The 60,920-nt window shown below is 36.4% G+C and overlaps 5 protein-coding genes across 7 annotated transcripts in view; 1 reads left to right on the forward strand and 4 right to left on the reverse strand.

Moving 5' to 3' along the window:
* Window positions 1-14,270: 14,270 nt before the first annotated feature.
* On the reverse strand, window positions 14,271-20,284 carry LOC311085649 (SLAM family member 5-like). 3 transcript variants are annotated; one of them, XM_084118211.1, is made up of 7 exons: window positions 20,086-20,284; window positions 19,797-19,882; window positions 19,379-19,667; window positions 18,625-18,954; window positions 18,110-18,391; window positions 15,809-15,911; window positions 14,271-14,800 (listed from the first exon to the last, which is right to left on the reverse strand). In XM_084118211.1, exons 1-7 carry the CDS (start codon window positions 20,120-20,122, stop codon window positions 14,797-14,799), a joined length of 1,131 nt encoding a protein of 376 aa, XP_083974337.1. In that variant the 5' UTR covers window positions 20,123-20,284; the 3' UTR covers window positions 14,271-14,796. The 3 variants fall into 3 exon arrangements, with proteins under 3 accessions (XP_083974337.1, XP_083974336.1, XP_083974335.1); XM_084118210.1 differs by having other exon boundaries at window positions 19,797-19,918; XM_084118209.1 differs by lacking the exon at window positions 20,086-20,284 and having other exon boundaries at window positions 14,272-14,800; window positions 19,797-20,063.
* Window positions 20,285-25,888: 5,604 nt separating this feature from the next.
* LOC311085680 (uncharacterized protein) lies at window positions 25,889-28,401 on the reverse strand. Its single transcript, XM_084118261.1, has 4 exons — window positions 28,325-28,401; window positions 27,703-28,020; window positions 27,273-27,575; window positions 25,889-26,948 (listed from the first exon to the last, which is right to left on the reverse strand). Exons 1-4 carry the CDS (start codon window positions 28,359-28,361, stop codon window positions 26,785-26,787), a joined length of 822 nt encoding a protein of 273 aa, XP_083974387.1. The 5' UTR covers window positions 28,362-28,401; the 3' UTR covers window positions 25,889-26,784.
* A 4,831-nt stretch (window positions 28,402-33,232) lies between these two features.
* Window positions 33,233-40,334, forward strand: LOC311085678 (uncharacterized protein). Its single transcript, XM_084118259.1, has 6 exons — window positions 33,233-33,396; window positions 34,802-35,113; window positions 35,904-36,194; window positions 36,337-36,429; window positions 36,538-36,637; window positions 36,815-40,334. Exons 1-6 carry the CDS (start codon window positions 33,330-33,332, stop codon window positions 36,849-36,851), a joined length of 900 nt encoding a protein of 299 aa, XP_083974385.1. The 5' UTR covers window positions 33,233-33,329; the 3' UTR covers window positions 36,852-40,334.
* A 2,579-nt stretch (window positions 40,335-42,913) lies between these two features.
* Window positions 42,914-48,431, reverse strand: LOC311085163 (uncharacterized protein; the record flags this gene model as incomplete). Its single annotated transcript, XM_084117600.1, has 5 exons — window positions 42,914-44,596; window positions 45,099-45,231; window positions 46,247-46,540; window positions 46,818-47,114; window positions 48,209-48,431. The coding sequence occupies 5 exons, from the start codon at window positions 48,429-48,431 to the stop codon at window positions 44,587-44,589; spliced, it is 957 nt and encodes a 318-aa protein (XP_083973726.1). The 3' UTR covers window positions 42,914-44,586.
* A 2,552-nt stretch (window positions 48,432-50,983) lies between these two features.
* Window positions 50,984-60,920, reverse strand: part of LOC311085164 (uncharacterized protein) — a gene marked incomplete at both ends in the record, with an annotated part of 11,456 nt that continues 1,519 nt past the window's right edge. Inside the window, 3 exons of the mRNA XM_084117601.1 lie at window positions 50,984-51,117; window positions 51,908-52,216; window positions 52,327-52,662. Coding sequence (XP_083973727.1) covers window positions 50,984-51,117; window positions 51,908-52,216; window positions 52,327-52,662 — 779 coding nt within the window. The remainder of the gene's footprint in view (window positions 51,118-51,907; window positions 52,217-52,326; window positions 52,663-60,920) is intronic.

A 60,920-nucleotide genomic window follows, 5' to 3' on the forward strand; every position in this document is an offset into this window, starting at 1 on the left:
TGACCAAGAAGGCATCAGTGGCAACTTTAGCACCCAAAATAAGCATGAAAATGAACACAATTAACCATTAAGCATTTATCATCAACGTTTCAAGATTATCTGACAGAAATGAGGTTAAAATCTGATAAAATATAACTAAAAACTATATAAGATGGAATAGGATTCATAAATGCAAATTTAAAATGTCAGACTTCACATAAGTTTAATAACACTTGACTGAATTTGTTTCTCCTGATCTTCAAGGTTTGTTTCCAAACCTATGACTGTATGGGAAAATCATATAAAAAGGGAAAAAAAAGTCAAGAAAAATGCTAGCATACCTGAACAAAGTTCACTGATAATGAGGTATTTAGTCTCATTGATTAATGAATTGGAGACCACACAGCTGTAGTTGCCATTATCCTTATAATCCAGATCCAGACATAAATAGTTGAGATCAGACACACTGATGCTGGACAATAAATGGTTTTCTTTGTACCAGGAGAGATTGCTCTCAGTCACATTCTCCACTGAACACTCCAACACACATTCTGAGCCTGATGACGGACAATGATTAGAGTGATTGGAAATTTGAGGACTGGGCAGGTTCTGGGGAACATAAGAGAGGAAAAAACAAAATGTTTGATCTCATGATCCATCAATGAATAAATGAGCTGTAAAATGTTGATGTACAACATGCGTAAATAAAAACTGTGTAGACTTTTGCAAGATGGTTTATGGTAGCCTAATAAAACAGCCCAAATGCCACTTCTCTAGAGCAGTGGTTCCCAAACCTGTCCTGAAGGCCCCCCAACACTGCACGTTTTCTTTGTCTCCGTACTCAAACACACCTGATTCAACTCATCAGCTCAATTAACCCATGTGATAATGAGCTGATGAGTTGAATCAGGTGTGTTTGATTAGGGAGACAAAGAAAACGTGCAGTGTTGGGGGGCCTTCAGGACAGGGTTGGGAACCACTGCACTAGAGGGCAAAGTATAGTTGCACCATGTTCACTTCTAGTTACTCAAAACACTTGCTGAATTCAGAACCGCATACATACTGCACTTTCTGTTAGCCTATATCATTATATGGCAGAAATTGTAAGAGCAATATGCTAGTATGCGGTTCTGAATTCAGCAAGTGTCTGCTCCATTCATCCTCTAATGATGCTTACTTTATTAATACACATTTCCACCACTCTAATTGGACCACACTGTAAATAAATAAAAATGTATAGACTAGACAGTCTGTATATGTTAACACAGTCTCACCCCAAAACGTCACGTACTGACGGGTCTTGACCATACGGCAACATACGACGAAAAGGGTACCCCTAAAACGTCCATATGTGACGATTCAGGTTATGGGTAGGTTTAGGTATGTGTTAGGGTACCGCTAGGAAGCGCAGCTGGTGCGCTTATGTCTTCGTCTCATATGGACGTTTTAGGGGTACCCTTTTCGTCGTATGTTGCCGTATGGTCAAGGTTGGTATATAAACTAGACTACTGGTCAAAAGTTTGGAATAATAAAGATTTTAAAATATTTTTGAAAGACGTCTCTTCTGCTCAGCAAGGCTACATTTATTTGACCAAAATATACGAAAAACAGTAATATTGTGAAATATTATAACAATGAAAAATATATATTTTAATATGCTTTAAAAAGTATTTTATTCATGTGATCAAAGCTGAATTTTCAGCATCATTACTCCAGTCTTCAGTGTCACATGATTCCTCAGAAAATATGATGATTCGCTGCTCAATAAACATTTCTCGTTATTATCAATGTTCACCAGAATTGAGAGATGGGCCACTGGTATTACAATGATTGGGAGAAACTGGGATGCAATAGTAAAAGCTATTAGCAATCTGTAAAGTCTCCGCCTGATGGTCTGTACGTGAAACTTGCGCTCAGCATTTGATCTACAGTACACAAGCACAACGGCTGGTCCAACTTCAATATACGGTATTTTTAGAAGGCTATTATTTGAGTAGGACATTTTTTTATGACAGTTCATGGCAGACTTCACTGCTGATTTGAAATTTGTTATTAGATAAAGTCTAACAAGTAATTTTGAGTTTATTATTGAGATTAAGTATAGGAGCTGCACTGGAATGACTGAAAATTGTGACCCTCAAAAAAGTTTACTTCAAGTTAATTTTATTAAGTATACTGTACACTTATTAGCATATTTTAACTATAATTTACTAAATACACCACTAGTTTACAGCTTCGTTTTTATTTGTACTGCAACTAAACTGCAAGTGAAAGTAGGTATATTGATAGTTTACTAGTCAAATACTTGTAGCATTTTTTTTAGTTTATGAAAGTACACTTTGAAGTCTCAGTAAACTACTATAGTATATTTATACTTTTAAGTTTAAATGTACTTTAAGTGAACTTAACATCATAATTTTAGCCTATGTATTACTTTGCACTTAAAGTATATTATGTTACTACTTTAACTATTTCCCGCTAGCATTCTTTTTTCTTTAAGTTGCCAGCCAGCGCCAGCATTTCTGATTATTTTTACAAAACTTTCATGACCTCGACAATATTTTATTGTATGAATATCTGAAAATACAATATATCAAAGAAAAAATCAAGAACCACTTCTAAAAATCAGCTTCATGCATTCTTTTTTTTAATCAACACTTGAATGTGGGTCATTTTCATGCAAAAAGCTGAGAAAATTTGATTTTTTTGTCAGTCTACGTCCAGATCGGATTCAAACACATATATGTAGATGGAGTAGATAACATTTTTAAATTTTGCAGTCCTGTACCTCTTTTTGGGTCGACATTTCATTTGGTAACGTAGGTTTGATTTTATGCTGTTTGGTGTTTGATGATCGCATTATTTTACATGTGTAGCTAGGCTATAAGCATCGGTGCGTCGCAATTCGCATAGCCTATATCCGTCCTAAATAGTATTCAAAATAGAATTAGTATGTCCGAAATCATATAAAATGAGTTTTCCAAAGATACCTGGATGGTCTACTTTTTCCAGTTAGAATTGCAGATCTGTGCACACTCTAACAACTAATACACACAACCAATTAAGCGTTGGATGAGGATTCGATTAGAACTACAAACACGAGTAAAAAGTCTTAATAAACTACAGACAAGTGCTTAAAGATGATGAAGTAATATGTCCCAAAGCCTTTTGCTACACACTCAAAAGTATGCACTTTTTCTTCACAAAAAGAGTACATACTTTTAAGGCGTAGTATAAGTAGGCGAATTGGAACATGCAGCATATCTCTTATTTCTGTGTCTTCTCCTGTGTTTTGATACGAGATTCTGTACTAGAAGATGTGTCATAGCGCCCCCTACCATATAACAGTGAACACATGGATAGTCAGAAAATTCAATGGCAGGGAAAGAGTTAAGTAGATTTGAAGTAAATTCCAATGTACACACCAATGGACTACTAGCCCACACAAAAAGCAGACACTCAGAAATAATCATATATCTGTCTTATTTATAAATCAATATTTTCAAACATTCTAAGTTTATAAGACAGTTGTCACAGTGGTGCAGGCAGAAGAAGACAAAGGAGAATCAAAAGTTCCAATGTAAACTTCTACTACTCACAATATAAATAATACATGTACATAGAAGACAGACACGTTTCACACACACTAAATATGACAGAGATCAGACGATGAACAAGACAAAACACGGGGCTTAAATACATGAGGAAACAGATCAGGGAAACGAGACACAGCTGACAAGACTAATCAGGACACAGGTGAGACAGATAAACTAATGAAGGTTACCATGGAAACAAATGAGTGGCGGGAAAACAGAACAAAGGAAGACATGTGACTAATGAAAATACAAACAAACACTGACACGTGACAACAGTATAGGCTTATGTAAAACTATGTGAAAAATGATTTAATAGGCTACTCAATCAAAAGAGCAAACACAACTACAAGCCAAGTTTACTTAGAATACTTCATTATACCTAAGTATATCTTGAAGACCAAGTGCAGGGCAAATATACAGACTTTTCTGTCAGTATAAGTAGGCTATACTAGCAAACTTAAGTGTAATTTTAAATATATTTCTGATAAATAGGCTACAAGAAAAGTATACTGAAAGTATACTTACAATTTTTTTTGTTTAAAAGTATACTAATAGCACACGTGAATAAACGTCTTTTTTTTGTAAGGGAAGTTTTAAACCTGCTTTTAGCCTCTTAACATACTAAACCTATGCGTGTGAACTTGACAATCGACTACTGTGGACTTCGACCGAAAACAGTAAGTAAATACAGGTATGTGCGCTGGCTGAATTAACATCATTTTTATTCATATCTTTCACATCTACTGCAGTCAGATTCACCCGTGTTCACTCTGAAGGAATCACTCACATTGGCTGTGCACTTGTAATTACACATCAAGGATGTTAAGAGGCTAAAAGCAGGTTTAAAACTTGCCCCGTTTAAGTCAACAGGGTGCAAATTTTAAAAAGAGGATAACACGGTGTAGGCAACACCGATTTTTGTCTTTGTTCTCTGTACTGACAGCACTCCAAATGTACAAAAAAATTAGCTCAATGTTAAAATTGACCGGAGTTCTCCTTTAAGGAACTGTAAGACAACAAACCCATGTGACAGGATTTGTTCTGTTTACTCACCACTGAAAGTAACATTGAAACTCAAGCAGGTGGAAGATTTATTGATAATCCATAGTTTATAGACTCCAGAGATTTCTTTGCTGGTGTTTTTGATGGTGAGATCTCCAATTTGACTGTCCAGCTGGAGTCTCTCTATGAATGTGCCATTATCATAGCCAAAAATGTAGACATGTATTTTAAGGATTTCAGCAATGAGAATGTCATGAGGTCCAAACATCCATAGAATTTGATCCTTAATCTGTATGTTTGTAAAATTACTGACACCTGTGTCTGTGTTGTAGCTGTTACAAAACATTACAAGACCATAATAAAGATTTACATGAGTCGATTATATTCTGACAGATCCATGAGAATTAATTAAACACCCTCTATTCTTTGTCTGATGAATAAATAATAGAAAATAATAAATAAAAAGAAATGTTTTTAACGTAAAACATCAGTAAATAAATGTTATCACCACCTGAACATGACTGACAGAGTTCATTAATGTCCAGATGTGTGGTCTTGTTACTGATGTGATTGTTGATCACACAGCTGTAGTTGTTTTTATCATGATATTCCACCTCCAGAAGTAGAGAGAGAATCATGTTGAGATCAGAGATTTTGATGATGGAGAATAAACTGCTTCCTTTATACCAGGTTAGAGCCGCATTTGGAGCATTATTCGCTGAACACTCCAAACGACATTTTGAACTTGATACTGGAGAACCTGGTAGATATTTTCTGATAATTGTAGGAGTTGTGAGCTGAAAATGATGAAAGAATCTTTAAAAACAAGGATTTCATAAATAAACAAAAACAAGCTGAAGCAAATTGACCTATTAATATTCACAGAAACGTTCCATTATATTAAATAATATTACATTTGTGTTGAAATCTCCCTCCTTCGTTTAATTTGCCTCTGCATCTAAAGCACCTGAAACAGACAAGAACAGTTAACAAAACTACTCATGTTTACAACAGTTTTAAAAAGAAATATTTTACGAATTAATCTATTTTGTGGTTAACACAGCAAAAACTAAAACATTTAAAACAAAACATGCATTTACCACAGGAAAGCCATAAAAAGAGCAAAATAATCGAGCGTTCCATGTTCGCCTATAGGAATAATAGGACTGTAAACTAGAAAGAAAAAGCAATAGAGTTGAATCTCTCAGTGAAACCGAAATAAAAATAATAATCCTCAGAACATAAATGCGGTGCGCTTGTGGGAATCCATGTTATTCGTGAAGTGAGCGAAGTGACGTTAGTTCGTCTGTCATCGTCTGGAAATATATAACTGATTTTCAACAACCAATCAGACACAAAGAAAAAAGCCCCAGTCGTTTTGAAACGAAAGTGAAAAATCTTTTTGGTTTGTCACAAAAGTTATGCCAGTATTTGATCCGCAAAATTGTAACCCCAGTCACGAAGCAATACCACATCTTCCGTACTTATTGTGTTCAAAAGGGAATAAAGCTTGAACTGTAAGTAAATCAAATAAATCAAATAAATAAAATCTTAAAAAAACGGAAATTGACACTGGGCACACACAGACAATAAATATGGCGTTTTCAAGTCTTAGAAAAAGAGTATCCAGATAATTAATATGGTGCAACTCTACTGAAATAATAGCTAATTCCGGTCTCACAGTTTATACATTGACAGTGCAGTGCATCTTAACTGAAGGTAGGGGGCAGAACAGCTTGCAAGCAGAGTTGGTAATATTGATAATGCTAGAGTTGAACATAAAATTTGTAATAAATCTCCAATGAAGTATATTTAAAATTGATGTTTTTGATGTTGTATCAAGTAGCCTATGAAATGATGTCCTGCAAATATTAATAGTAAAACTATTAAAACAGCCTTAATGCAGTCAAGTTTATTTACTGAACTTTTTTTATTTATTTATTATATTTTTATTGGAGAAATATAAAGAGTACAGATAGGCTTGACAAAAATCAAATCTGAAGATCCTCTGTCTTTTACTTATGCATACAAAAATGTAACAGGATACACTCAAAAAAATAATCTGTTGAATGAACTTAATTAAATTAAGGAAAGGTTTTCCACGAAATTGAATTACATTTTTCCAACAAAATCTAATTAGTTTGAAATAATTTGTTGTAATCTTGTTGTATGAATTTAAATTCATTTAGTCATTCCTGCTAGATAATGTTTTGTCAGGTTGACTACATTTAGTTTTTGTCCTGCCTTAAATCACCAACATTATAATTTTAGTTAATTTGACTCTACGGTCACTTCTAATGAAAGACACTATAGTGTTCAATTGATTTAAAACCATTTTTTACATAGTAATATAATATTACTTGTGCAGGTCTGCGAGTGAGGTTTACACATAGTGTATACTGAGTGCCCACAGCCTGAACACGAGGTTTGATGCACATATAGCGTAACACTAAGCCCACAGCCTAACATAGTCTAAACATAGTCGCCACTCTTCTGCATAACCACAAAATTCAAAAACATTACAGAAAGTCCTCTAAGTTTCTAACATAACTGAACATTAAACACTAACATTAACTAACAACATCTTTCCATTTACTGAAAAACACATAAAATAACACTTTTTCCCTAAATTGACCCTCTTAATGCAGTCCCTTGCAAAGCATGCTGGGAACTACAGATCCACTGCCCAGTTAGATGTCAACAACAATGATTCATGTAGTTTTCACACAAATGAATTAGGTTGACTGAACACAATTAAATTAAGTTGTGACAATATTAAACAATGGTGTTACTTTTGCTTATTTTAATTAATTATTTTAACAAGAGGCCAAAATTCATTTTTTGAGTGACATCCGGTTAAGACGAACGAAAAATATTCATGTTGACTCAATTAAAAAAAAATTGGTAAACCCAATTTTTTAAAAATTACATTGATTACATTTAATGAAATTAAGCTGGAATCATTTCTATGAAGGGTTGTGTCGTATATGCTCATTTTAATTAATGAAATTGAACAAAGAGCTAAAATCTTTTTTTTTGAGTGTATTTCTGCAGTTGTTAATTATATATATTCATATTTATATATACATTTGTTTACATATTCACTAACATGCCTATACATGTACATGCCACCTACACACAAACATATGCATATATTCCAACAGAATATAGAATATATACAGAAACTCTTAAGAAAAAACTACTAGAACACCCAACCACCCACCCTTCTTTCCTCGTCCGCCTGATACACACTGCATGGAGAGGAGTAGGCCTACTTAAAAAACAAACAAACAAAAAATAAAACAGCAACCAACATTGGAGTGATCTTAGGTCCAACTCAAATTGAGTCAACATCTCTTTCCTCCAAGTCTCCTCCACCTAAATACCTTATGAAGGGTTCCCAAGTTATAGCAAACTGTTGTTTTTTATTCCTTAGCAATTGTCACGTTTTGCAGCAGGACAGCAATTGCGAGTACATTTTCTGACATATTTGCTGGAATGTAATATGAAGATATAAAAAGTAACATTTATCTTTAGCAATACAATGAAAGTGAAAAGCAGGCACAACAATGGTGGTACAACCATTGATATCTATGGCTGCTATATGGGTCATTAGGTGAACACATCAACATTAGGGCCCTATTTTAACGATCTAAGCGCATGGTCTTGCCTCAAAATAGCAATGCGCCAACAATGCGCCTGAACACACTTTTTTCAGACCAGCACGCCCATGGGCGCACAAATGTGCTCAAATGCATTTGCTATTTAAACAACATGGTGTAGGCGCTGCATTGTGCCGGATGTATGATAGGGCGCTAATGTTTCCTTTGTACCAGGAGAGAGTAACATAACTCACATTCGCCACTGAACACTGAACATTTGGACTATGATGATTTTGATGATAATGAAGAAGATTGCGAAGCTTTTGCGAAGCAGTCTCAGCTGTCTGAGCTCTAGATCTAAACCTTTGGAGGAGTCCATTGCCCTGTTACATTTCTAAACGTAAACGTTTTTTATTTTATTTTTATTATTTGTTTATTATTTATTAATGAAATTAATCCATTTTGCATGATTACTCCCACCAGTACCCTATATTTACATTAAATAAAATCAGAAAATAACATGGTCAGCTAATATATTTATTCTATTTGTTGTCAACCATCATTATAATGGGTGTCTGTTTTGTTACACATTGTATTTTTCTATGAAAAAAAAAAAAGTGGCCAGCAGGTGACCTAAGTTTCAGAATAGTAGGCTATTTGATCAAAATGAAGAGAATACCAGTTCTGTAACATGCAGATCACATACTTTTAGATCCTGTACCACCAAAGCAACTGCCACTAATAGTATTGTCATCGTCATTTTACAAAAGAAAATGTAAACAGTGACACCAGTGTCGAGGATGACGAATTCTTCTTCCTTTGTGAATATTGACTTTATTACATCTGTATCATCACCTGAAACAGTCAGGAATGACAGATGAACAGAGCCCAACTGTTGCAAAATATTGAAACAACAAACAATAGGCTATAAGCGTGGTTTTATTGTGAAGCTTTCCTGTAGCTTAAACAGTAGAGCGTTAGCACTTTCGATTCCCAGGAAAAGCGCAAACTCATAAGAATGTAAATGTGTACCTTGAAATGCAATGCAAGTTGCTTTTGGATAAAAGCGAGTTACAGGATTTTGTACAATCATGCATGTAATAAATTAACAATAACCAAAAATGCATGCTTACCAACATCTCACAAAAAACAAAAATACAAATATTAAAATACAAGAGCCTCTTTGTTACATTAGTCTGATGAGCCAAATGCTAATCATAAGCATAACAAATTTTCTTTTGTACTAAGTTTTAATCTAGTTCTCAGAACATCTAAAATCATCTGGGGTGCGTTTCCCGTACAACGAAGTAACTCGCTGCTTCTTTGTGCATTCACGACTGTTTCCCGAAACCATATTGTCGCAAAGCGGTCGTTCAACCATGTTGGTTTATGATGTCACGCACGTGGTGTATGGAGTTTCCTTTGTGTCTTTTTTATTCAATCAAACATACTGTGTTTGAGAGTAAAACTAATTATTTTGTAATTAAAAAAAATCAAAGATTGCAAAAAAGTCTTCTTAAGGCGCAAAAATAAAGAAGTTGATAACAAAACCATTTGCAGTGCATGTAAATCTTTGAAAACCTTTATTTTTCTTTGTGCATTTTGAACACTTTTCATCACCAACGCACACATTTTGCTCTCTTTTCTGCTGTCTTTTTTGCCGTTCTGAATCTTTTGCTTGCGAGTTGAAAAGTTTTGCTTGCGAATGAAGCTGTGTCTCAGTGGGAGGTCTCTACCAGTGGGAGGTCTTTCTATTGGTCACCCTGGATCGAAGTGTCAGGTTGACCACGCCCACTACGTTTTCCCGCTGCTTCTGCGCAGTGTGTCTGAGAGAAGAGCGAGCGAACTTGTAACATGACGAGCAACAGGTCCTTTACTGGGTAAGATAACTGATTTAATATCACTGTGGCGAGCAGGGCGAGGCCGGTGGCGTGATTACTGATGAGCGACACCTGCGCGACGCACCGGTCTCGTATCTCACGGAGGAGCAGAAGCCTAAGAGGAGGAGCGACAAAACACAGAGTCGTTGAACTATGCTGATAACGACGGAACTTGCAACCATAGTTGGCTAACGATGCTTTTGGGAAACATGCCCCTGGTTAGATGACCTTAGGTTCCTCTGAGGTTTGTGTAAAAGATCAGTTAAATAAGAGGGTGCCAAATTAAGATATTTCGTGAGCTTAGAATTATAAGGTTCTATCTCCGTTTAGGGTAGTTCTGAGATATTGAGCATCAAAGTTTTTACATCCCAGCTGGCAAAACTGTTATGTAGTATAACCTACTATTATAGCTCAACAAGACCATCACCCTACAGGTACTTTGAGGATAGAATATCAAAATCCTGGCACATTTGGAAATGGGATTTTTTAAGATGGCCCAAATGGAGATAGAACCTTATAATTCTGAGAGCTCTGATTCTGTTTGGAATTATAAGGTTCTATCTCCACTTTTACAAATAAAACTCCACATTTCAAAGAATAAATGTATATAACCATTGATTTTAATCAATTTATATATTTATAATACAAGCACACAGCTTGTAGTATATAATATAATATATAATAGTATAGTATACATCAAAGCCAAGCAAGTTTGTAAGAAAAAATGTTATTTTTATTTTCAAAGAACATGGACATGGATGCATCCTGATGCATCCACCACCCCCACCCCCTCTGTGCTCTGAAACATTTTAAAAAATGAAAGATGGATTAGTTAGAAAGAAAGAAATATTAGTTAGAAAGATAGAAAGATGGATTAGAAAGAAAGATAGATTAGTTAGAAAGAAAGAAAGAAAGAAAGAAAGAAAGAAAGAAAGAAAGATGGATTAGTTAGAAAGAAAGATGGATTAGTTAGTTAGAAAGAAAGAAAGAAAGAAAGAGAGAAAGAAAGAAAGAAAGAAAGAAAGAAAGATGGATTAGTTAGAAAGAAAGAAAGAAAGATGGATTAGTTAGTTAGAAAGAAAGAAAGAGAGAAAGAAAGATAGATTAGTTAGAAAGAGAAAGAAAGAAAGAAAGAAGGATTAGTTAGAAAGAAAGAAAAGAAAGAAAGATGGATTAGTTAGAAAGAAAGATAGATTAGTTAGAAAGAAAGAAAGAAGGAAAGAAAGAAAGAAAGATGGATTAGTTATAAAGAAAGAAAGATGGATTAGTTAGAAAGAAAGATAGATTAGTTAGAAAGAAAGATGGATTAGTTAGAAAGAAAGAAAGATGGATTAGTAAGAAAGAAAGAAAGAAAGAAAGATGGATTAGTTAGAAAGAAAGATGGATTAGTTAGAAAGAAAGAAAGATGGATTAGTAAGAAAGAAAGAAAGAAAGAAAGATGGATTAGTTAGAAAGAAAGATAGATTAGTTAGAAAGAAAGAAAGATGGATTAGTTAGAAAGAAAGATAGATTAGTTAGAAAGAAAGATGGATTAGTTAGAAAGAAAGAAAAGAAAGAAAGATGGATTAGTTAGAAAGAAAGATAGATTAGTTAGAAAGAAAGAAAAAGAAAGAAAGAAAGATGGATTAGTTAGAAAGAAAGATGGAATAGTTATTAAGGATAGATATATAGATAGATAAAGTTTGAAATAGATAGATAGATAGATAGATAGATAGATAGATAGATAGATAGATAGATAGATAGATAGATTAGTAAGAGAGAAAGAAAGAACGATTGATTCGTTATAAAAAAAAGATAGAAAGATGGAAATGCCATCTTTTGCCGGCTTCAAATGTCCAGGCTAATGTCCAGCCCTTAGCTCTGTGTCCAGGCTACAGAGCTAAGAGGTGGGTTTTGATTGGTCCGTCCGTGTTCATTCAGGGTTTTGATTGGATATTGAATCTACTGGAGATAGAACCTTATAATCCCAACTCGGTTTATGTTTTGTGAGATGGAACCTTTTTATTTTATTAATAACTAGTAATTTTTACAAAAATAACACCACACAGGCATTAATAAACACCTAATGGATCAGATTATGTCAAAAACTCAATTTCGACCAAAAGTGGAGATAGAACCTTATAATTCTAAGCTCACGATTTTTTATTAAATCTGAGAGCTGTCTCACTCCTTCATAGGCTGCTAGGTAATTGATATCTGCCAGCCCAGAAAAGTTAGTAAAGACATTGTTAAAATAGTCCAAGTGACTACTGGCTCAACCTTAAGTTTATCAAGCGACGAGAATACTTTTTGTGCACAAACCCCCCCCAAAATAAAGACTTTATTAACCATCTCTTCTCTTCCATGTCATTCTCCTATGCTGTTGACGTAGTGTAACAGCGCAGCGCTTCAGGGTTGTAGAAAGTAGGCTGATTCTGGTCATGTGTGTGATGCGTGTGATTCTGGCCAATAGTGAGCTTATGTTCTGACGTACAACCCAGAAGCGCTGCGCTGTTACACTTCATGAACTCACTCAGAGGCCCACACAGAAGAAAATGAATAGCTGAATAAAGTCGTTATTTTAGTTTTTTTGGCGCACAAAAAGATAAACTCAAGGTTGAGCCACTGTAGTCACTGGGACAATTTTAATGATGTCTTGACTAACTTTTCTGAGATGACACATATCGATTACCTGCAGCCTGTGAAGGAATGAGACAGCTCTCAGATCTTTTAATTTGAACGAAAGTCTTACGGGGTTGGAACATCATGAGGGTGAGTAATTACTGACAGAATTTTCATTTTTGGGTGAACTATCCCTGTAAGCATTTAACAGTGATTGGCTCACACCCGCATACTTATTTATTAAAGAAATAAATGCATTTACAATCTTCTCCAAGTCTCTAGATGACAGAAATGGTTTTACCTTTGCTATTGACTTCAGGAAAAAAACAACTAATGAGGCTGATGGCAGACAGGTGTGGTGATAGTTGAGTGTGAGCCAGGATGGATTCTGGGAAACGTAGTGTGTTGAGGTGACTGGACTCAGTGGACTCATGAATGGAGATCGTGACAACAAGAGAGTGCCATTTTGCTTGAAATATAGCACAAAACATCTGTTTAGTTAATTGTTTAGATACTGCAGTGAAATGTTTTTGTTTTATAAATCCTGATGTTTTCTTGGGAAATGGCATGGGAGAAAAGTCTCTGTAACTATTTACAGCACATTGTATTTAAACAGACAGATTCCGGTGTATTTATGGAGGATGAAGTCAAAACATCTCTTTCCCTGTCAGGTGGGTCACCTCTGGCTGCCACTGTGACAAAAAAAATTAAATGATGTTGATGCATAAACTGCAATTTTCTCGTCACAATCTAGTAATTTTTAAAAAAACGCTACACAGAGAAAATAGGTGAAAAAATTGTACCTTTAGGTGTACAACAGCTTGTCACTGGGGCAGTACACTTAAAAGGAAATCTTGGTAACACTTTATATTACGACCCGCAAACAACTGCGTAAGTAAACCGAAATTACGGTGTACGTTTCTGTAATTATAGTGTTCCTCCGTGTAGGTATAAGGGAACAATATGTAAAGTTTTGGGTAATAAAGGGGTACAACCAGATATACAAGCAAATTATTTATAATGTAATTATTTTAAAACTAACAGGTACCTATTCTGTTAATATATTCCAGGCAAAAACTGTACGTCTGTTGTATATAAAAGTTTTTATCACATTTCTGGCAAAATATGTTCTTGTGCAATGTAGTTACAGAGTTACAGGGTAATTTCGACATCTGTGGGTTGTAAATTAAACTTGTGTATATATACCGGTATATATATACAGTATATATATATATATATATATGTATATGTATATGGCTGTATGTAAGCACATATGATAAAAATTTAATTTATTGGCTTTTCTTACTAAACTACTTAACGTTAAGCCAAAAAAAATTGTTTCTGCTATGATTTTAATTTAGAACGTACCATGTAGTACTTAGTACTTACCTTATCACATTGTATTGCAATGACACTTAAATGTCAGGGCGAATATACTGTGTAATTAAAATGTTTTTTTTGTTTTGTTTTCCTAATAAGAGTACATTTCTCTGTAATTACTGTGCAAATAGTGTTGTTTCGTATTGTTACATAGTAAGTAGTGTTTGTTACCCGTTTCAACTGTGTATTTACAGGGTAAGTGTAACTCCTGCGGGCTGTAAATTAAAGTGGCGCTTGTTACTCCCTTGTTCTGTGTAGTTACAGGGTAAATACAACATTAAACCAGTATGCTGAAACAGACAAACCTAGCTTTACCATTAGCATTATCAACAAATTTCTAAATTAGTACTTGTAAAAGAACAGTAGCACAATTAAACCAAAAACATTTATTAAAACAAGTTTAACAATGAACAATCACAATGTTGAAATGACATCAACACTGTACAAACTGTAAACAGAACAGAAATAATCTTGAAATCACACTGTACAAAGTGTATAAATAACAATAATCGCCAACAGTTGAACAGAGAAAACAAACAATTGGTTTAAACAAATTGTACAAAAAAAAAAAAAAAAATCAATGCCAAAACTTATTTTTTATAGGTAGCAGCTTATTTTCTTTTTTCATGTCCTCAATTTTCTTCCGAAGTTGGGGACAGGAGGCCACAAATTGCTGCAAGTCCTTGGCATAGGACTGCAGAGTTGTCCCTGGGGTATAAGTAGGAACAGAAAACTGTTCCCCATCTGATGCTATTGTCACCTGCAATCACAAGTACAGAAATGTAGTTAGTATAGAATATCAAAAAAGGTTGCACTAGTACACCAATAATTTTATCACATAAACAGTGACGGCCCTATCATACACCCGGACGCAAGTGTCTTTTGCTAGTTTCAACCCGGCGCAATGATCATTTTCACGTTTAGCGCCATGTTGTAATGCATTTGCGCCCAATTTTGCGCCCATGGGCGTTCTGGTCTGAAAATGAGGTGTGTTCAGGCACATTGTTGGCGTGTTGCTATTTTGAGGCAACTAAAATAGACTACGCCATTGACCAACTAAAACCTGCTCTTAAGTCAATGGCGCAATATTGTTTTTGTTATTTAATGAGCGCATTAGTAATACGGGACGACAATGCGCGTTTGCTTACCACACATGGATGCGCAGCAGCACACAACCCTTTTTATAATATGAAAAATTAAAGGATTAAAATGTAAAAGATTATTATTGAGTTTTGGACATAAATGAGGGCCGATTACGAGACAAAGTACAAGAACATATTTTGCCAGAAATGTGATAAAAACTTTTATATACAACAGACGAACAATTTTTGCCTGGAATATATTAACAGAATAGTTAGTTTTAAAATAATTACATTATAAATAATTTGCTTGTATATCTGGTTGTACCCCTTTATTACCCAAAACTTAACATATTGTTCCCTTATACCTACACGGAGGAACACTATAATTACAGAAACGTACACCGTAATTTCGGTTTACTTACGCAGTTGTTTGCGGGTCGTAATATAAAGTGTTACCCAAATGTCCTTTTAAGGGTACTGCCCCAGTGACAAGCTGTTGTACCCCAAAGGTAAAATTTTTACACCTTTTTTTCTGTGTGAATCTTTTATGATGTTGAAATGTGATGATGCTATATCATAAAACTAAGATCTCAAAAGTCAAAAATGAGACTAAAATAAATATTGGAAATAAAAGTGGTGAATGCAAAATATATTCTGCAGAGAAGACTCATGTAGGTAATACTTGCCCTTGTCTTGCTCGATAACGCTTGTAGAAATAACAGACAATTACTCCGATGAGAACAGCAACAAAAACATACACCCATATCGGAATGCGATCATTGCTCGGAACTAGAATGAACAAAAAGAAAACAGTAAATAGAGTAAATTAATCCTGCCAAACTGATTTCAAGCAAGATACAAAAGCAACATCAAATACTAAATACTAGAAGAATAAATACAACAGCATTTATAGGAACCAAGAATACACCATATGCAGCTTTAGCAGCAAAATAAACATGACAGTGAATACATTTAACCATTATTGACCAGTAGATGCAGTCTTGAAAAGGGCACAAAGCGCACAGCGTTCATGGGCGTTAAGACAGCAAGTGTCTTTAACCCTTTCATGCATGAATTATGATAACCTCAGTCAGGATTTTTTTTCCTATGTGTTTTTATTGCTCTTAGGGCATGAAAAACAAGATTTGAAATCTTTTTTTTTTTTTTTTACACATTTTTCAAAGAGATTTTCAGATGTCAACTTGAGTGGACAGCATGCGTTTATGGTTTAAACTGAAGAGATACTGTATTAAACATAATACAATAATCAAACAGATATAGTGTGTGTATTTAACAAACTAATCAATACAATTATATTAAATCATGTGAAAATATAAAATATATAGAAAAAATATAAATGTGAAATATTGCAAAGGCAGTTGAACTTCATACAAGTTGCACTTCGTGTATCTTTGATATCAGAACATGAGGACGTGATTCCATCAGAAATTTCTACTGCCTGCCAAGGAACAACTGTGTAAACCACTCAGATGCTCCCTCCAGTGCACCAGAGTATGGAGATTTACCCTTATTAGCTGATAATTCTGATTATGTTCAGTGTTGGGGGTAACGCATTACAAGTAACATGCATAATGCATTCAGATTACTTTTTTGATGTCACAAGTAATGTTACAAGTAATGTGCATTACGTAATCAGATTACTTTTTGGTGTTATGAGTAAAGAAACGCATTACACTAACGTGCATTACGAAATTAGATTACTTTTTGATCTAACAAGTAAAGTAATGCATTACAAGTCACATACATTATGTAATCACATTACTTTTTTGATGTCAATGAAAATTACATTCTAATAATACAAACACAATTATTTACAGTCAAAAAAAGTTACTGCAGATTAAGTATTTTCAAAAACAACATTCACAGTATATGAATTGTAGCTGAAATATAGCCATTGCTGCATGAGGTCCACTATAGTGGACATGTGATTAATAAGATTTTTCTCTCAATCTAAAATCAAAACTTGGAAAATTTAACTGTGAAATGACTCATTAGATATTGCTTGATGCTGCAATATTTTTTTTTTTTTACCTACAAGAATCTCCTAGGATAGAAGGAATGAGTGGATATTCCAGAGCAACTTGGAATTTCTGACTGACCCTTGGCCATCTTGGCTTGGATGGGGAAGAAATCGAAACACAACGGCTTGCCACTTGGTGTCAATGTATGGGATGATGCACCAGGGTCCATTGAAGAGGTTGATGTAACTATGCCATCAAAGGGTTACATTTTTGTTTACTCAATGGGACACAATTAACCAGTGCCTAATTGTGGTGCTTCACATGTTTTACAAACTACATATAATCTCTGCAGTCTCTGCACCAGTAAAATGTGTAACACTTTACGTTTTACAGCCAAATTAAATGCAATATCTAATTAATTTAACTTGCACTGGAAAGCTTTTCTAGACTTGTCATGAACTTGGGGAACATGATGTATGACAGTATACGCTTAGCCTTAAATTAAGCTACGAAGCGGTATTAGAGGTAGTGTGGATTTAGTGTGCGTTAAGTGGACTGCACTTTGGAACTGTTGAACTCTGTTGGCCATTGCCTCTTTTGTTTAGAAGGTTGTTTTTTCTCCCATTCATAAGTAATCTGTCTTTGTATATCTAAAGTTTAATTTCAACAGGCTCATCCTCACCATCTATTGGCTTGGAATAAAAAAAAGGAAGCATCATTGTTCTGTTCTCTAGGATAAACAGGTTCTATTTAGTTCCATCTAAAGCCTTGCTTGAGAATCATGTAAATATAAATACTGATTGCATAACAAGTGTTTTAACACGCGTTTTAAAATGTGGAAAATAGTCATAAAAAGAACGGAGTGTCCAAAGTTTTAACTACATGCTATCTTACACTTTTGAAGAGATGCTGATAGATCTAGAGAAAATTGCAGCTGTTAATGATGTACCTGGAAATTATTGACATAGATCAGTAAATGCACACTAATATCAACTGCAGGCAAACCTGGACAGAGTTCATTGATGTCCAGATGTGTGGTCTGGTTGCTGATGGGATTGTTGATCACACAGCTGTAAGTGTTTTTATCCTGATATTCCACCTCCAGACATAAAGAGATTCTGTGGTTGTGATCAGACACACTGATGCTGGACAATACACTGATTCCTTTGTACCAGGAGAGAGTCACATGACTCACATTCACAGCATAACACAGCAGTGAACATCTGGACTCTGATGATGATGAACATTGTAAAGAGTTATTGGTGATGACAGGAACAGGCAGATGAGCTGGGGAACAGAGGTGTGTTGAACAAAAGTGTAATTAGTTTACATTGTTCACAGATTCACTGAAACTCTGCTATTGCAGTCTGATCACTAATGCCCTATTATCAGTCTTTCACTAAATTGTTTTATTCATCCACTATCTCTCCTCACGCACTGCACACACTTATACACTGAGTTCAGACTAGAACCGAAATCAATCAACTTCATCTGTGACATGATTTATTCAGTTTACTCACCATGGACGTAAACATCGTAACTCCAGCATCTGGAATCCAGCGTCTGGAATCTGTTGAACAGTAGTTTATAGACTCCAGAGTCTTCTTTACTGGTGTTTTTGATGGTGAGATCTCCAGTTTGACTGTCAAGTTGCAGTCTGTCTCTGGATTTCAAATTATCACAGTCAGATACTGTCGCATCTTTATTACGGATTTCAGCAATGAGGCTAAGTGGACCATGAAGACAATCAAACATCCACATTAAGTGATCTTCCATCTGTACTTCTGTAATATTAGTGTGTAGAGTGACAGAATCTCCCTCCATCACTGACACTGGTGTCTGTGATATATCTGTCTCAGCACCAAACACAAAATCACAGGGTCATATAAAACAGTTTATCAGTTTACTGTTTTTTATAAATATTCTTATAAATATTCGTCTCAGTCGTCTAAAGAGGACTGACAGCTGATTAGAATCTGATCACTAAAATTAATTACACGCCCTCTATTATTTGTGTTTAAATCATGAATACAAATATGGTAAAACTTCTGGATCTACATTCATTCTGGGTCAACCAAAATATACAGAAACGTTTCTGAATGAGTGCTTTTTCTATAAAAACTAGCAAAAAATGGAAACTTGACAAAAGAAAATGTCTAATAGAATTATCGGGGCTATAGATCTGCTAATATATCAACTCGCACTACTTCACATACCCGAACATGCAATGGAGATCAGCTCAGTGAATGAATGCTAATATGACTGCTGACTTACCTTTACATGGCTGACATAGTTGACTAATGTCCAGATCTGTTGTTTTGTTGCTGATGGTATTGTTGATCACACAGCTGTAGGTGTTTTTATCCTGATTTTTCACCTCCAGACATAAACTGAGGTCGATGTTGAGATCACCATATTTGTTCACGGAGAATACAGTGTTATCTTTATACATGGTTAGAGTCGCATCTGGAGCATTTGCCACGGAACACAGCACCACACAGTCTGAACTTGATCCTTTTGAAGAACATGGTTTGTATTTTCTGAAAACTTTAGGAGTTTGGAGCTGGAAATCATGGAGAGAATAATTAAAATAATTAAAAACAAGAATTTCATCTGAAAAATAAGAAAATAAAGACAAGCTCAAGCAATCATGACATTTTTTTGTTGACATTTTTAATTAAAAAAGTATTACATCAGTTTTATGGGTGTTGGGATCTTTATCCATCAACGACGCTGTCTTTGTTCCATCAGCTTCAGCGTACACAACTTGGACATAGACTGAAATTATGTACAGAGAAAACTGCTTCTGACACTCTGCATCCAGTATTTTGATTAGGTTACAACAAAGAGACATCACACAGAGCAAACATTAATTAAGTTTGCAGTCCAACAATTGCATATATTTTTGATAAAATTTGTATCAAATTCAAGCAAAAATACAAAAGCTGCAAATTAATAAAAAAAGAATGTAAAGAATTTACCTCCGAAGAGCCATAAAATAAACAGCAGGGGTTTCATATTCTTCAAAAGAAAGAAATGGCTCGAGTTGGAAACAACGCAACTGTGAAGAGAAGAAGACAGCTTCTGCGTCAGCAATGCTAGGATGGATATAATAGAGCAGATGTGCACACAAAACCACAGCACAGTTTACACCAAACACTTTCTGTTTTATAAGAGTAAATTGATATGCCTATGTAATCAGGGCTGGGTTTCTTTTTGCAAATGTAAGCAAACGATAAAACTAATGTGTTTTTCTTTTATCAACATTTTACAACTTTTGTGATGTCGAATTAGCATGATGCACCCACATTCACATCCTGTAAACAATACACTTTTTTTTTAGCTATGACCTACTTTTGATGAGTACCACCTGTGTATTTGTTTTGTGTTTGGAGATCACAGTTGAGATCAAAGATCAACTTAGTTATTGTTTATCAAAAATAACCCACTAAACCTTATTTACTCATTTCAAGCAATACAAGATTGAAAACTCTGGATGAAAAACTGGAAATCTTTAAATAAAAGGGTTATTGGGCTGTTTGCACTGTCATATAGCCTGCCCTACACTAACAGAGCCAGCACAGCAACAGGAAATAGAAATGAACACAAAACAAGTAATAAAAACTCAGTGAGTGTTTTAGCGCAATTTTCTGACGTCATGGGATCACAACACTAAGAGATAGTAAATCTTTTCCTGGATTTTTTTTGTGCGTTCCCGAGATTAGACCTTCCTTAACATAATGCCGAAAACCCGAAGTCTCTAGGTGGTCTGGTTGAGGAGTAGATAGAAGTGCAAGATTGGTGCGCACAGACAGAACAGAAATCATGAGTTAACAATCGCAATTTTGTCCGGTGGAAAATTGCGCTAAAAACTGCCAAGTGGCTACCTTACACAACACTGACGGTGGAGTTGCGCTCAGGAGAGGCTGCGGACGATTATTATTATTTTTTTTTAGCTTCTGTGGGCGAATTCTTTATGCGCACACACATTAGTATGTTTAAAAAACAATTTAACATTAAAATAGGCCTAACACTTAGCCCACTTAAAGTGTTTATTACAAATAAATTAGATATGCTAAATAAACGTAGGTCAAGAACCTGATGAAAGAAAAACCTGTTGTGGAGAACTTCCTTTTGTTTTCAAACGAGCTTAACACAGCTTGTCACTCATAACAGAGACCAAATGGCATTAGCAGTCTAGCTACCCAATACTTCTCAAACAGACATGTTACCTATATTTCAGATGTGACCCAGCGGTTGCGAACCACTCTATACAAAAGTTAGAGATTGAGCACTATTAGCACAACTTTTACTGCTTAAAATTGTATATTATTAGCAAAATTATCTCTGAATCATTAAAAAAAAAAAAAAGTAGATGACTAAATTAAGCAAACAGTTATTAATATGATGAACACCAAGGAAACAAATGACAAAAAGTGCTTCAGTGAAAGCTAATTTAAAAAAAGAAAAGAAAAAAAAGTGATTTTCAAACAGGAAATTTCAATAAGTGCTTTAAACTGCTCAGTTGCACTCGAACAGCAGCCCACACTTCACACACACACACACACACACGCACGCACACACACACACACACACACACACACACAAATACCAAGAAACAACAGTGACTTTACAGGTATTAGCAGTTAAACTTCCTCTGTTTTGAGCTGGAGACAGTAAATATTTGCTCAATTTGCTCCAATAGCAAAAAACAAAACAATTAATACAGAGCTATAGCTATATTCTATTATGTTGAGCTATTCTCAACAGTTCTTCTGAGTTCTTCAACACTTGAAATATAAAATTTAGGTAACATTTTTTACAAGTTCGTAATTTAACTTGAAATACTGAATTTTTTTTTCCTCAAGAAAGACTGATTTTGCAGTTGGTACCTTTCAGAAATGACCTCAAAACAATAGTAATTTCATAGAACACACTTCTGTCATTATTATAGTTTTTCTTGATTGCTTAAACACATTTGTCCACTCTGACATCACATTTTCAAAACACACAGGCTGAAACTGAAGCTCAATGGCCAAAATGACTCATTTTGTTAGCAAAATGCTCTAACACTCACAAAACATTAAAAACATGCAACATAAGCAAATATTTCCATCAAACACCACAACTTGTGGTCAAATTAATTTATTCTTTCAATCAATCAATCATTACACAATGGACAACAAAATACAAAATACAGCCTAAATATGAAATATGATACTTTTCAAAATCAAATGCTGGATACTTGAAAAAAAAAAGCTACCAAAGGAAACTTATGGGTGGAAATACATCCATCCGTTCTTGATGATAATGCCACAGGTTCTCATCAACATCGCAGTGAATGTTTTCCCTTGCAGTGCACTGAGGGAAATACATCCTTGCATGGCGTATCCATCCCTGACAGTCCTCTGCACCTATTGCCAGGCAACCAGCATTCATTGCCTCCAGGAGGGGCATCTGCTCATATGGTCCGGTGATCATACACCTTCCATCTCCAAGCAGAGAAGAACTCCACGATTGGGTTCAGAAAAGGCGAGTATGCAGGGAGGAACTGCATCATCATACGAGGCTGTGTTGCAAACCATTCATTCACAAGGCGAGAATGGTGGAAGGCCACATTGTCCAAAATGATGACATACAGAGTCATGCCAGGCCTCAACAGCCCTCTCTCTTCAGGTGGAACCTGTCTTTCATTCAGTGCATCAAGAAATGTGATGAGGCGTTCTGTATTATATGGGCCGATAGTTGGTATGTGGCAAAGGACCCCATCACTGGAGATGGCAGCACACATGGTGATATTGGCATCACTCTGACCTGGCACTGTAACAGTGGCCCTCTGCCCAATGATGTTCCTCCCGCATCTTTTCATTTTATAGAGGTTGAAGCTGGCTTCATCCACATAAATTAATTTGTGATGACTTCCGGTTTGAGGAGCTATGGAGTACGTCGTCGTGACTTTAGGTGCTCCTGCAGTGTTTAACCATATTTCAATCTTTTCGTCTATTTATTTCCACCACCCAGTGGAAACGTGTTGTTAATTTCTGTATAAAATATTTGCCTTTCGGGCTGCAATATGATGAACAAATCCAGTAAAGCATCTAATGTGTCGTCGTCTCATCAGCGGCCTGCTCTTTTAGCCGCATCCGCGCCTCCTCGTTCCTCAGATAACCCAAACACGCAAGTGGAGACATCAGCTGTCAATGCAGCTCTGAAATCTGAACTTTTATTAAGCGGTTGGACGATAAATGCGAGGACCTTGAAGCAAGGTCACGCCGAAATAATATCAGAATCGTGGGTGTCCCTGAGGATACACCAGCCACCATTTCCGTAGTCTCTGAGCTACTCCGAGATGCACTCCACATTGATAAAGATATCGTTGTGGGCAGATCTCATTACACATTGCAACCAAAACCCAAACCCAATGAGCGGCCATGCGCCATCGCTGCTAAGCTTCATTATCATACAGACTGTGTTGACATTCTGCGTCAAGCAAGGGAGTCCAGGCATTTCAAAGTACAGGACATTTTGATATCCTTTTTCCCTGATCTCACCTCTAAAGTAACTACGGGAGATTCCTGGAATTAAGTTTGGATTTCTGCATCCAGCCCACCTGCGCGTCACATACGATGGCTTGGAGAAGTAGTTCAATCGTTTTATTTTGTCCGGACCAAAGTAAGTGAACTAGCGGACTTTCCTGGTGTGAATACATCCGGAGACATCAGATGTGGCTCTTATTGGAGTCTGCACATTGGGTTACATCATTTGGGGATGTGGACTCTAATGTTTTTTTTTTTTTTTTTTTTTGGAGGGGATGCAGATTTACTTTCATTTTGTCAGGATGGTTTAGGGTAATATAGATAATAAATGACTGACACTATTCTGATTTGGAATGTTAAGGGTGTCTGTAATCCGATCAAGAGATTCTGAAATTCCTTAATAGTGACATTGTCTTTTTGCAAGAAACCCATTTGAGAAATGAAGACCACATTAAGCTCAGGTGTTCTTGGGGGGTGAGGCTTTTCACTCAAACTTCAATTCTAAATCCAGAGGGGTGGCAGTGTTGTTTAATAAAGGAGTCCAGTTTTCTCTGACTAAGGTCATAGCAGATAACAACAGAAGATATTTGATTATAGTTGGCATGCTATTTCAGAATCCTATTCTCCTAGTTAATGTTTAATGCACCCAACTTTGATGACCCCAAATTCATAAATGGATTGTTTGAAACTCTTCCTTCTTTGAATACTCATAAGTTGATTTTTGAATCTGATTTTTATCCTCTGACCTTAATTGTGTAATCAATCCTGCTTTGGATCATTCAAATCCTCGTGTGTTGACTCCATCTTCCATGTCCAAAGGAGTTTATGGCCTGCAATGGATGTATGGATCCATGGAGATTTTATAATAACCAGGCCAAAGTATTTCCCTTTTTCTCGCCAGTACATCAGTCATACTCTCTATTGATTATTTTTTTATAGATAGTAGTTTTATTCCTAAAGTTACATCAGTTAAATATCACGCTATTATAATTTCTGATCATGCTCCCCAGACATTCAGCTGGCGGTTCAACCTCACTATTTACCACCATGGAGATGTAACACTTTTTTTTATCAGATGAGCAAACAGTTTGTGAATAGGCTACTACAAATGATGGCCATGAAAGAGACTGTGAACGCATTGAATATGATATGTTTAGTTGGTGAATAGCATAGGCTACTATTACACAGTAGCAATAACACTAAGTGCACCAGAATAAAATATAATATTCAGAAATAAACAGTGTAGCTGACTTGCAGATTCAGTTAACATCCACAAATGAATAAGCGCAACGATTCAGGGAGCACAGTGAACTCCGAAAAAACGCTACGCTTCAGCAAACAGTTTGTGAATAGGCTACTACAAATGATGGCCGTGAATAAAATATAATATTCAGAAGGAAACAGTGTAGCTGACTTAATGTTTAGCTGACAGAGTGTTTATGTCAGAATGTTTATTTTTAAACCACAACCTTCTAAGTGCTTCTTTTACCGATATATTTACCGATATCTTTTGCATTTCTAATCCAAACAACATCAAACTTGGCACTGCACTTACTCGTGCCCGTAGCAAGACACCTGTCAAGTTTGAAATCCATCGGACTAAAGGTTCGAGAGATATGCGAATAACAGACACACAGACAGACAGACACACAGACAGACGTTCCTGTAATTTATAGATAGCTATGGCTACTAATCAGAACAGTGACACCTCTTTTTCGTTGTTGTGGGAAGCACTCAAGGCTTTTTTACGTGGTCAAATAATTTCATACTCTGTGCAGTTAAATAGAATTCGTTCCACTAAATTGCATAGGCTCTCCAGTGATATTTTTAATATTGATCAACAGTTAGCAGCTAGTCCATCTCCAGATCTGTTCAAGCGTCGTAAGGACGTGGAGCTTGATCTTATTACAACAACTAATGCGGAGCGTTTGTTGTTGCATTCTCGCAGTTCATACTACGAACATGGTGATAAGGCTAGCCGTCTGTTAGGACACCAAATAAGATGGAGGGCAGCCTCACTCCTTATTCCACAGATTAAAGACAATTCCGACGACTTAATTTCTGATTCAGATGGCATTAACACTACCTTTAAGTCTTTCTATTCTGCACTATATTCGTCTGAGTTCCCGTCTGATACCAGTACAGTATAATGACTTCTTTCAATCAATTGTAGGGGTTTCTAGGTCCTGCAGGACCTAGAAACCCCTACAATTGATTCCACTGTTTCCAATGCTCTTGAAGCCCCACTGGGTATTGATAGGCACTCTTCTGTAAACTTTCCTTGTTTACCACCCAAGCTGGTATGGGAGGATTTCTTGTGATTAATACTGGTGAAAAGGCACTTATTTCCAGGATTTATTGCCAAATTATTGATTTAGAGGATTGTACTATTGCTAAGACTAAACATGCCTGGGAACATGAGTTGGGTCAAGAGTTTGCAGACGACTGGTGGGTAAATGCTCTTAATAGAATTTACACTATAGCTCAATATGTGCTTGGCTTGCACTAGTGTTCATTGCTCCAAAGCTTGGCTTTCTGCAATCTATTCCAACGTTGATGACAGTTGTGATAAATGCCGCATGTCACCCTGTAATCTGAGTCATATGTTTATTTTCTGTCCAGTGCTTCATAACTATTGCAACAACTATTTTGAGACTATATCCAAAATATTTAAAATCAAGGTTGATGTCTGCCCTACTACTGCAATCAAAGTTTGGTCTCGGTTTACATCCAAACAGTTATATGTACTTGCCTTCACTTCTTTATTGGCTAGATGGCTGGATTTATTTCTTTGGAAGTCCACCCAGCCTCCGGGTGGGTGACAATGGCTTGTGGATACTATGTATTTTTTTAAGATGGAAAAGATCAGATGCTCTTGGTATGCCAGCTGTAGTTCTTTTCAAAACAAATAGCAACCTTTTATAATATACTTTCACTCCCTTAAAACTTTGCCTGTTGACTGAATTCCTTTAAATCAAAATAGGTACAATTCTGTTTAGACCACATTAAAGTCCAATATGCTTATGCCCATATGTACCTATTTTTATTGGCCACAAACAGATTTTCACTGTAATGGTCTTATAGATTTTCCATATTGTATTCATCTACATAAAATTAGACATTTGAGGTTTTCTGTTTCCTTTCTCAAAAACATTGTCTGCTAGAGCCCTTATGTATTTGCTCCCTTCTCTTCTGTTTCACTCCGGATCTGATGTCATAAACCACAATAGCAACAGTAGCCACGCCCACCAGCGCTGAGATGACCAATCGAATTACAGCTTCAGTAAAACCACAACAGTGGACAGAGTCTGAAGAAAGAAACAGAAGAACACTTAATTATTAGTGTACTTTAACTCTTCTTTGGGTGTGACATAAAACAAACCACTAAACAGTAAATCTGGGAGAGTAAAAAGGAATATTTTATGCTGATAACCTTTATAAAGAGCAATTCAACAGAACATAAAGTTTTTTAATTATTTTTTAAATACTTTTTAAATGACAGATATCTGAAAACTGTCCAGAATCGATTAAAAATATGTAATTAATCTGATCATTTTTATTCATGAAATAAAAAATAGATCAGTAAATGATGCCACAAATAATCTCTTATATAATCAGTAAATAAATAATACCTTCACATGTGTGACAGAGTTGAGTGATGTTGTCCAGATGTGTGGTCTGGTTTCTGATGGGATTGTTGATCACACAGCTGTAAGTGTTGTTATCCTGATATTCCACCTCCAGAGGTAGAGAGAGACTGATGCTGAGATCAGACACACTGATGCTGGACAATACACTGATTCCTTTGTACCAGGAGAGAGTCACATCACTCACATTCAACACTGAACACACCAGTGAACATCTGGACTCTGATGATCCAGATGATGAAGAACAGTTTGAAGAGTTACTGGTGATGACGGGAATGGCTAGGTCAGCTAAAAACAGAAATCAGAGAGCTTTTACAAAAGTGTGTTTTTCTTTCACTCAGGGCAGTGCTGGAATCAAAAGTCCATTCAGAGCCCTTTCTGTTACCAAATATATTATTAACACAACAATTCTCACCATAGACAGTGACACTGAATATCTTGTATGGAGCTCCTCTATTGCTGAAGATCTGTACTTTATAAAGTCCAGATTGTTCAGTTCTGATGTTTCTGATGGTCAGAGATCCAGTTTGATTGTCTATCTGGAGTTTCTCCTTATTGCTATATACAGATATGATCTGCTTATAGAGTTCAGCTATACGAGTATCCTGAGGTCCAAACATCCACAGTATCTGATCTTTACTCTGTATTTCAGTAACACCAGTGTTTAGAGTGACAGAATCTCCCTCCATCACTGACACTGACTTCACTTCATCTGTATCAGCACCAAACACACCTGAAATAAAACTGCATCTAATCAACAGGAGCAACTAAACATGAAGGATTTATTTTTAGAGTTAATTGTATTTTGGTAACAAGACTGGTAAGACAACGCACAAGCAACACAATGTGGATTAATGCTTATCTGGACTGATCATTCAAAATCATTTTTGGTTTAAAATTTTAGTTAACATGTATTGCAAAAACCAAGAATAGCTATGGGTCTTAGTCATAGAGGTAACTCAAAAAATAAAAGACAAAAACATATTATCAAACAGACTTTACAAAAAGCAGCCTATAAATAATTAGAAATATCTTACCCTCCAAACAAATTAAAAATATGATGCCAATCCACATGCTGGAAATAGTATCGACTAGTATAGCTGTGAGTCTCTGTAGTGGTATTAGAAAAGCGGAGGGAAATTCAGCCAATGATTAGTGACGTCATTACTTCTATTGGGTGGAGATGAAACGCAGCCCTTGATAATACCATTTAGGTTTCGTTTACTTTTTTACAAAACCTGTAAGCAACCTTTCTACATACAAAGAAAAAGTCATTCCCTTCTTGCTGTCTGTTTATGTTTTACAAACATAAGAAATGAAGCATCATATTAATATATTTAAATGATTTATTCTATTATATACCTGTTTATTGTGGTCTGCGTGATAAAGCTGGTAGAGGTTTGTGTGCAGCTGCGAGCGAAACAGGATTTAGCGGTTAGATCTGATACTTTCTGTCCATGTGTGTTGCCATAAGTGTTTTCCACTTAATGTTTATAGGTCATGTTGTTAACATAATGAAAATGGGCCAAAAAGGTGCAATGATTGTAAAGCACACAATCCAGTAAATTAATGTAGACTGTCATCATGTAATTCTCCAATTCAAACAAACTAAACGGACAGAAAATATCATTTCCACCGGGACTGACAAAATTACTTGTTCACGCTCGCTAACTAAAGCGACTAGTTCTCATGAATGTGCTTAATACAGCCTATACACCCATAATGAATTGGTGTAGTTATATGAAGAGGTAAATTTATAAGAACTCGAGGCTGGTAGAAGCAGCTTGTTTTTAGAAACTGCCACAGTGCCAGGAAACGAAAATGTCTCGTGGCTTAAGGCCACATCTGCGCTTTGAGGTAATTTATATGGGTGCTTATAATATGCGTCCTTCCCATGCCAGTCATTTTGATGTTTATAAGTTAGATACCTCCTTAGCATGAAACGCTAGAATGAGGTGGTTTATGACTTTTAATTTATCCATCTATGGTCTCCCACTTTTTACATTTAAGGCATTTTAGCGTTATATGATTAATGTACAAGAAAAAACCTATGTTGTCTTTATCTCCTTTAGTCTTGCATTATATTATTAAATTGGTCTCCCTCAGTGCCAGTTGATTTCTATTTTTAGGAATATTGGAACATATGCAATGGATTGTGGGTGATTGGAGGACATGGACACTTGATGCATCCTTTAAAATAGACCTAAGCCAAATGAAGGATGTGAAACGAAGGCTGTCTTTCAAGGATCCTTTAAATTGAGGTGGCCTAGATGGAGCTTGATGACGGCATTCCAGATATGCAGCTGGGATGCAGCCTTCTGATTGAGAAGCACCCCAGATGTTTAATATGATTGGAACAAAGTGCAAAGCGCAATATGGCGGATAGTTTCCACCTTCTAAATAAAAAAGCCAATCACCAATTGATAAAGTCACTGCAGTTAAGCTTCGGTTCGGCCAATAGTTATACTAAGTACACTCAAACAACATTCATTTATATTTATTTATACATTGGGCATTTTATTTGCCTTCAGTGGCATAGATTCACCAAGGTGCCGGAAACATTCCTCAGAGATTTTGGTCCATATTGACGACAGCATCACAAAGTTTCATCACAAAGCAGATTTGTCGGCTGCACATCCATGATGTTAATCTCCCATTCCAGCATATCCTAAAAGCTGCTCTTTTGGATTGAGATCTGGTGACTGGCCATTAGGCCATTTAAGTAGTGAACTCATTGTACTCATGTTCAGGAAACCAGTTTGAGATGATGAGGTTTGGAACATGGCAAACATACTAAGGTAGACTTTGGCGTTTAAACAATGCTCATTTGTTACTAAGAAGCCCAAAGTGTGCCAAGAAAATATCCAACATAACATTACACCACCAGCAGCCTGAACTGTTAATACAAGTCAGGATAAGGATCCATGCTTTCAGGTTATTTACACCAAATTCTGAATTCTGAATGTCACAGCAGAAATCGAGACTCATCAGACCAGGCATCGTTTTTCCAATCTTTTATTGTCCAGTTTTGTTGAGTCTGTGTGAACTGTAGCTCTCAGCTGACAGGAGTGTCACCGGTGTGTGTCTTCTGCTGCTGAAGCTCTTCTGCTTCAGGGTTCAATGTGTTGTGTGCTTGTGTGCAGAACTTGGTTGTAACTTGGTTGTTATTTGAGTTACTGCTGTCTTTCTTGAGAATCTTTTTTTTGTCGTTATGAAATACTCAGACCAGCTCGTCTGGCACCAACAACCGTGTCACGTTCAAAGTTATTCAAAGTTATTTTATTTGCTTTGGTACTATTTTCACAAGCAAGGTGTCCAAACTTGGAGAAATATAGAGAAATAAGGAAAAACAAGGAGAAATATACTTAATTGCTTCTAATGGCGCTTTTCCATTGCTTGGTACGGTGCGGTACAGCTCGGTATGGCTCACTTTGTGGCGCTTTTCCACTGCATGGTATGGTACGATATGGCTTGTTTTGGCTCACTTTAAATTGTACCGCCTCTGTTGAGGTTCCAAGCGTACCGTATCAGTCTATAATCCCACCAGAGGCGAACAGAGTACACAGCTTCATTACTTGAGTAAAAGTACAGATACCCCTTGCTAAATTTGACTCAAGTACAAGTAAAAGTACTACTAGTCAGATGTCTAATTATAAGTAAAAGTACTAAAGTACTTGTTTTTAAAAGTACTTGAGTATCAAGAGTACAAGAGTAAATTTTTTTAAACATTGCATTACTACTGCCACAGTGCTTACATTGGTAAACACAGCAAACACTTGAAGCGAAAACTATCATTAACTTGTTCAGTTAATTGAAATAGTCTGGTGAGGTGGGGCCACGGGTTGGCACATTCCCGGGATGGACCTGCTGCGTCTTCATCCATTGTTTCGTCCATGGTTTCGTCTCTTATCTAAATCTGACCATGGAGTTGACTTTGGCGGAAAGCTGAAGGTCATTGCTGATAGGCTGTCCCAATCAGTGGCGCCTGCACAATCCAATCACGTTTGAGAGGGAAACGACAAATTGAGGGTTTCCGAGATTTTTCTTTTTTCCTTTTTTTTTTTAGAAGAAGAAGAAGTAACGGGTACTCACAGTTATGGATAGAAATGTAGTGGAGTAAAGAGTACAATATTTGCTTCTCAAATGTACTTGAGTAAAGTCATGAGTACTCCCCAATAATGATACTCGAGTAAAGTACAGATCCCTCAAAACTGTACTTAAGTACTGTACTCAAGTAAATGTACTCCGTTACAGTCCGGCTCTGAATCCCACCCACTTTGAAGCGGTACTAACTGCAGTGGAAAAGCAAACCGAGCTAAAGTGAACCGAGCTGTGTCGGGCCGATCCGAGTCGTACCACGCAGTGGAAAAGCGAAGTGAGGGGAACCGTGCCACACCGTGCCGAGCCAAACCATACTGAGCCGTACCATGCAGTGGAAAAGCGCCATAATAAACCTATATTTGCCATGCCCTGTTTAACAACTACGGTGACCGGAAGGGGATTTGTTCGGTTTACTTAGTTTTGTCGTGGCCACAACATATAAACTTGTGGGAAAGTGATATTAAGTCGTGGGAATGTCATAGTATCTCATGGGCACGAGATCGTATGTTGAGCAAAGAGCATCCGTTTCTCGTGGCTACCAGTTTTATACCATGTGGAAACCGAATCTTCACACGCGACACGACACACTCCTCATTTTACCCTGGTCATAATTTACTTTGTTATTTGTTAATTAATAATTTGTTTTTGTTTATTGCCTTAAACGGGACTTTATTTGTGACCTGAGTATTTCATTCAAGCCAGCAAATTTCAGACGAAAAAGCCCATTCAACTTAAGAATGCGCTTCAGGTGACTTTCACGCGTAGGCTATACCCATGTCTTAATGCCAGAGATCGCACTATATCTTTATATGACTACTAATTCAATGTAAAATGTTATTTCATCAGTCATCTCCATCTCCGACTGCTGTATATGGTTACAGTATTGACCGGTGTGGTTCCCTCAACATAACTCGTGGCTACGAGAAATAGATGTCGTTCTCTCAAAATATGTTGTGGCCACGAGAAAAATATATCGTTCCCTCAACATATGATCTCGAGGCCACGACATGATGTCGTTACCTCAACAAAATGATCTTGTGGCCACAATTTATTATCACTTTCCCACGACTTAATATGACATTCCCACGAATTATTATATCGTGGCAACAACATATTATCACGTTCCCACAAGTTTATATGTTATGGCCACGACAAGACTAAGTAACATCCCCTCCCGGTCACCGTAAACAACAAAACAAGGACAAAAAAATTATAAAACACACATTTTTTCAAAACCTGTAATACAAAACCACTTTTAATGAAAATTTTTGCAATTGTTTTGTAAAAGGTGTCATTAAGCATGTTTTGTGTCAACAGCCCAGCGTTTCAGGCGCACTCCAATTTCATGTTCAATCGACCAAAAAACAAACGGGTGTCAGATAGAGTCAACAGTATAGAACACACCTTATTTTGATGTGTAAAAAGTACCATATAATGAATTTCCACCAAAGTACTGTGCCTTTGAATGTGCTGAACGTCAATATGAGTATTGAGTGATAGATGCAATATTTGATATGCTGCTGGCTTGAATAACAGAATAACTAACACTGTGTTCACTGTATTCAAACTGCAAACTCATTTAGAGACAAAGTACCTGCTGCCATTTCAGTGCAATCATGTTTCTTTTCAGAATGACTTTGTGCAAAAAAAAAAAAAAAAACCTAGATGGCCAGTAACCAATAGGGGACCTTATCAAACATACAAGGGGGACCTAATAATTCTTCAATTTAAAATTTAGTGTATTGCTGATACACTAAATTTGATTTAAAAAATTGCTTTTTTCCAGATGGTTTCAGATGGGATGTGTACTGTCAAACCTGTTTTGCTACTTTCTAACATCACGTGATCTTCCACTGCACTGTCTGTGCAGAAAACGACGTGGTTTGATGAAGGACTGACGTTTTTTTTTTTTACTCACTGGATATTTTATTTTATTTCCAAATGAAAAGCAATTTAATTTCCTATTGTACTCTCTGGTTTCTGTGCTTAGGCCATTTGGACATGAATGGTAAGAATTGTTTGTTTTTATGATTCTTCATAAAAGCTTTGATTCTGAATCATTAGATTTTTCAGCAACTGTCTTATTTGTGATTCAGACAACATACATTTAATTTGATATGAGATGTGTGTGAGGTAGATAAATGAAGCTCTGTAATGGCATGTTATCACAGTCGCAACGCCAAAGATAGCTATTAGCTACGGTAAAGAATTAAACCGCATTTAATCACACGTCTTTGACAGTTCTTATTTACCTTTAGCACATTAAGTCAAACAGTGTTGGTGTTAGTAGTACGCGTTGGTGCACGTTTTGTTCTCCAACAAGCTTTGCGAACTATTACAGAAGATACAGTTGATAGAAAAAGTACTAAAACAAAAGGACTTGTGTCTCTTTAAACCTAAATAATCCATGGGGAGTAGGGACAAAATGGCAACACATCAGCTATCCATGTTTAGTAACATATACTGTATACAGTATATAAAGGAGCTCATGAACAAAAAAACCTGAACCAATACATCCACACACAAACAAAAAATAAACACAGGAAACACAAGGGCTCAGTAACAACAGACTAACAAGATGCACACAATCAGGAAATAACAAATGAACACGAACAGAACAACAAAACAAGAGCATGCAGAACAGAACACAGTTGTTTAAAGTTAATATAATACATTTGTTTAATTGTTCACATCATGTTATTTAATTGCATAGTTTATTTTTAATAGCAGTGTTGTAAAAATTGTAAGCGTTGATTTTCAATACCGACACGTTTTAGAAACACTGCAATAGTCCTTGTGCCGTGGCTATTATGATTCACTGGCTTTCATAAAATGGCTGCCCATGAGTCAGCAGATTTATCGCTTTTTTAAAATATTGGCAGCACACATAATTTACACAGCCTACTTCACAGCTTCTGCTTTGGAGCAAAGACAACTGAACACATCACACAAGTCTGTGTTTTGTGTTGTATTTTATTATCTTATATTAGCCTTGGTTACAAGCTATTTCCAAGTGAAGGCCTTTTTAAGATTGTGATTCATGTTGACGTTGGTGATTCACTTTGTTTTCTATTACTTTTCAGGGATTTGTAAATATTCTTTTTGATGAAATTTCCTGTTTTACATGCTTTATTCACAGTTTTTACTTTTTAGCACTACACATATTTTTTGTTCCCTGCTGCATAGAGTTACTGGCAACATGTTCGGATATGAAAACCAAATTTAAACTTAATAATAGCTAGACAGCATTTAGCCAGAATTATGGCAGCTTTGGAGTTTTACACATACAGTATTTAATGCAAACAGTATCTTGGCAAAATATTTGATTTTGGTCATCAGCTGGTTAGGTTCACAAGGTTATTGTCTCTTGTAGAAGTAGAAAAATAAACTTGAATCTTTTTCTTGGTGTGTAGCTGGTACAGATGGAGTGAAGTCAGTGTCAGTGACTGAGGGAGATTCTGTCACTCTAAACACTGATGTTACTGAAATACAGAGTAAAGATCAGATACTGTGGCTTGGACCTCAAGGGACTCGTATAGCTCATATCCATACGCAGATCATTGATATGTTTGACAGTAATGTGACATTTGGAGACAGACTCCAGATGGACAGTCAAACTGGATCTCTGACCATCAGAAACATCACAACTGAACTCTCTGGACTTTATAAACTGAACATCTTCAGCAACACCACTTCATACAAGAGATTCAATGTTACTGTCTATGGTGAGTAAAGACCTTTATTTTGTCTTGTGCACATGTAATAACTCTATATTCATTTACAGAGCTCAATAAGAAAATGTTTTTTAATAAAAAATATGAGCCACCTTATAATCTAGTGAAATAAGTCCTAAAAGTCCATGTCTGATAAATTACATCTTATATTTTAAGTAGCTTTGCCTTTGTGTCTTATTTTTGTTTCAGTAATTAGGATGTTTTATGATGCATTTTCTGTTAGTTAATTTTTATTGCATTATTATTGTCACGTGTTACCCTAATGGTTTTTTGATTGTTTTTGTGTAAATGACCCAGTATAACATCTATATGGGTATTGGTCTTGTTTTGTGCACAGGCTTACAATTAACTCTTTCATCATGCAAATTTTATTTTACCACCTGAATTATCATGGTTATCAGTAAATATATAGGATACAAAGCAAATTGGTATATTAACATTATATCACTTGTGACATTTCATAACCAAGTATTTAAAATAAATTTTTTTATTATTCTGCTTTTATTAAATAAATGGTGTACATCCTGGAGCTGTAATCTTAGAACAGGCATGTTTCACTTATACATTTTTTTAGGGCTTTTTTTAAATCTTGCTAATACTTTAATTGTGTTATTTGAAAGGTTCTGAAAAAACGCAAAATAATAACTATTTTGTCTTTTGTTGGATCGAATTGTCATTGCCACTCATGAATCAGGTTTTAATATAGGTCTAAATGTTTAATATTTAAGAAGGTAAATAAAAAGTGCTATGCGAATGTATTTTTTTCTTCCTTGTTTTCCAGCTCTTCTGCCTGTTCCTGTCATCACCAGTAACTCTTCTCAGTGTTCTTCATCATCATCAGAGTCCAATTGTTCACTGGTGTGTTCAGTGTTGAATGTGAGTGATGTGACTCTCTCCTGGTACAAAGGAATCAGTGTATTGTCCAGCATCAGTGTGTCTGATCTCAGCATCAGTCTCTCTCTACCTCTGGAGGTGGAATATCAGGATAACAACACCTACAGCTGTGTGATCAACAATCCCATCAGAAACCAGACCACACATCTGGATATGGATCTCTGTAAGAAATGTCCAAGTATGTCAGCAGAGATCAATATCTATTTACCGAATTGCTCTGTTTCATTCAATTTCACATAGATTCAATATTTTCTTTGTATTGGTTTTATGAAGACAAAGTTGATATGAGGCCAAAGTTAATTAACCTCTTTCCATTTTAGATTATTCAGCTATAGTCTATTTGATTTCTTCTCCACTTCTTGCACTTGCTGTCTATGCTCTCTATTCGAAAAACAAAAGAATGGCTCAACAAGGTAACATTTTCCTTCAGATTCTGTATAGCAGGAATAATTGTATTAATGCTTCAAACTTATAGTTGACATTACAATTGATAAATAATTCTCTCCTAACTAATGTTTTAGGAAAACAACTATGTGGTTTTGAACTATGTGCAAATACAGTGGAACAAGCTCAGACAGTTGTAGAAATGCAAAAACAGGTTGAACCGGATTCTAAAACAAGGTAAGATTGATTCATAATCCATCTATTATTTCCCCAGTATTGGTGCTGGTGCTTGAGTAAACGAGTGTGAAATAGTATAGAAACAACAAGGAGAGAAAGTATCCCTTTTCTCAACTTTGGTACATTTCAGATTTACAAAAGGTCTTGACTGCTTAAATTTTTTTTTCTTTGTTTCAGGATGCTGAACGAGAACTCACTTTCTTCTGATGAATAAAGGCCCAATCATGCAAACTATCTGAGTGATAGTTTGTGGTATGGTTTTCTTTAGTTAGCTTGGTTTTTCTTTTCAATATTTAAGTGCTTTTTGTGCAAAGGATATGATGTCATATGATGTCATATTGTTTTTTATCAGTTGAGGTAAAACTTATCAATGTTGTCAGACTCGATGAGTCTGGATCTTTATGATCTATGAGTCCAGATCTCAATACTGAAGCTGGAGAACAACAATTACTTATTAATAATATTCAGCAAATATTCCTGTGTAGGAATGTAGTAAAGATTTCTTCATAGATTATGAATACTTAAATCTCGTACAGTATTTATTACATAAAGACTCAATGAGTCTTGATCTTTACGATATACGATTCCTAAACTCAATGTTAAGGCAACAACTTCAATGTTCTATACATTGTTAGAGCCTTGCATGGAAGGAACAATTTGCTTTTTTTAAAGCAACTTTCATTGCTCTTAAGCATTTGATTTGTTTTTAAACAGTTTGTTTGTTTAAATAGTTAAGTATTATTATTTTTACAATTTAACTAATTTAACAAGCACTTACACTGAAAGTGAAATTCAACTAGCCTAGTTCTTCAACTAGTGTCAAATGATAGAAAATTGTGTATGTTTACACTTTGATTTCTTGCACCCGGGAATAATAGTCAACATCATTATGACTAAACATTTGCTAAGAAGTATTTTCTACTAAAGCAAGGCGGTATTTGACTCTGGTAAATCTATCTAGCAGACTGGTGGGTGTTGCCTTGTATGGTAACATGCCCAGTGCATTATGGGTGCTAAAGTTTCCAAACTAATTTGGCAAAAGAGAAGACAATTATTTTTTTTTTGTCAGTCAGCACCGATATAAAAAATGGGCCTTTCTACCACATCTAAGTTTGACTGAAATCCCATTTTGTCAGTGGTAAAATACCCCTTTAATGAGCTCACTTTCTAATGCTCATTATTGTTATTATTATTATTATTAGATATTGCAAATGCTGTGAAATGCTCTCATATGCAACATATAAGCAATTTATTCACTTAGCATTTAGCACATAGGGCTATCATACACCTGGCGCAATACGGCACCAGGCATAGCAAGTGGTTTTTTGCTAGTTCAGCCCTACACAGTTATCATTTTCACATCCTGCACCACATTGTTTAAATAGCAAATGCATTTGCACCCATCTGTTCGGCCATGGGCGTGCTGGTCTGAAAACGAGGTGTGTTCAGGCGCATTGTTGGCGCATTGCTATTTTGAGGCAACTGAAATAGACGGAGCTATTGACCAACTGAAATCTGGTCTAAAGTCAATGGCTCAATAATTATTATTTTTTTTGTTATTTAAAGAGCGCATTAGTAATATGCGCCTATAGGCGGGTCCACATCCGTTTCCTCGCTATAGAGAAGCGTTCAGTCTTTCCGCTTGCAAATTCTGCCATGTGAATAGCGAATCCGCCATGGCACGAGCGCAACTGGCTTTTAAAGGGAATGGGAGATGAGATTCTGATTGGTTTATTGCATGTTACGCTACAGAATAACTGCAACAGGGATGTGTCGAGAGATAACTTGCTCCTTGACTAGCATCGTACAATGCATTGTTGGAGAAATTAGTCATGATTTTTCCCGAAACCGCGGTAACTTTGTCACAGATCCGTCATTTGAACTATAGTGGTTCAACAAAATAGCACTGTCATTAATGACGGCATGCAGGTGGTGGAGTAATGTCAGATTATTGCTGTAAATAATGAACATTGCATCTGATGACTATTTTGCTGTTTTACTTCTCCTTTACTTTGCTTTAAACTCCCCTCATTATAAAACAAATAAAAATTTTTTTTTTTACTAAAACCTCTTTTTCCTCGTCTGGTGGCCATTGAGACCCTCCCCATTGAGTCCTAGTGCTTTGTCTGTCATCCCTCCACCCGCTCAGCGTCTTTCACACAAATGCCCATTACACTGAGATTCTGGAAAATACACTAATAATGTTTCCTGGGATTTGTCCCGGATTCATTTGATTTTGGTTAATTCACACCGCCAGTGATATTCAGGAATTCACACACATCCAGTAAAGATCCCATAAAGACACGTGTCATTTGCTTATGATCAGCGATTTCTCTCTCGAGAAACCACACTCGTGCATTTTCTTCTTATTTGATAATAAATAGCGCATCGCATACCGTTCCATTAATCTGGTGAACGATCTAAGCTTCATCGTCATCACTACGACCTCAGCAAAAGCCCAATTGAAATGACACACAAACATTCCCTTAAAAGAATATTTGAATTGCAATGCAGCACGAATGCTTGTTTCTTCAACATAATGCACAGGGCTCTGTGCACGGACATTCTTCTCAAAATGTTAGAAAAACTTGCGTCGCAAATGCAAATTCTAGATTCTACAATAATTTTTAATAAGACCCAATGTAGAAAATAGTATAGCAAGAGTAAGTCATCATGGTGCCAACTTCTTTTTTTTTTCATGATATCTTATACATGTAAATGTGTTTATGAACATACAGTTTGTTCCATTTAGAGCAGTGGTTTGCAATCCTGTGCTGCATCCAATATAGCACAAGAGTAGTAGCTTTGGGACATACTACTGACATAAAATTGTGTTTTTTGGAGGAATCCTCCAAAATATCAGCCGCTACAACAGTGTGAAGGGATCCATACCTTGGATATTTACCAAAATAGAAGACCATCCGAGGAGTTTTGGAATTCTCTTTTCTACATACTATGCTTGGGGATATACTTATTTTAATCTCACTATGTGCACATTGGGACACAGGGTCCAGGACTGAAAACCACTGATGTAGAGCACATTGTTTTGTTCCATGTAAACACTTTTTAATTAAATTCATCACCAGATATGAATCTGATCAAATAAAAAAGCTGTGTAAACTGTAATGTCACTTGCATTGGTTCATTTGTTTGTGAGCTTTATCCAGTTGATAATTTGGTAACACTTACATTTAAGGTGATGTAGTTACACCTTACTACATAGTAATAACAGTAAATTATGCATTATTACAACCCTAAACCAAACCTTAAGAGTAACTCTATAGTAATTACATGTATTAATTATTATTACTCAGTACTTACGTAAGTACAATGTATGTCACCTTAAAATAAAGTGTTACAGATAATTGTTGTGTTGTGACATCCAGCATGATTATGATCCCTAATTAAGCTCTCTGAGCATTGCCTTGATGCAAAATGTGTAATACAGATGTGTAATTGATGAGTTTCATCAGGATATCAAGGTAATATAATGTTACATTGCATTTGGAATGATGTACAAAAGTTTTTTTTTTTTTTTTATAAATCCTGAGTGCTTGGAAAACTCTCTCTATAACTATTTCCAGCACACATTTGATAAACGGCTTTTTCCCATTATATATCTCTCAAGGTAGCTAATCAAATTAGCATCTTCCGGTACATCATGGTTGGTGTCTGGTATGTTCTCTCCGGATGGCACTATTACAATAAATAAATAAAAAATCAAATGCACTGTTATGAAAATATAATTTTAAACTTGTGGTTTGTATTGTTAGCATTGAGTGTACGTCAGGTATTGGCTTGACTACAATCCTGAGTAATGTGTCTTGAAGACAAACCAGCACGTAAAATTAACACAAGTCAATAACAGAAGAAACTGAAGGGCTTAAATACACTACAGTAGATGATGAACAGGGGAGCTATAATCTATTAAACAATGAAACAATGAATAACTATGACAACCAAGTAAAACTGGAACTAAACACACGAGAACTGAACACAGGCCAAATAAGACTAAAGAATATCAAAATAAAAGTCTATAGACACAGAAACAGGGTAATCGTGACAGTGAATTGTGAAAACACACTTTCTTATATCTAACCTTGTTCGGGAAAGAGGGATCTCAGTTTGATTCCTGGCACCTGTTGAACACACAAATTCAACAGAATGAGTCATTTTGCAAAAAATTATATCATTTTCTAATCCTTAGGTTTTTTTTTTTTTTTTTTTTGCAAAACATACAGAGATGACATGTTTATGACATGTTACAATATACAAAATGTATTAACAATATGTTCAATGTCATCAGAATACAAATGAGAAAAGAACAATGAGCTAAAAAATAAAACAAATTAAATACATAAAAAAAGATAGAGAAAAATAGAGGGAAATATATTAAGCTATACATCAGTTACAACACATTTTGTGATGTTATGTTTAAATTTCCATAATGAAAAGTTTCATAAGAAATGTTAGATAATGCAGGGTCCAAAGTTTTAAAGTTGAGACACACAGATATATAAAGCATATTTTAAAAAACTTTTTGTAAAAAAAAAAAAAAAATGTTTTATTTATAACCGTTATGTTAACAGCATTAATAAGATATTTCTGTCGGAAGAATGGATTTTCAGCTGATGGACACTGTGCTGCATTGTCATGGGAACATCACAGGTGAAAATAACGAGGAAATTACGTTGTCTTTCGTTGCTCCCTTCATCAAGTGTGTTCCTAACGGCTATATAATGGCATAACTCTGCCGGTGTGGTGAACAATTGAGTCAATTGAGACTCATTTCTTCAATCGGACTCAATTGTTCACCACACCGGCTGCCCTTCAAAGGGAGTTAGGCATAGGGATGCTCACGAGCACGTCCCAGCCGGGTTCGTCACTTATTGGGGGTCCTCTGGAAACATTTCCGTTGTGGTCTGTGTTATTTGCAGTGCGTTTCTGTATTTGGTTGTGTTGTGAGTATTTGGAGCACACATGTTTTTGCATGTGTTTTCTTCAGTTGCAGCGCGTTGAGCTCTCTCAGCCACCGTAGATATCGCATAAAATACAATGATTGGAAATGCAAAAATGCGCACAAATTCTAAAAATACACATAAAAAACGTATGCACTCAAATGGGTCGGATAAAATTTTTATCCAATTGAAACTTATTTCATTTGCAAAGATGTTAGCCAATCACAGCAGTGGGCGTTTACACTGAAGTACACAGACACACCCCTTCAGACAGAGCATTCAAATCAGAGGCTAAAATCAGGGTAGAAAATGGGAATTACAGGCACTACATGAGGGGTGCTTCTCAATATCCCTCCTTGTCTCCTCTCTCCTCCGTCCTCCATCCTATGACCCAGAAACCGATCGAGCTCAGCCATCTTGAAGGACATCTCAATTCTCTAATTGCACCGCGAGGAGTCGAGGATCGAGGAGTGAGGAGGCTTCCAGAGGAGTTATGAGCGAGGATACACAGGTGTATCCTATGCGGAAGAGTTTTATCGACTAAAACGTGACGCACGTATAAATTCTCCTCCCCCCTTCACATCGGTCACAATCATTTTGATTTATACTTTACCTTTGCAGTTTATATAAACCACACATCTCACATATTTCAACAGGGTATCTTGCTTTATTAATATTTATTATGAATTTCTTAAATAAACAAATTTCAACAACATAAGGGCAGATCCTCTGAGCGCTGCTGATGACGCGATGAAGTGACGCTTGAGTGATCAAGGATTCCAATGTATAAAAACGCTTTCATTCGATCCCTCCGTCCTCGCGTCTTTTCCTTGCAGCCTTTCCTCACATCCTACAGGGGGCGGAGCTGAGACGCGAGGAAAGGAAACGAGGATGCACAAATAAGAATTGAGAAGCACCCGAGGAGTTTGAGGCCACAGCACACTTATACTTTAGTTCTTAGATATTGCTAACATTTCAGAGGAAGTGCATGCAATGAAAAAGGTTGTTATACAAAATTGAATGGCTCTTGATATACTGTTCCCAGGGTGAAACATGCAAAGTGTTTGCAACTGAGTGTTGTTCATATATTCCAGACAACACTGGAAGAGCAGGTGCATAATTTTGCTAAATCTCTACACGAACAGGTAGCTAAACTTAATAAGGATCATGTTCTTTTCTCTTTTGAGTGGGACACATGGTTAGGATATTGGGGCCACTTTGGATTCATTTGAATGCTCCTTTAGTAGTTACAGTTTCAGGAGTGTTTCTCATCTTACACTAATACATTGCCATAAGAGTGTTGATTTGTTTTGTGAGACCAACGTTATCCAACTTTAGACACCCCTCTTCAAACGACGCTGGTCTGTATGCGGTATGACAGAAAATACTTGTTCTTTTAAAGACCATTTAAGGGAAGGGTATGACCTGACAAACTTTTTGATAATGATCATGAAAATTTGCTTGCATTTAATCAATCTATGAATTCACATATTTTCATATATGATTTGAGGGCGGAATGAAGGATCTAGTGCAACTCTACTGTATTAGTTTATAGTTCTTGTCTCACTGTTTGTACATTGATAGTGCAGTGCATCTCACCTGAAGGTAGGGGGCAGAACAGCTTGCAAGAAGAGTTGTTTACTTTTCTGTGTGACAGTAGAGTTGTCTCATATGACATATCCTTATTTCAGTTCAAGTGGCTTAAGAAAACTTTGAACAGTATAAATCATTGAACTTTCTATCTAGATCTTTCATTAAAGATTTCCAACGGTGGCATGTTGTAAATGTGTTTTTTTTTTAAATGTGTAGGCTGCTATTTTTCATAACAAATGCTATAGATAAAAAAGAAGAAAAAAGTTAACATTAACATTTATGAGGAGCCATTAATGGTCCTTATTGTAACAAATGCTATATAATTAAACAACTACAAGAATTATGTTACTTTTTCACAAGGCCAAGTGCAAGTTAGAAAGAACGTTAAAGTCTGGACCTTCTTGAATTATTGACTAAACGTTTGGTTTTCCCCATGTGCTGCTAATAATGACAGATATTAGGTAAAACCTAAGGTTACTGCCGTTATGTTGAACCAACTTTGCATATATGGGTGATGCCACAAAAGACCATTCTGCAAAAATAAACAAACAAATAAACAAAAACAAATAAACCGCAGGATTGAGCATGCCCTGGGACCCGTTAAACTGTTACCATTTCAACCATTACACCCCCCTCCCCCACTGTGAACAATGCCTTAGCCTATTTAATGCATGGATTAAGGTATATTTCCCAAAAACATGGTCACACTGTGTAGTACTTGCTCCATATTTACTGATTAAAAAGTATTGAGAGTTTCTCACTGGGGAGATGAGAGGACATCATGGCAAAAGAAGAACGACTTCCTGACTTTGACTTCCTGATCCAGTATATGTATGTCTGAACAAGCTGAAAAAATATTGGATGCAGTGGCAGCTGGAGAAATATATCTTAGGTGGGGCTGTGCCATATTCAGTCAGTTTCAATAGTCTGGTAGGCGTGGGAGCCTGGGCCCGTATTCATAAAAAAATCTTAATGCAAAGAGTAGTTCCTAGTGACTTTGCTATTGCTATTTAGCTTTGCTATTGACCTCAGAAAAAAAAAAAACTGATGAGGCTGATGGCAGACAGGTGTGGTGATAGTTGAGTGTGAGCCAGGATGGATTCTGGGAAATGTAGTGTTTTGAGGTGACTGGACTGGTGAGTGGAGATCGTGACAACAGGAGGGTGCCATTATATTTGAAATATAGCACAAAAACATCTGTTTAGTTAATTGTTTAGATACTGCAGTGAAACTTTGTTTTATAAATCCTATGAAATGGCATGGGAGAAAAGTCTCTGTAACTATTTAAAGCACATATTATTTAAACGGACAGATTCCGGTGTATTTATGGAGGATGAATTGGCGGAGGATGAACCGGGAATCAAAGCATCATTTTCATCAGGGTTCCTCTCAGGTGGGTCACCTCTGGCTGCCAAATCATCACTTTCATCAGGGTTCCTCTCAGGTGGGTCACCTCCGGCTGCCACTGTTGCATAAAAAAAAAAAAAAAAATCAATGATTTGCATGGATGCATAAACTGCATTTTTGTCATCACCATCTAGTACTTAAAAAAAAAACAGAGAAAAAAGGGGAACAATTTTTACCTTTAGGGGTACAACAGCTTGTCACTGGGGCAGTACCCTTAAAATTACATATTTTACCACAAAAGGTTCAAACCTTAAAGTACATATTTGTACTCTAAGGTACTAATATGCACCTTTTATGAGTACAAATATTCCTTTAGGAGTATAAACATTTTTCACCTTTTTTCTGTGTGTATCTTTTATGATGTTGAAATGTAATGATGCTACATCTTAAAATTAAAATCACAAAAGTCAAAAATAAGACCCCTCCAAAAAATTGGAAATAAAAGCGGTGAATGCAAAATATATTTCTGCAGAGAAGACTCATATATCAGCTGTAGGTAATACTTGCCCTCTTGTCTTGCTTGATTACGGTTGCAGAAACAGAATCTGACAATTGCTCCGATGAGAACAACAATACCAACGGCAGCAACACCAACACCAACACCAACATACTCCCATATGTGATCATTGCTCGGAACTGGAATGAACAAAAAGAAAACAGTAATTAGTGTACATGAATCCTGCCAAACTAATTTCAATCGAGATACAAAAGCAACATCAAATACTAAATACTAGAAGAGTAAATACAGCAGCATTTATAGGAACCAAGAATACACTATATGCAGCTTTAGCAGCCTAATAAACATGACAATGAATACATTTAACCATTATTGACCAGTAGATGGTGCTGTCTTGAAAAGGGCACAAAGGGTCTGTCCCAATTCTCACACAGCGTTCAAGTGGGCGTGAAGTCAGCAAGTGTCTTTAGATTTTTGTTTACTCAATGGGACACACCAATGCATGATTGTGATGCTTCACTTTCAAACATTTTACAAACTAAAATGTGTAACACTTTACGTTTTACAACCAAATTATACGTAACATCTAATTAATTTAACTTGCACTAGAAAGCTTTTCTAGACTTGTCATGAACTTGAGGAACATGATGAATAACAGTATACGCTTAGCCTTAAAATATGCTCTGGAAGCGGTGAGATAGTGTGGATTCAGTGTGCGTTATACTGCACTTCAGAACTTTTCAGACTGTTGCGCTCTATTGGCCATTGGCACTTTTGTTTAGAAGGTTGTTTTTTCTCCCATTCATAAATAATCTGAGTGCACTGTCTTTGTATATCTAAAGTTTAATAGTTTAATTTCAAAAGGCTCATCTTCACTATCTAATGGCTTGGAATAAAAAAGGAAGCATCATTGTTCAGTTCTCTAGGATAAACAGGTTCTATTTAGTTCCATCTAAAGCCTTGTCCCTAAATGCTTGAAATCATGTAAATATAAATACTGATAACATAAGTATTGTAACAAGTGTTTTAAAATGTGGAAAATAGTCATAAACTTTAACTAATGTACATGCTATCTTACACTGTTTAAGAAATGCCGATAGATCAAGAGAAAATAGCAGCTGTTAATGATGTTCCTGGAAATTACTGACATAGATCAGGTTAGTAAATACACACTAATATCAACTGCAGGCAAACCTGGACAGAGTCGACTGATGTCCAGATGTGTGGTCTGGTTTCTGATGGGATTGTAGATCACACAGCTGTAAGTGTTGTTATCCTGATATTCCACCTCCAGAGGTAGAGAGAGACTGATGCTGAGATCAGACACACTGATGCTGGACAATACACTGATTCCTTTGTACCAGGAGAGAGTCACATCACTCACATTCAACACTGAACACACCAGTGAACATCTGGACACTGATGAACGTTCAGATGATGAAGAACATTGTGAAGAGTCTCTGGTAATGACCGGAACTGGCAGATGAGCTGGAAAACATGAGAGGAGAAATAAAAGTTTAGTCTCAGGATCAAAAATTGAATAAACAAAATACAACTTGATTAGTTTTCAACATATCAAAATATTTCACCATATCAGTGTTCATCGATATCAAGATATGTACATCAATCAGGTTGATGGTAGACTATTTGTCTATCTCTATATTGTCTATTCATTATCTTTCATTTTGTTTCAGTCTGTTTCTCCCTCTTGTACCGGAACATTAAATTCAGACTAGAACTGAAATAATTTATTTGGTTTACTCACCATAAACAGTAACACTGAAACCCCAACATCTGGAAAGTATACTGTTGATCTGTAGTTTATAGTATCCATTGTGTGGTTTGCTGGTGTTTCTGATGGTGAGATCTCCAGTTTCCGGGTCGAGTAGGAGTCTTCCATTGAATCTCTCATCATAACAAAAAATCGTGCCTGTCTTAGTTGATTCAGCAATGGGAGTCGTTTTAAAAAACCACAATAACTGATCCATGTTCTGTGTGGCTAAATTAGCGTGTAGAGTGATGTCATCTCCCTCCTTCACTGGTATCGCTGATTGTTTTATATCTGTCTCATAATCAAAATAGAAAAATCATATACAGTTTTTCAGACACAGTTTAAGTTGTCATACTGTAAAACTTTTAGGATATACTGTATTTTCACAAAACAGTAACATGCAGTATCTTTTACAGAATGTCTGTAAATATGCAGCAGTTTTCTGTTTTCAGTTTTATTCGTAATACCGTATCATACTGTAGAGGAATTGCATTATGGGATTTACATTTTTTTCTGTGCTCATTTTTAATTTCTAGGTCAAAGAAAATACATTTTATTTTCTCTCCAAACACGTTTTTGTTTTATGTCTACTATTCAGGGTTCATTGTGATAATTAAAAGACGTTTGAGTGAATTTGCGTGTATATTTAAGCTTTTGTGAGTGAATATTTTTCTTACACAAACGCATCGCTTCGCTTCAGAAGGACTTTATTAACCCCCCAGAGCCGTGTGGAGCACTTTATCATGAATAGATGCACTTTTATGGACTTCAAAACAGAAACAGACACTCTGCCATTAGCTTGGAAGAGCCAGGACATTTTTTAATATAACTCTGATTGTATTCATCTGAAAGAAGAATGTCATATAGGATGACTTGAGGGTATGTAAATCGTGGGCTAATTTTTTTTTGGGGGGGGTGAACTATCCCTTTAAGCAAGTATGTAAAGTAGGTAACCTATAGGTACATCAAACCAGCGCTGCTTAGCTTTTGTGAACAGTAAACCCCACTTCCTTCTAATTGACTGGCTAGCTCAAACATTTTGACATTGACAAGCATTTTTAAACCGCTGCACTGAGTCTGACACTGACCACGCTAGATTGTATTTTTTCAAGTGAGCCACACGGGCAATTTGTCTGGGCTGATGTAAACGTATTCTATACCCCATAAATAAATAAATTATGAACCTGTTAATGAGCATATAGGACCCTTCCAACTCAGTCTCATTGCAAATATTCGGTGCTGCAGCTGATTATATTGACAGTAGATTCTGACTAAATTAACCTTCTAATAGCTGTTTAAATGATAAATATTGAAACAGTGCTTTAGATTCATACAGCTAAAAATATGTTTCCCCATGCCTATCATCAACTCATGTGCTGACGTACCTTCACATGTCTGACAGGTTTGCGCGATGTTGAGATGTTGAGTCTGTTGGCTGGTAGGATTGTTGAGCACACATCTGTATGTGTTTTTATCCTGTGGATATTCCACCTCCAGATGTAGAAAGATTCTGCTGCTGAGATCAGACACACTGACGTTGGAGTGTAAACTGTTTCCTTTGTACCAGGAGAGAGTCACGTGACTCACATTTCCCAACGGGAAATGCATTTACAGATAAAAGCATCTTGGAAAGGTTCAGTGAAATCATTCTGGATCAAATTGCAGTCTATTATGTTCAGTGTTAAAGCACCTGAACACAGTACTAACTGCTGGGTACCTGAGCATTGTTAGTATATAGTTTTAGTAAAGTCCAGAAAACCCAAAACTCCAAATTTACATTAGACAACACTTAGGGAAAAACATATTTATTTCAAAACTGATCCATGTAATTATTATTATTTGAGCTGTAGGGGACACATCAACTAGTAACAACTCTTGAGGACATAGTGCAATCTTCTCCATCAGGTATCTGTAAGAAAACAGACATGAAGCAAACAGAGAAAAGAAAATGGAATCTTCAAAAGGAAATGGAATGAAATATTTAATGGAAATAATAAAAGAAACCTCTCTATCTTGATGAATACTATAACAACAGCAAAATATATTAAATATAGATATACAGTAGATGAGCTGCATGCATAACTTTATTAAGGATGCTTTTAAAATTTGAGTTAAATTCCTGAATTTGAATTGAATGTGACTCAAAGTAGCAAAGAGTAAATAGAATTGAAATTAGAATGTAAAGATTTGGAATTAAAATGAACTGAAATTCGTATACAGTGGGTACGGAAAGTATTCATACCCCCGGTAAATATGATAAAAAATGGCTGTAAAAAATAAATCTTTCATTCAAAAAAATTTGATCTTTCATTCAAAAAATTGGCAAAAATCTAACCTTTTATTTAAGTAAAAGAATTCAAATTGGGGGGGAAATCACATTATGAAATAAATGTTTTTCTCCAAAACACGTTGGCCACAATTATTCATACCCCTACAATGTTTTATGAATAAAATATCTCTGAAGTATATTCCCATTAATATTTACCTTTTTCAGCACACCAGGGTGACTAGGAACACGAAATTGTCCAGCTATGACTTCTTGTTTCACAGGATTTTAAATATGAGGAAACACAAAGGCCAAATTCCCTTAATCATCCATCACAATGTGTAAAACCAAATAATACAGTTCTGATTTGCAGCAAAAGATTGTTGAGCGTCACAAAATAGAAAGTGGCTGTAAGAAAATAGCTAAAGAATTGAAAATACCCATTTTGACCATCAGGGCAATAATTAAGAAGTTATAATCAACTAAAGATGTTACAAATCTGCCAGGAAGAGGACGTGTGTCTATATTATCTTAATGCACAGTGAGGAGGATGGTTTGAGTGGCCAAAGACTCTTCAAGGATCACAGATGGAGAATTGCAGAGATTAGTTGAGTCTTGGGGTCAGAAAGCCTATAAAAAAATTATCAAGCAACCCCTACACCACCACATGTTGTTTGGGACGGTTTCAAGAAAAATGCTCCTCGCTCCTCCAAAAACAAACTCCAGCAAATTCAGTGGTCAGACACGACTGGAACTTCAAACAACACAGGGTTCTGTGGTCAGATGAGACTAAAAAAAGAGCTTTTTGGCAGCAAACACGCTAGCTGGGTTTGGTGCACACAAGGATAAAAAGTACCCCATGTGTACAATTTAATATACCACTGGATCTTTAATGGTGTGGGCCTATTTTTCTGCTGGAGGTCCTGGACTTCTTATTCAGACACATGGCATTGTGGATTCTATCAAATATCAACGGATAAAAAAATCCAAACCGGGCGGCTTCTGCTAGAAATCTTATAATGGGCCGTGGTTGGATCTTCCATCAGGACAACGATCCAAAACAAACATCAAAATCAACACAAAAATGGGTAACTGAGCACAAAATGAAGCTTCTGCCATGAGCGTCCCAGTTCCCTGACCTGATGAGTGGAGTGAACTGAAGAGAAGAAGCACCAACATGGATCTGGGAATCTGAAGGATCTGGAGAGATTCTGTATGAAGGAATGATCGCTGATCTCTGGTCAGGTGTTCTCCAAACTCATCAGGCATTATAGGAGAAGACTCAGAGCTGTTATCTTGGCAAAAGGAGATTGCAAAAAGGTATTTACTAAAAGGGTATGAATAATTGTGGCCAACGTGTTTTGGAGAAAAACATTTATTTCATAATGTGATTTCCCCCCCAATTTGAATTCTTTTACTTAAATGAAAGGTTAGAATTTTGCCAATTTTTTGAACGAAATATCAAATTTTTTGAATGAAAGATTTATTTTTTACAGCCATTTTTGATCATATTTACCGGGGGTATGAATACTTTCTGTAATACTTTCTTAAAAAAAAAAAAAAGTTCTAATTCCATTTCCTGTTGTTTGTAGCCAAACATAAAACAGAAACTAAGAAATACAGTGCCTTTATTGCAATGTTGTGTGATTTATCAAAAAAACATGTGACAGATCTCCTGCTCGATCACATGTGTAAGTGAACAGTCTCCTGCGGTAGTCAGATTTTTGTTGTTACTGTACACAGAAGTGGTGTCTTACCATGTGAGCACTTCGTGCACAAAATGTTATTTCTTCATAATGAATATCTGCCTCATCTGTCCGAACTGCTTAAAAAATAATTTCTTTATTGTTCAAAGCAGTAAAACCTCAATTTAAAAGTTCTTGAATGTTGTTTTTCATATTAGATACTTGCCTTCGTGTCCAGCTTGTATGGCCTTGTTGTAACAGCATTTCAGACCTACAGCCACAGCTCCAGCCAGAATCACAGCTACAAACACTGATATTATGATGATGTATGAATGATGTGTTTCTGTAAAAGACAGAAAACACTCATGGTTGTAATTGACTGTAGAAGAATTCAGAGAGATATATGAATTTCCAAAGCAACCATATGTGTTATCTGAGAGGTGAGACTACTCATTTACCTTATTCTTTATATGAGTGGTTCTCAAAGTTTGGGGTGCCCCCTCCATTAGCAGATGGCATGGTTATAAAAAGTTGCCATTAGATGAAGTTAAGTTGGTCAACTTGGTTCTATGGTAATGGTCATGACCTCTGGTTAGATATTATCTTACCTTAATTAAGTGTGTTCAGATCTATGTGGACTAAATAATATATTCTAGAATGAGTAAGTAGAGTATGGCCATCTAGAATATTACTCAACTCCCTCAGTCTTATGACCAAGACTGACAAGTTTGTGTTTATGAGATCGTATACCCGGCCGGTGCGAGACTCAAAGTGTTATAGGAATTCGGATGAACGGGTGTAATTTCAATCTAGAGTTAAATAGAATAATCAAATGCGTCGCTAAACTACCACAAATGACCAATAATCAGTTGGCATTCTAACCTAAATTCGAGGTCTCGATAAAATGGAGTCAGATAAAAGTTTAATCGGAATTAAATTAAAGACAGAACACGCAGGAAACCGTCACCGCTTATCAGAAACTGTCGTTGGACCGATTGGGCAGGCCTTACACATCGTGATCCAAAGTAGACTATAGAAACCATTGGCTCCAATGGCCTCTACAATCTAATTAGGCTTATGATTCTTTTGGGAAATGCAGTCCATATCAGTGCATAAACTCTAATATCACATACCTTTACATGTGTGACAGAGTTGACTGATGTTGTCCAGATGTGTTGTCTGGTTTCTGATGGGATTGTTGATCACACAGCTGTAAGTGTTGTTATCCTGATATTCCACCTCCAGAGGTAGAGAGAGACTGATGCTGAGATCAGACACACTGATGCTGGACAATACACTGATTCCTTTGTACCAGGAGAGAGTCACATCTCTCACATTCAACACTGAACACACCAGTGAACATCTGGACTCTGATGATGATGATGATGATGATGGAGGACATTCAGAAGAATCACTATTGATGATAGGAATCGGTAGATGAGCTAAGAAAAGAGACCCAAAAAAGAGAGAAAATGCTAAATTCTCAGTCTGTGAAGATTTTCAATCACAGACTGATGAGATTACAATGGCATGATTTACTCATTTAACTCACCATGAACACTAACAGTGAAACTCCTGTATGTGACCCCTCCTCTGACTCTGACCTGTACTTTATAAAGTCCAGAGTGTTCACTTTTGATGTTTCTGATGGTCAGAGATCCAGTTTGACCGTCCATCTGGAGTCTGTCTCTGAATCTCTCATCATTGTCAAATATAGAGATGATGAGTTTGTGGATTTCAGCAATACAAGTGTCTGAATTGTTAACGTTAAACATCCACACTATCAGATCATCTCTCTGTAGTTCAGTAACATCAGTGTTTAGAGTGACAGAATCTCCCTCCATCACGGACACTGACTTCACTTCATCAGTCACAGCATCAAATACACCTTAAGACAGAGAAACAGTCATTCATAATTGCAATACAAATTTAGTGTGCGCATTGAATATGTGATGGGCTATATGTGCTACAGTCTACCATCTATGTCGACTTCAAAACTATTAAATGTTTCAATAAAAACGTGTATGATACCCAGTGTCAGTGGTGGAGCTTTTAGAGCTCCTTGACTAAAACGTCGACAGTTAATAACTATAGGACTCACAATGTTGTATTCTAATATTGTATCCATTATGATTTTATATTTTTATATCATTTCAGGAGCTCAATAATAATAGCAATCATAAAAAAAGCCCTGTTTATTATAACCGCATAACTGCATTATGCACATGACTATCCAGTCTCTCATAATTATAGCCAACTAAAAAATAATCCAGTTATAAAATAAAAATACATTATCCATGGAAAGTAAATCTTCACAATAGGCTACATCAAAACCGTATAAAAATCTTCGACTGCATTGACCCTGAATGCTTTGTAATTTGTATAAAATCGTCTATCAGGTGCATAAATGTGTACTAAATTTAAATTTGGTGGCATCATGTGAAAAACGAGGGCGGCAATGTAAATCTAAATACCGTTACTAGCCTACTGCAGCATATCTTTAAGATGAAAGCGTGAAAAGGAAAAAAAGGTAGGCTAGTTGTAGGCTATATGAAAATAAACAGGGGCGAAACTACCCAGTGTCAGAGGGGTATACAGCAACAATTTTGGCACATGCATATTTCACAGATAAGAGCAAAATTGTATTTTGATTCAATGGTTATTTAAAGTTTTTTCAGCCACCCTTTAGAGCACTTTAGAGCGATAATGTCTGTTAACATGAATATTTGCAAGCCTCCATAAACACAGAGGTCCCCAGAGCCCCCCCCCCCCCATAAACACAGAGGTCCCCAGAGCCCCCCCCCCCCCCACCCACCCCATAATGATAAAAACAAACTACTCACCATTTGTTACGAGTATTAAACACAAAATGAATGAAAAAGTGTTGTGATCCATGTTCTTTTAAAATTTACATGGGGTGGTTTCTTCTTTAGGGCGATAGGGCGACCACCAAAGTGTGAAAGGGGCTTTTCCAATTACATTCGCTCAAGGGTGTAACTTTTGGTTTGAGAAGTGTGTGTGTGTGTGTGTGTGTTGGGGGGGGGGGGGGGGGGGGGGGGGGGCATCCCATTTCCTGCATTTACATAGTTTAGGGACTATGGTGATACAAATTAATTAATAATAATAATTTTGAAAATAATTAAATTGATTTTAATGATTAATTCTGCCAAAAAGAATAGTAGGCTACTAAACTATGTATGTACAACAAAAAGATGTCTTACTTTTTTATTGTTTAACAGGGGCCAATTGCCAAGACTTGAGAGAATCATTTTATAAAGTCAAAAATGTTCACTATTAATGTTTTGTGTGTAAATAAAATTTAAATAAAGTGAGACTCAATTTCCTCTGTAATGCAAAAACAACATAAAGACAATATATTTTAAATAATTGTTTAATAGCATCTTTTTATGAATGAAGGCCTGTTTCACTGATATTAATATAGCTACCGATGTCTCAATGAAAAATATTTTTCCCCAAAATTTTAAACATTTATTAAACATTTTAACAACTTTTAATTTAAGTGAACTTTAAACAATCCTCAATTAAACCCATAATAAATGTCAAATCAAATAGTCCGCACTGCATAAATTATAAATTACATATAGATTAATCCTTATTAAAGCTACAAATGTTCTTTAGTCAAGATCAGTGAGTAATTTGCTCTGTTCCTGTTGTTCTTTGGTTAACTTTACTGACAGAGAGAATAGGGCTTGGGTGCCGTGTTGCATTCTGGGACGTGGCGGCCATGTTGATGGCATGTTGATGGAATGTAAACATACAGCAAGTCGAACGAGGAGAAGCAGCAGAATTGGGAGAAAGAAAAGAAAGAAAAAAGATATTAAAATCCCGAAAATGATGTGGAATTTACCGGGATACGTTAAATAAGGAAGCCAGGGACCGGTATGTGGACAAAATCGGCACTATTAACAGTTTGGATCCATATGAAATTCCCAACAAAGAGTGGAGCACCGACGACGACTTGCTGCCGCAGTTTTGCATAACAGACATCTTCGGCTACCTTGTTTGTGGTGTGAGCGCCTACACATCAGAACAGTTCCGAAGCTACAAGTCATTGGAGTCTCATGTGCAGTTCACAAATGGAATTTAATACTCTCATAACATTAACGTTAGCCCTTCCATCGGACCTGTCAGTCTCTGTACTGTTGTCCTGTTGCTACCCCCTTGCCCTTCCAGCGAAACAGATGTTTTCAAAGCATTGATTTGCTTACTTGAAAGCAACCTTAGCGTGATGTTGGCCTTTTTAAGATAACAGCGTGGTTGTTGTGAGAGCACAATCTGTAAGTTAAACAAAGTCACGTTAGACCTAGCTTCACAACTCGCTTAGTTAATGCAACAATAGAAAGCAACAGAAAAATGAATGTTGAAATTTTCATTTTCGGGATATTTTACAGGAAAATACTAAAACGGGAAGACAGCGGGAAAAGAGCTCAAATACGTGACGTGAGAAACCCGGAAAAAACGGGAGGGTTGACAGCTACTAACTACACTTTTTTTGCAGATTTTTTCCACATACCGGTCCCTGGCTTCCCTATTTAACGTATCCCGGTAAATTCCACATCCTTTTCGGGATTTTAACATCTTTTTTCTTTCTCCCAACTCTGCTTCTCCTCGTTCGACTTGCTGTATGTTTACATTCGCGAGGCCATCAACATGGCCGCCACGCCAAGTAATGATGTCACGACGCCCAAGCCCTATTAGAGGCTGCTGTCACTTTAAGATCTGCCGCTGACAGGATCTCAGCGTCTCATTCTCTCAATACTCTTTAGTTCCATTTAAGATTTTATTAAACTCATTTAAGACTGTTCTTGTGAGGATACTCGACAAAACGGGCATTTTGGCTTAAATGTGAGTGTTATTGTTCATTCAAGCGCGAAAGAGAACTGGATTCTGGTGCGCTGTCTGTGCGTCGTGTGCGTCAGGAGTGCTACCTGCTCATTAGAACTTTCAGTGGACGCGTCGCGACGTTCCTGGACGCGGTAGCGCGCATCGGCAACATAGACAGTAAAATAAATGGACACAGCGACCACATAGACTTCAACGGAGAAAAGTGAAGCAAATTAGAAGCACTCACTTCCTGATGGCCAACAGTACTGCGCAGACTCAAACTGAGCTTGATGACGTAGATGTGACGTGAGCAGCCTGTCTGACAGTTGTAAGTCTAGTAGCTGTGCCAAGAGAAATCTGAATCATTCCCTTCCGAATCTTGCAGAGACGGAGAGCGTGAGTAGGAGCTGTCCATGAGCTAGCAGCAGGAGTAACTTTATGACTCTCTATGGGCTTCTCCCTTGACTTTATCGGACTTTATGCCTCCACATCCCCCCGATTGACTGCGAGCTTCTCCTCCTGTCTATAAGGTAATTTCCAGAGAGTCGCGTGGTTATGACGCAATCGTTAGTGTAACCCTTTTTACGATATAATAACAGAGTAACAGGCAATTAGTTATCTTTAACAGTATTTGGACCAGTAACAGAAGATGCTAAGTCTTTAAGAGCCAGTGGTTTGACATCAATAAAGACAGAAAACAGTAATTTGCATTGTTGTGATCACTCTTTGTTTAACAACAGGAACAATAACAAACAGTGTAACAATTTAGTTCAGAGAATGTATATAAAGAAATAAGAAAATAATAAAGCCGGCATAAGTTTCCCTTAAAACAAAAGAAATAAAACCCAGTTCCAAAAATAGTCTTATTGCTCGTTGGGGCCCTTTTTTTGGTTGAATCAGTGTCGTGACAGTATCAGTATGCCAGTGCTCGTGGATCCTACCACACAATCCATGAAGGAGGGAAAGTGAGACTGCGCATAGACTTATGCTCGTGGGTCCGTGGCTCGCCACCCAACGTACGCTGGGAATCTTTCGGGGTTTCAGGGTGTGAACATCCAATCCCAATCCAACCGGGAGGCTTCAGCTCCAGGTCGGGCGTGACTTCCGATCCATGTGCATCACTGGAATGAATCTGGCAAAAAAAACGTTGAGTCAATGAGTGGGTCTCTCTAAATTGGCTGTCTGATCAGCGGCAGCCGTCTGCCGATCGCGCTCTCCTATGGATGGTAATTGATTCGGGATTCAGCTAGGCAACGAAACAGCCATGCAGTCTTTCAGTCAGGAAGTAGCTAACAGGAAGTGAAAGCGGAGCTCGATTGCCTGAAGCTTTGGAGCTCAGTGATTGGTCAGCTCCTCACAAAAAGGAGCATGGGAATTGTAGTGTGAACAGCTTTTCAAGGGGGAAATCGCTCTTTTTCTATCTTTTTATGCATTTGATCACTTATTGTAGATGGCGTTTTTTTTAAACCCACCTTTTTAACAAACACTTATTTATTCATTGTCATCACTTAACTGTTTTTTTCCTTTTAATACATAGAAAATGTACTTTGATTAATTAACTTAAAACATTTATCTCAAGATTTGATTAACTTTAAGAAAGGGATTATTATGCCAAGACTTCATTTTAAGACCTGGTTACATTAGCCTATTTTTACAAAAACTGCTTCTACGGGGCCATAACGTAAGATACAAGGTAATGGAGCCTTTTATACATTTGTCGTGTTTCTTTAGAAATAAACAGTGGGCAAATAGAGTCTTTAAACGCCTCAGATGTAAAGTTATTCGCTGTCAAAGTGACGCCAAAATGAACGGGAGTCAATAGAGAGCCTAAGTCCCTCCCCTTCCGGTCGACCACCATGGGACCTTATTTCGGAAAAATATTGAATGGTAGTCAATGGCGAGAGAGAACAAATATTTTGATCTCGTTTGAATTGTGCCCTGAATTATGATGTTTGTCAATTTAAAAGATACATTTTAAAGTCAAGAAAGTCGCAGTTTTATGTAAAACTGTTGAGGTATAAGACTATGAAAATACGTAATTACAAAGACTACAAACCCACATGTGATGTCATACCTTTTCTCTCAATGAATGAAGCTATTTTTCTACTGTCTTATAATCGTAACTTACGCCATCATGCCTGAGTGTTTTGTACCAGACTGCACACACATACGAGCAACGGATCTTGCTCGTTGTTTCGCTTCCCAGGAGATGCAGTTCATTGAGCGATTTTCACATAAAACGTTAAATTGATATGCCTGGTTCAGATTACACGATTTTAGACCGATTTTGGCACGATCCGTTTGACGTAGGGTGTCGTGGGGATTCGCAAACGACAACGGGCGTCGGGACCTATTTTTTACAGTCTATGGTCGGGACGCAAGATTCGATCGTTTCATCTCGTATAGGCTAGTGTGTCATAGTGGGCGACAACCTACGTCGCGTCTGCGATGCTTCACGACATCATGACAAAAAGACTATCATGTTTAATTTTTTAATGGTCCTCCACGACGACGGCGCGCGAGTGAGTGAGTGAGCATGTGTGAGTGAGCGAGTGTGTGTGACTGTGTGTGTGCGCGAGAGTGAGTGTGTGAGTGAGAGAGCATGTGTGTGTGTGTGTGTTTGTGTGTGTGAGAGAGAGAGAGAGAGAGAGTGCGTGTATGTGAGTGAGTGTGTATGTGCGAGTGTGTGTGAGCGTGTGTGTGTGTGAGTGCGTGTGTGAGTGCGTGTAGGCTATGTGAGTGAGCGTGTGTATACCATAGACTGTAAAATATACAAGTGAATGAGTGTGTGAGACGGCTCGCGATGACTGGTCGGAAAACAACGTGTAGTAGGCTATGACATGTTTCTTATCCACGACATGACAAGATTTTTAGGAGTCAAAATCGTGAAATCTTACACAGTGACTATCATAACAGACAAAAAAATCGTGTAATCTGAACCAGGCATTACTCTTCTGTTTTATGACAAACTGCGACTTTCTTGACTTTCATAATTATCTTTAAAAAATTGACAAACATCATATGTGTAATTCAGGGCACAGTTCTGATGGAATAAAAAGATAAGTTGTCTCTCGCCATTGACTACCATACATATTTTTTCCGAAATAAGGTCCCATGAGCCGTAAGCGGAGGGGAGGGACTTAGGCTCTCTATGGGATGCTAATAGCAGGTGATGGCTTGTTAGCCAATGGCGGCCCCCCTGGTACGCTTTCCGGGTGCTGGATTACCATAGATATATACACAGCAGTTTTGTTTTTATTTATTTTCATTTTTAATTTAATGAATTTAGCGTCTTCTTTAAAAAGCATTATTTTGTTTTTAGATTGCAATGTTACAATGTTAGATGTGATTTGACCCCTTTTTTGCACATATTAGATACTGCAAGGTTACATTCACTATGTTGGTTTTCATAGCCTTCAATACGAACATTGTTATAGGACAATATTGATCAGGATATGAAATAACATTTTAAAAAAATACAAATAAATAAATACAGATCTTTTTTTAATCAAAAAAAAAAAAAAAAAAATTGGGCCCTTTAGCCCAATTACAGAAGGCCCAAAGTGGACTTTATTGTTAATCTTTGTTTGATTATGGGGATTCGAAATACCATAAACAAAAATGGGCTAAAGGGAAACACAACTTTTTGTTATTTCAGATAGATATGACAAATTATATTGAGTTGGTTACATGGATTCAATAAATAATAAGACAAATGCACTAGGTCTCTGTGAACCTTTTATTATATGATGATCTCATACCTGTTCCTTTTTCTGTTTATATCATTTTCTTTCTTTTTTTTTCTCTTTCTTTTACTTGTAGGCTATTATTATTTTTTATATATATATTTTTGTTGTTTACTATATTTGTTATTTTTTATATGTGTTAGACTATTGTCATGTTTATTATTTGTAATTTGATTGCCATTTAATAAAAAAGTAAAAAACAAAATCCTTTACTGTTAGTCTACAGTTTCCACACCTGTAATTCCTGTCTGCTTTTAGTGTGTGTGTGTGTGTGTGTGTGTGCAGTGGTGTAGTCTAGTTTTTTGTAGTGAGTATACTGTAATATAACCCCCCCCCCACCCCCGCCTCATACTCACCCATCCCAGAGCGTCACCCCATAAGCACCACCACACTCACTAATGCATACAGTATGCATTGACATGAAATTGAGAGCATTATGAAATATTAGGTGTTATCAACATGTCAATTTATTATAAGCAACACAAGACTTTAACAGCCAATGACATTTACAGCTGGGGAGACTGGACTGATTTTCTACTGTTTAGTGTTAATCACCATCTAATTTAGCCAGTTAAGAGCTACATTTAGCCTTAGATGTTATATGAATATGGTCCCTGAAGCACAGGTTTTATCAGCTGACAATTTTCCAAAAAAAAAAATAATAATAATAATGAAACATTATAGGCACAAATACAAATTTACTTTTAGAAATGGTGTTTAAAAAAATAAAAAATAAATAAAAAAAAAGGTGTTATTGTTTTGGCAAGTTTACTGTTTAAATTATAACATGTATGAAAACTTGTGTGATATTCCCTTAAAATAACATTTTAATAGATTTTATTATTATTATTATTATTATTATTATTATTTTAAAATTCATTTTACCGTGCAATTTCTTTCTAATTTCTTTGAGTTAGACCAAACTTTTATTTTGGTGGGTTGTAGACATTTGAGTTTCTGTGTGTTTTAATAAACTATTATTATTATTATTATTATTAGGCCTACTTGAAGTATACTCTACTGTGCAATAGTAATATATTTCTGTTATAATTTCTTCAAGTTATACCGAACTTTTATTTTGACAGGTTGTTTTGAAGACACATTACAGTTTCTATGTGTAGGCTATATGAAACGAATGAATGACGATAGTTTTGTCAAATGGTGAAATTCTCGTGCAGTGACTCTCATAGCAGCTCTGCGATGAAAGTGCACATGTCTATCCTATCCTACATCATGTCTCAATACAGTGAAACGCTGAAAACACCACGAGCGTGTGTAATGGTGTAATGAGTACCCCCCCCCCCCCCATTATTCATCTAAAATACGATTTTATTTAATGTCAGTGTATTTAAACAAGTCATCTTTATTCCACAGTTGTTGTTTAATTTTGCTGTATTTTCTTGATGTCTTGTTATTCATTTATATTTAATGTTTCTGTTCTTTTCATGCTCTATCTGCACAGGATGTATGTATATTGTTTTGTCTGTGATTTTTAAGCTAAAAGCTTGGCAGACGAGATTTGGAGAAGGCAGATCTGAAAAGGTCGCGAGAATGG

This window comes from Abramis brama (genome assembly GCF_963993115.1).
Source record: "Abramis brama genome assembly, chromosome: 6".
Lineage (NCBI taxonomy): Eukaryota > Metazoa > Chordata > Actinopteri > Cypriniformes > Leuciscidae > Abramis > Abramis brama.

Excerpts from the sequence above, each read along its gene's own strand:
- LOC311085680 (XM_084118261.1), bottom strand. The coding sequence starts at position 28,361 with ATGTGGATTGGCATCATATTTTTAATTTGTTTGGAGG. Across the intron at positions 27,576-27,702 it reads ATTCAGTGTCACTGTCTATG|CTGACCTAGCCATTCCCGTC; the intron begins GTGAGAATTGTT and ends TTCTGTTTTTAG. Across the intron at positions 26,949-27,272 it reads ACTCTGTCACACATGTGAAG|ACTCTGTCCACTGTTGTGGT; the intron begins GTATTATTTATT and ends TTCTTTCTTCAG.
- LOC311085649 (XM_084118209.1), bottom strand. The coding sequence starts at position 19,958 with ATGTCTCTTTGTTGTAACCTAATCAAAATACTGGATGCAGAGTGTCAG. Across the intron at positions 19,668-19,796 it reads CCAACACCCATAAAACTGAT|CTCCAAACTCCTAAAGTTTT; the intron begins GTAATACTTTTT and ends CATGATTTCCAG. Across the intron at positions 18,955-19,378 it reads ACTATGTCAGCCATGTAAAG|ATATATCACAGACACCAGTG; the intron begins GTAAGTCAGCAG and ends GTGCTGAGACAG.
- LOC311085678 (XM_084118259.1), top strand. The coding sequence starts at position 33,330 with ATGAAAAGCAATTTAATTTCCTATTGTACTCTCTGGTTTCTGTGCTTA. Across the intron at positions 36,430-36,537 it reads CAAAAGAATGGCTCAACAAG|GAAAACAACTATGTGGTTTT; the intron begins GTAACATTTTCC and ends CTAATGTTTTAG. Across the intron at positions 36,638-36,814 it reads GAACCGGATTCTAAAACAAG|GATGCTGAACGAGAACTCAC; the intron begins GTAAGATTGATT and ends TCTTTGTTTCAG.